This window comes from Trichechus manatus, unplaced genomic scaffold, assembly GCF_000243295.1.
Source record: "Trichechus manatus latirostris isolate Lorelei unplaced genomic scaffold, TriManLat1.0 scaffold00209, whole genome shotgun sequence".
Classification (NCBI taxonomy): Eukaryota; Metazoa; Chordata; class Mammalia; order Sirenia; family Trichechidae; genus Trichechus; species Trichechus manatus.
The window spans coordinates 1,399,605-1,453,369 of record NW_004444145.1 but is presented as its reverse complement, the minus strand read 5'-3'; the positions used below and the strand labels follow the sequence as shown (position 1 = coordinate 1,453,369).

Sequence of the window (53,765 nt, the reverse complement as noted above, 5' to 3'; positions counted from 1 at the left end):
TAAAACAATATGTGTACTACTGTTTCATGAGAAACTATTTGTTCTGTAAGTCTTCACCTGAACTACAATTAAAAAAAAATCAGTTAAATGAACGAACGATTCTCCATTTTACAGATGAGGGAATTGAAGCTCAGAGAGGTTTAGCAACTTGCATATGGTGACTCATCTAGTAAACGACAAAGTCAGAACTTGGCCCCAAAAGAATCTGATTCCAAAGCCTGTATTCTTCACCACTGAACTCTACCAAAGGCAAGGGATGGGGTGTGGTCTGGAAGGATCCAGATACACAGTCTCTGCTTTTAAGGAGGTTTCCATCTGGTGGAAAAGTGGAAATGCACACACAAAGCACAGCTTGTGGCAGTAATAGAACCTGTGGCCATCCCAGGAATTGGGCAGGGTAGAGCTGTCTTAGTCATCTAGTGCTGCTATAACAGAAGTATCACAAGTGGGTGGCTTTAACAAACAGAAATTTATTTTCTCAGTTTAGGAGGCTAGAAGTCTGAATTCAGGGTGCTGGCTCTAGAACAAGGCTTTCTCTGTCTGCTCTGGGGGAAAATCTTTATCTCTGTCAGTCTCTCTTCCTTGATTCCTTGGTGATCTCCACGCAGCATCAGTCTTTCTCCATTTGTGCTTCCTTGCTTCTGTGCCTAATCTGCCCTTTTTATATCTCAGAAATGATCTGCTTAAAACACACGCTACACTGACATGGCCTCATTAACATAACAAAGACAATCCTATTCCCAAATGAGATTACATCAACAAGTATGTTGTTACTAGGTGCCATCGAGTTGGTTCCAACTCATGGCCACCCTATAGAACAGAGTAGAACTGCCCCATAAGCCACCAGGGGTATAGGAGTTAGGATTCACAACACATATTTTTGGGGGACACAATTCAATCCGTAACGAGTACAGACACCAAGACCCAGACAAAGGAAATGACTTCTTAAGGACCTCCTACAAATGAATGGCTAAGCCTAGACTGTAACTTGACCAGTTTCCTGAAAACTCTGGTTTATTCCATTAACCCTGGTGGTATAGTGGTTAAGAGCTATGGCTGCTAACCAAAAGGTTGGCAGTGTAAATCCACCAGCCCTTCCTTGGAAACCCTATGGGGCAGTTCTAGTATGTCTTATAGGGTCACTAAGAGTTAGAATCGACTTGACAGCCGTGGGTTTAGTTTTTGGGGGGTTTTATACTCTGCAGGGGAACTGAACCAGACCTACTTCTGAGTGGACTTGACACTGTCAAGAGCAGGTGGAGTTGGGGGTGAGGAGCCTTGAAACTGACCCTCCTGCACTCAGTAGGACATGGCCCCCTGCAAGTGCTGCTGTTAGCTCCCCCTGTCCCAGCTCCCAACAAAAGCCAAGGAGTGGGTGGCAGGTGGAGGGGACAGAGAAAGGAGAAAGGACAGGTATTATGGTTTCACACTATACCCAGCAATCCCTGCAGCTGTGAAGAAGGGTGATTCAGGATGTTGATACTTGCCAAAGGCTTCGTGTCCCTATGTTTTGGAGACCATATCGCAGGAGGGACAGTGTGTCATGAGATGAGGGGGGTGAGGAGGTAGGAAACCCTAGCATAGAGGGGTTGTGCAACCAGGCTATGTTGACCAGCATAGGCGTGTCGGGTTCTTCCCTGTATGGTTGCTGGGGTGGGGAGAGGAGCAGATAGGAAGGGCCTGTATGGATATCAGTGTTGGGGATGGGGGGCCAGGGACATTAGCCTGGGAACTGCAGGGGAACAACAGGCTTTGAAATTTGTGGGGGCCAGCCATGGCTGAGCCCCAGTACATCCAGGAGGGTATGTTGGGAGCAGCCTGATGCTTGAGCTCACCTGGATCACCCACATCTTTCGACTCATCCTGAGAAACCGGCCTGCTGTTAGGGACCTGGTCTCTGCCTCCCCCATCAATAGCCTCAACTGTGCAGATTCTCTTCACCCACAGGGGCAGGGGATGGTGCAGGCTGGGCATGGGTCTGTGTATGGGAGTATCAGTGAGGATCTGGCGAGAGGCGCCTGGAAGGGTCTGACTGTGCCCACCACTGGATCCACCTAGGAAGCCTGAGGACCTCCCTATTCCTCTCCCTAACCTAAGTCTGAATCTTGCCACTGAAACTGTCTCAGGCTGCTTGCCTCCTGCAAGTACTCGTCCCTGAGCTGGTCAAATCTACTCTTCTCCCCCGACTTGGCCCCCAGCATGTCATGTAACTTTGGGTTAGTCACTGGACTTCTCTGGCCTTTCACTTCCAGGGCTGTAAAATGAGAAGCGTCACGTCTGTCCACACCTTGGCCCCCTCCCCTCCCTGACACTTCCCCCAAACAGAGCTGGCTGCTCACTCTGTGCACCTGAAAAGAGGGAGAGGAAAAGGATGGACCCGCAACCTCCCCACCTCCCACCCCCCCATAGAGCAGCCCTGAAAACACTGCCGCATGGCCTTCGAATCTCTCTGCTCTCATCCTGGCCTGGCTACTTACTCCTGTGGTTCAGTGACTGTCCACATGCTAATGAGCCAAGGAGTCCCAAACCACCATTAAGTCCAGCCCAGGACAGGGACCCGCACACTGTTCAGCTCCAGAAACCCCAGGAGTTAGGCCCAGGGTGGGAGGGAAGTGGCATTCCCACAGAATACAACGGGCCTGATGCCCCTGGAGCTGTGCAGTGAGAAGGCCCTGCCAGACCTCTCTCCCGGGCATCAGGAGCCTCTAGCCAACTGCCTATAGGACATCTCCACCTGAGCATCCCACGGGTACCTCAGCTCAACCTGATTCCACCTGAACTGTCTCTCATTTTAATAATGGCACCATTCTCCCAGAAACTCAGACTCCAAACCTTCCCTCCATCTTACATCTAACCTCTTCCAAGTCCTGTCAACCCTGTCCTGAGCTGTCTGCTTCTCTCCATATTTTCTGCCGTTTTATTTTTTAATTATCAAAAGTTATAGGCACTTGCTATACACCAAGGAGCCCTGGCAGCGCAGTGGTTAAGCTGCTAACCGAAAGGTCAGCAGTTTGAATCCACCAGCTGCTCTGTGGGAGAAAAATGTGGCAGTCTACTTCCAAAATCTAATCTTTTCTGTAAGGATTACAGCCTTGGGAACCCTATGGGGCAGTTCTACTGTGTCCTATAGGGTCACTGTGAGTAGGAATCGACTCCACGGCAATGGGTTTGTTTTGGATTTTGGTTGCCATATGCCTGGTACTTCCCAAGTGCTTTACAAATATTAACTCACTTAGTTCTCACAATCTTCATTTTATAGGTGAGGAAATGAGTCCCAAAGAGGTTAACTGTCTGGCCTAGGGCTGGGATTTGAGCCGAGGCTCCTGCTCCAGAGTCTGTGCTCTGAACCTCTATCATAGTCTCCATGGTCCTCACGGCCCTTCAGTCTCTCCTTCTTCCAATCTCTCCCATACGGTGCTTTCAGACGAGTCTTTCTTTCCTGTTTAAGAAAACACCGTAATGACAAAATTACTACAGCAGTTTGATCTTTCTAAAGCATGACTTGAAACATGTCATTCCGCTGCCCAGAACACATTGAAGCCCCTTACCTTCCCCCACCTGGTGCTAACAGAATAAAGTCCATCCTCTAACTCAGGATTCAAACATGTGACCCCAACAACCTTCCCAGCTCTCCTTGGACATCTCTTCTTCTAGCTCATACCTGCCCACCCCTCCCCAGCACTGCCCATCCCCTTTCTGAGCTTGGAATGGACCTTATTCCCTATGAAGAAAGGTTGTATGTCTGACTCCTCTTTGAGCCACCAAAGCTTCTGCCACAGTGTGTCACACAGAGACACACGACAGACATAATGAATGAACAAACGAATAACTGTGGAACTGGGTTGACTTATGAGGTTGGAAACTAATTATTTCATTAAACAATACTTGTGGAACCTTTAAGGCTAATACCAAATAGCTTACACTGAGAGCTTATGATGTGCTAGATGCCATGCTGAACACTTTACATATATTATGATTTAATCCTCTCTACAATTCTATGAAGTCTATACTATCATTAGCCCCCATTTTATAAACAAGGAAACAGGCTCTGAGAAAAGAGTCATATAGCTGTTAAGAAGAAGAGCTGGAGTTTGAACTGAGGCTGCCTTGCTCTTGACCACCACACCTAACTGCCTCCTGGACTATGGGACTGTGTTAGTTATCCAGTGCTGATACAACAGAAATACCACAAGTGAGTGACTTTAACAAGCAGAAATTTATTTTCTCACTGTTTAGAAGGCTAGAAGTCCAAATTCAGAGCGCTGGCTTTAGGGGAAGTCTTTCTCTCTCTATCAGCTGTGGAGGAAGGTCCTTGTCTCTTCAGCTTGTTTCCTTGTTCCTCAGAGATCTCCATGTGACTTGGCATCTCTCTTCCCCCATCTCAACTTGCTAGTTTGCATTTAATCTCTTTTACATCTCAAAAGAGATTGACTCAAGATACACCCGACACTAACCCTGTCTCGTTAACGTAACAAAAACAATCCATTCCCAAATGGGATTATAACCACAGGCATAGAGATTAGGAATTACAACACATATTTGGGGGGGACACAGTTCAATCCATAACAGAGGCCAAAGAGGCTTCCTGGAGGAGGTGGCATTTGAGCTGTCAAACAGGAGAAGAAAACAATCCAGAACACAGATGCAGAGAGGAAGGGGCAAGCCAGAACCTGGAATTGCCAGGCAGAGCTGGAGCAACAGTACTGGGGGCCAGGGAGCAGCCTGTGAGATAAAGGGGTGGAGGAGCGGAGCTAGGGAGAAGAAGAGAGAGGGGTCAGGAGATATGAACAGGTGGACAAGTTGTAGACTGGTATGTGAGGTAGAGAGAAAGTGAGTCAGGGAGACAAGGGCTGGGAAGGGAGGAGGCCAGAGAGGACAAGGGGGGGCTCAGGTTTGTGGGGCTCCAGCTGAGTCACCTGGACAGGGAGACCCAGGCTTAAGTGTGGATGTGGGGAAGTTGGTGGTTATAGAGTGGGAGGAAAAGGGCGAGTAGAGGTGGAATAAGGACTTTGATTTACCTGCCCACCAAGGCCCTACCTTCTGGTCAGTCTTAGGTGGGTCTAACTGGGAGATGACAGGAAAGCAGAGTTACCTGTCCACTCCCACCTGTACCAGATCTTGGTTTCTCATTTCCTCTAGGAGGTCCATATCCTTCTTTTAGGCAGATCTCTGAGTCCTCTCACCTGCAGCCCCCGGAGCCATCAGAGACACCTTGGGAGGAGAGTGCCCAGTTAACAAAAATAACAACAATCCACATGCTTCGTGGTCTTCAGAGTAGCTTCACCACAATAAACGAGATGTCTTACAATCAGTCTAGGATGGACAGGGTTTTGCTGTCATCCTCCTTTTCACAGCAGGCTGCTGCAGCTCAGAGAGGTTAAGGGCCTTGCTAAGCTCACATGGCCCAGTGGGTGACCAGGTTGGAACTTGAGTCCAGCTCTTGAGATTGCAAACCTCACAGTGACACTGCAGCAGCTGCAGACAACAGGGCCCGGTGACAGCCGAGTCCCAAGGTCAAGACTGGGGAAGGAGACGAAACAGGCGCAGGAAAGGGAGAGGGGGATAGAGGCAGGGGTGATGGAGGCTGAGAGAAGAGGCAGGAAGAGAGAGATGGAGGCTGAAAGTAGAGGCAGGGGGTTGGAAAACCTTACGACAGAACTAGAGGAGCCTCCAGAAAGACCGGGTTAAATGACCCAGAAAGGTTGAAAGAACAGGAGCCCATTCTTCTACGTCAACTGGTATATCATAATCCGTATAGACAATGTTTTACATTCTTCCTGCGTGAGTAGTGACTGGGATCTTAAAAGCTTGCTAGTGGCCATCTAAGACACAATTGGTCTCTTCCCATCTGGAGTAAAGATGAGTGAAGAAAACCAAAGACTCATGGAAACAATCAGTCCAAAGGACTAATGGACCACATGAACCATGGCCTCCACTAGCCTGAGATCAAAAGAACTAGATGGTACCCAGCTACAACTACCTCCCGATCTGACTGGGACCACAATAGTAGGTCATGGACAGAGAGGGAGAGAAATGTAGAACAAAATTCAAACTCATAAATAAGACGAGACTTAATGGTCTGATAGAGACTGGTGGCTGTGGCCGTTAGACTGTGGCCGTTAGACACCCTGCAGACTTGGAACTGAAATCACTCCCGGAGATCATACGATAGCCATACAATAGACAGGTGAACAATAACACCAGTAGGAATGTACAATTCAGAGCAATCAACTATATGAGACCTAAAGGGCAGCATTTGCCCAAAAGCAAAGTTCAGAAGGACAGTAGGGCAACCAGTGTCACGAAACAAGCTGTATGTAGATTGTTGAATGGGAAACTAATTTGCCCTGTAAACTTTCACCTGAACAACAATAAAATGTAAACAACAACAACAACAACAACAAAACAGAAGTCTATCCTACCATACCATGTCTCTGTGAGACAAGGTGGGGAGGGTTTTATTGTTCTCATTTCACAGGCGAAAAAATTGAGGCAAGGAGTGGGGCCTACACAGCTTGCCCAAAGGCCCATAGGAACTTAGGGCCCAGGAGCCCTGTTAGAAGCCCGGCAGGGTACACAGACGGTCTGGGCCTTTTCCCACTGTACAGAGGATGATGAAACAGAGATGACAGAGTAGGTGATGGAGACAGAAATCAGGGCCACATCCAAAGAGGGAGGGAAAAAAGGAAGCGTCACGGATGGAGCCTGTCAGCGGCAGAGATGGTGGCGATAAGGCCCTGACACTCGGCTCTGTTACCCGGCGGGCAGCATCAGCTGGTCGGGTGTCACCGAGCCGTCTGCACCTCCTCCCGCCCCCGCTGACCCATTCACTTGGGCTGCTCCACAGCGCGACGCTCAGCAGTCCCCGGGGCGGGGGGGGGGGGGGGGGGGGGGCAGGGGGAGAGGGAGCTGGAGGGGGCTGGTGAACGCGCCTCCTCCCCCATCAGCTCTCGAATCTGCAGCGTCCTCCGTCGCATCCTCCAGCCCCCACCCCCCACCCCTCCTGTGCGCCCAGATGGTATGCTCCTGCAGGCCTGGACCGACTGCAGCGGATGTTGCTAGAACCCACGCGGAGGAAGGAAGAGACGCAGGGAGGCTGCGGTGACCCAAGCGGCTGCTTCTGCCTCAGGGACCCCTTCCCAGAGAGACGGCACCATGACCCAGGGAAAGGTAGGGGCATCTCCCCCACCCCCCCATACCTGCACCATCGTCCATCCTCCATCCTCTGGCTCCCTGCCTTCCTGCATCCCAAGCAAGGTGTCTAGGCCACTCTAAGCATCCTCCCCTGGCTCTTGTGCAAATGGTCCTCTGTGGTCCTTGTTGAAATCGGAGGACCAAAAGGTCCAATTTAAGGAATAAGTCAGGGCCTCTTCCCACCCACCAGGCTCACCTCTCCTTCAGGCTGTCCCTTGTCTTCTTTCCAACCCATGCTTCAGCATCCCAGGACCCTTCACAGGACCCTTAAGGGGCAGGCATGGGTGACCAGTGTGTGTGTGTGTGTGTGTGCGCGCGCGTATGCATATGTGTGTGTATTCCTGGTAAGCCCCGAGGGGCAGTGCCTATGGGACCCTCTGGTCCACCTCTCCAATCCCAAACCCAGCCACTTCATGCTCATCTTGCACCCTCCACAAAAACACTCCCCACCCAATGTCCTGTCATTTTTCCATATCTGCATCCCCTGTGGTTGGGGATTACTATGGCAACCCTGCATCAGGATGCTCTAATTTTTGTTTTGTTTTTGGCTGGGGCATGGGACTGGATGAGACTGGATAAAACGTCTTTTCTTTTTTATTTTCTTTCAGTTTTAGGCCTGAATTGTAAGGGAGGGGCTGGGGCAGAGAGTTGGCTGGCCTAATAGGGTTATGTAACATCAACAGCCTGTGGAATTATACAACCACCAGGGCCTGGGCAAGCGGGGAGGATCCTCTGGACCTCTGTTTGGGGGTACCAAGGATTGGGCAGAGAAACCAGTAGAGGGACCTCCCCTATAATCCCTCTTCTTGTCTTGGAGATGAACCTTAGAGCCAGTGGCATCTTTGCTGGGTTCTCAGACCCTCCTGACTCTGTTTTTAAGCTCATTCAGCCTCAAAATGATGTCATTGGGTGATGCCATCTCCTGTCATTGGTCATGTCTCATTTGGGAATGTTGGATGTGGGGAGATGGCAAGGCCCTGGAGGCTCCAGGTACCTGAGAGGCAGGGTAGGGGCTAGTGAAGAGGACCAGCTTTGGACAGGGCTGAAGTTAAAAATGATCATCCTTTTCAGGCTTGAGCACTAAGGCTACGCCCAGAGGGCGTCCTGGTGAGCCTGGGTCTGGTGGGCTGGGATGGACTGTCCTGGGCATGACCTTTCTGGTCTTGGCAATGAATGGGTTTAGGGGAGGGAAGGAAGCTTGATGAGCCAGGGCCTCATTCCCTCAGGCCTGGGTTCTGAGTCCCTTCACCAAGAAGGCCTGGGGAGTGTTCACTGTGGTGAAAATGAAGACACTCACCCCTTCTGGTCCTCTCCCTCCACCCTTACCCTATACCCACCAGTCACTTTGCTGATGCTGCCTCTTGTCTTTGGGTGAATGCATTCATTCTGCCCCTTGCCCCAGCTTGTCTGGCCCAGTTCACAGGCTTCCTTGGGGATGAAAAAGACTCCCCCAGTTCAATGGGCCTAGGGCTGAATGGGAACCAGAGACCTTCAGGTCCTTGCCTGTCTCTGGGCTACCTCAGAATTGCCCTGCAAAGAACTCTGAAGCCTCCTCAATGGCCGCTCAGGTTTAATGTGTTCTTTTTGGAATGGCACCTAAGTCCCATGTCCTGAGGTTCTGCCCTTTTGTTGCTGTTTCTGTTTTCATACCACCCACTTCATCCCAATCTTCTCTTCTCCGGCTGCACTATTCAGGCCCTCAGAACTCATATCCTCTCACCAAAGCTAAAGGGGAGCACTGCGGGGTGGGGGGTACATCTGAGTGTGAAAGGACTTGAGATTTCAACCTGCCATTGGCACATTTCCTTCTGGGCCTCAGTTTCCTCCTCTGTAAAATGAAGGAAGGGCTGAACTAGATGCCTTCTGAGGTCCCTTCCAGCAGTGACATTTTGTGATTTGGTTCTGGTCTGGGGGAGAGGCTGAGGTTTGGGTAGGATGGGGCCAGACCATGCCCTTAGCCAGGGGCCTCTTGCCGTTCCTCCACTCCACAGTCCCCATTTCTTTTCTTCTTTTCTCTCTCTTCCCCCCCTTCTAGCCCCCTGCTCTCCCCCTTTGCATTCCCCCTGTGTCATCTCGAGCCCAGCAGGAGGAGGCCAGTTCCAGTGGAAGGTGCCCGGGCTCTGCAGCCCAGTAGGTCACGTGTGGCTCTGTGACCTTGGATGAGTCACTTCTCTCTGATCCTCAGTTCCTTCATTTAAAAACAGGAGTCAATGTGTGGCTAATTGCCTCCATGAACAACTACTTCCTTTGCAATGAAACCAGAGGAACTGGATGGCGCCCAGCTACAATTATTGAACATGTTGGTCAAAGATTCTATAGAAGAATCCTGATCAAAAGGGGGAAAATGCAGAACTGAATTTCAAATTCTCATAGAAGCCAGATTTTCTGGAGCCATGGAGGCTGGATGAACTCCCGAAACTATACCCCAAGATAATCTTTAAACCTTAACCCAAAAGTATTCCCTGAAATCTTCTTAAAACCAAACAATAGTTTAGCTTAACTAGTAAAGAAGGTCTGCCTTGCAGAATTTTGCTCATTTAAGAACTATCTGTATGGGATCAAACTGACAACAGCAACTCGAAAGATTAGATAGGAACCTTAGGGGACAGTGAGCCTGTGTTAATGGGGGAGGAACAACTCAGAAATGAGGGTGAGAATGGTTGCACAAGTCAAAGAATGTAATCAATGTCACTGAATTGTACGTGTAAAAATTGTTGAACTGGTGTATGTTTTGCTGTGTATATTCTCAACAGCAACAAAAAAATAAATAAAATTAAACAAAAAAAAACAGGAGTCAAAATACAACTAGTGGGGTAGCAGGGAAAATGAGAGAAGCTTTCATTAAATAATATATTTGAGGGCCTGCTATGTTCTAGGCTCTTCCTTGGACCCCAGGGAAACAGCAGAACAAAACAGGCCAGATCTCTGCTCTGGCACTAACCTCCCAGGGACAGTGACAACCAATGTGGCTGTGCTCAGAATTTTCTCCTTCCTCAGTTCTTATCCCAGCTCCACTATGTGTCCTGGCCAGCCCTGACCCTCCTGGTGCTCAGCTTTTCCAGCTAGAAAATAGGGAGGTTCTTGTCTGCTCCCCTTTTCTCCTAGTGCAGATGAGAAGTATCCAGGGAAGTTCCAGGCATTGAGGGGCTGGTGAGGAGGGTTTGGAAGGCTTCCTTTCCCTGGTGATTGTCTCTACCTCTACCCCACAGCTCTCCGTGGCTAACAAGGCCCCCGGGACCGAGGGGCAGCAGCAGGCGAATGGCGAGAAGAAGGAGGCTCCAGCAGTGCCCTCTGCCCCACCTTCCTATGAGGAGGCCACCTCTGGAGAGGGGCTGAAGGCAGGCGCCTTCCCCCCGGCCCCCACGGCTGTGCCTCTCCACCCCAGCTGGGCCTATGTGGACCCCAGTAAGTCTGTTAGTTCCTGGAGGCTGAGCATCAAGGCGGGTGGTGGGTCCAGATGGAAAAGTTGGGTAGGAGGAAGTTGCCCAGAAGGAGATGCACTTTGGGTTGTTGTATGCTCTGTTGTCAAAGGCTTGGGATTTGGAGGACTCTTCTGAGGGTAGATCAAGAAGGATTCCATGAAAAGGGAGAGATATAATGTCTGCAGTCAGGGTGTTCTCGAGTGAAGAAGAGGGCATTTTTCCAGATCACTGAACTAAGGCAAATGGAGGAGTTGGATGGAGGAGAAAAACCAGAGGCCAGTCTATAAAGGCCCTCCTAGAAGAAAAGGAGTGCAGAGAAGGGTGGGGAAGGTCAGAGTAGACTAAGGAAGGGGCAGTATGAGGCTGCAGCTTGCCAAGGCCTTAGCAGGGGCTGGCTCCCGTGGACCCACTCTGTGAGAGAATGTGTAATGTTTACCCATTGGATGGTCTGAAACCTTAGGACGGTCTGGTCCGCCGGAGGCCCAGGGCACTGGGAATCCACATCACTGGTCACCCTCCTTGTCTCTTCCGTTCCCCAAGCCTTTGTTGGGGGAAGGAGAGCAAGATGTGAGGGAGGTGTGTGGATACCAGCTGGGACCTCAGTGTCCCTCACAGCTGGCATGATTCACAGCCAACTCACCAGCTGACTGTGAGCTTCTTGCAGACCAAGAACCCCAGTTGGTGGGAGCTCCTCTGCTGAGTTGAGCTGCCTGTGGGGAGCTTTGCCTCAAGGTGGGGAACATAGAGCTCCCCCCACCCACCACGCCATCTCCTGCCAGCTGTGAGGATGGGGCCCCTCTCAATTCCTCCTCAGCCTTTCTGCCTCCCTCAGCAGCCCCTCGACCTCTCCCTCCCCCTCCCCTACCAGGCCCTCCCACCCCCAACAACAGTAAGATTCTAGAAGGGATCCCAGGGACAATGCCCCAGACAGAGCCTCTGCTCACAGGGACTGGCCACCATGGTTCACACTTCTTACCACAAACTGCCTCAGGCCAGTGCCCATACCTACCCTACTGTGACCTACTGGAAGGTCAATGAAGGTTTGGCATTCTTGGGTACCCTTCTCACTGCCCCAGACAATCCACAGAACTGCTTTCCCTCTCCTTTTCTCCCCTTTTGTAGCCTGGCCACTTGGGCTTTTGACAAGGAGTAGGTGGACAGAGCAGGAAAGAGAGGGTGAGGGTCTCCAGGCCCCAGGCTTGCAGTGGGTCCACTTCTCTCCCCCTTCCTCACTTCCCATATCTTGGTTGCCTTCAGGAATGTTTTCCAAGGAACTGTCAGGACAGGAAGGAAGCTCATCTCAGTCGACAGCTGACAAACTTTTGCTAAGTGTGTGCACAGTGTCCGGTACTGAGCTAACTTCTGAGGATGCATAGAATTGCAAGACCTGCAGTGATTTGTGCCCTCACCGAGCTAACGGTGTAAATGGCTACAATACAATGAAATAGATGCAGTAATAGACGCCTGGGCAGCTCACTTAACTCTGATAATCAGAGAAGGCTTCCTGGAGGAAGGGGTATATCCACACTGAGTCTTGAAGGATGGACAGGAGTTAACCTGGTGAAGAGGTAGGGAAGAGAGTGTTCAAGGCTGAAGGAATAGAATGTGCAGGATCCCAGAGGCAAGAGAGCTTGTGGCTGAAAAAATATACTCAGGCTAGAAAAAGTGGGAGGGAGTAATGTGCAATGGGAGACAGGAAGGCCCTGCTCACACGAGGCTATGGAAGCTTTGATAAGGAATTTGAAGTTGAATAAAGAGCAGTGGAGTCCCATCCAAGAGCTCTAAACAGGACAGTGCCATGGTCAGCTTTGCTTGTTTTGGAAGACCAAGGAGGCTATTGTTGTGGAGGGAAGATCATGGGGAGCTGGCAGGGGCAGCATGGGCAGATTTGAGGACTTGGGAATGCTAGTCTGAAGGCAGCATACTCCCCATCAGTCACAGAGCCATAGGCCTTCATTGTTATCTTGTTTAGTCCTCTTGAGGTGGGTATCACCGACCCTATCATAGAAAAGAGGCTCAGAGACGGTTGGTGACTTGCTCAAGATCACACAGCTAGTAAATCCACACTCGGATCTGTCTGACTGTAGAGTGCCCATGCTTTTCCAAAAGCCTGAGTTCTGGGACCAGAACCTGAGTCTTCATCCCATCCACATCCCCACTTCTCACCCTTGTCCTGGCTTTATTTCCCCTCCCAGGCCTCCCCACAGTCCTGCTTCCCAGCTGGAGCACCAGCAGGTCTACCTTCTGCCCTTATTTCCACACCCAACTAGTCTGCGGTCCCTGACCCAAGGGCCTCAGAGTGGAGGCCCTGGGATGTGCTTGGTGGCCCAGGGAGAGTGGATGTCGCTCTGTCATCCTTGACTCCCACCACCAGGGAGCCAGTGTCCAGGGAGAGGGGGTGGGGAACCAGATGGAAGGGTCACATATGTATGGCAGTATGGCCCCTGGAAGCCCTGGTGAGAGTGCAAGGGAAGGGGAGATGAAAGTTTATTCCCAGGACCCAGAGCAGAAAAAGCAAGAAGTGACTAGAGAGGGATTTGGGAGGAGTAGGGTGGAGTGGGGTGTTGGCTTGAGAATGGGGCTGGAGAAAAGGGCTTCAGCAGGCCCGGAGGGTCAGTTTGACAACCAGGCAGCTCTGAGCGGGTGACCCCTGGGGTAGTATTTATATGTACGGGGTGCCCCTCACAGCCCCTCCCTCTGCCCACCCCAGGTAGCACCAACTATGAAAGCGGTTTCCCCACTGGAGGCCTCGAGCGCTTCACCACCTTCAGTTGGGATGACCAGAAAGTTCGTCGAGTCTTCATCAGAAAGGTAACTGCCTCTTCCAGCTCTCTGGAATTGGGAGACTAGGTGGAGGAGAGCCCCTGAGCGGACCCTGGCCCAACCCTCTGCCTGTGCAGAGGTCATCTCTCCTACCTTCTCTTGTAATCCCAACTGGCAGCACCTATCGGGGAGGGTCTCCTTAGTTCTCACCTAGTGCCCCTTGCTGTGGCCTAAGCACATTGTCTCTTCTTTCCAGATACTGTGGGCCCCTTTCCTGTGGGTGTGGGCTCTGGAGGGTCTTTTCTCCCCTTTCGTCCTGGATCCATTCCAATGATTCCTAGAAAGAAAGGTGTGGATCCAGAGAAGGGTAGATGGAGTCACTAGGAGGCTAGAGGCTCCTTGCCGGGGACTCACAGGGCTCCCAAGCTAAGTGGAACTCCTTTCTGCCCCCAGGTCTATACCATCCTGCTGATCCAGTTGCTGGTGACCTTGGGTGTTGTGGCTCTCTTTACCTTCTGGTGAGTTGACAACATGGACTGGCACCTTTCAGGGGTGGCAATGACCAGGCATGGGCAGGGAGACAGAATCAGATTTCTCTTGGAATGTTTGCCTGAGGAAGTTTGTTCAGGGGCCCATAAGAAATTGGACAGTGGGTCCCAAATGACCCCGCATGTGGGGAAGAACCTCAGAGAGTGCACATGGGTGAGGAGTCCTCTGTCCAGAGTGGGCCGGGGGTCTGGATGCACAGGTGCTGCTGGACCTACAGGTGACGGTGAGGCAGTCACTCCTCTCAGGTCCACTGGCCCCACACCAGGCGTCTTCAGGCCCTTGGAGCCTGGGACTGTGAGCTGGGGCTCCCTGAACCTCCAGGGGCTACATTCCCTTTTTCTTCCTCCCAAATCCCATGAGCTGTGTGGGGCAGGTAGATGTTGAACCAGAAATAGAGACTGAGGGTAATTTCTGACTCTCCCTTCCCTCCCTTCTCTGCAGTGACCCCGTCAAGAACTATGTCCAGGCCAACCCAGGCTGGTACTGGGCATCCTAGTAAGTATGCCCCGGTCCCCCAGGCTTCCTCCCAGAGACCCATCAGTATCATGAGGAGGAGTTCTGTTGACAGATCCCAAGCCCATGGCTTCCCCCAACCCTGTAGGGACTGTCTTCACAGGTGGCCCAGTTTTGCTTACTTCAGAGCATGTCCAGAGGATCCTCTAGGGGTATTAAGATCTGAGGGAGAAGGGAGAAAGTGGGGAGCAGGTTCTGGCACCTGCACAAGGAAGGAAGGATGGGGCTGGGTCCCTGGCTGAAGAGACCCAGACATTGGCCTTGAGGGGAGCTGGGAAACCTTGTTCCACACTAATGATAATGTTGCTACTCTTATTAATATTATTGTTATTAATGCTTATGAATTACTAATCATAATGGCTACCACTTAAAGAGTGCCTAATAAGGGCTGGGCATTGTTTTACGTGCTTAATGGACAGTATGGCATTCTATCCTTAACTCTACTTGTATGATTACCTCAGAAACCTGAGGCTAAGAGAGGTTGAGTAATTTGCCCAAGGTCACACAGCTAGTCAGTTGTTGAGCTGGGATCTGAACCCTGGACTCAGGTTAAGACTGTGCTCTTAGCCACTCTGCTTGGTTGACTCCCTTCAGCCTGTGGGCCACTTGGCTCCTATTTTACCTATACTCTTTAAGGAACATGGCAGATAACTTGAGTGAATAGGTTTGAAGGTGTGAGTGATTCTGACCCATCCTATCTGGCAATTCAGGGGTCATTCTGGATAATTCCAGGCCAGAATCACCCTGGGGCTCAGAAGAGAACTGCTCTGGCTACAGTCTCCTCCTGGCACCCACTGCAGCCCCAGCCCTGTCCTGGGGCTGCTGAGAAGAAGTCCTCTGCATGGGAAGGGGCGGGCAGTATAAGGCAGCAGAAGAAGGAAGGAGTGAGCCCTGTATACCAGAGTGCTCAGTCCACACTGGGGGTTCACCTCAGAAGATGAATGAGGAGGACTGGGGCAGTGTCCCAGGGAGGGGAATAACTTAAGCAAAAGCATGGAAGTGAGAATGGAGGTGGTACAATTGGTACATTAGGGACTAGACTGGCCAAGGGCTGGGGAACTCTGTGTGGGGAACCCTAGGACATCTAGGAGCGCAGTGGGGCTTACATGGTGGAGGTTATGAATGCCCAGCAAGGCTCTCCTAGGCCTGTTCCTGGAGGGGAGCTGGTAGGGAGGTGGGCTCAGCCCCTGGACCACCGGAGCCCACAGTGGTCCCAGAGTGCTTTACGTTAACACAAGCCTGCCAAAGGCTGGCAGGAAGCAGACTCATCCTGGCCTCTGTGGCTCCTGGGAGGAGCGGAGCTGGCTTGGTCAGGTTGGGGGTTCAGAGACAAGACATTTACACCAAAAGCCTTTCTCAGCGCACAGGGAAGAGGGCTGTCTGCAGACCAGGCAGGAAAGTGTATGCTTTGGGGAACTGGAAGGCACAGTCTGGTAAAGCTAATGAGCCCCCAGGGACTGCTCCAGGGCCAGCCCACACTGCAGGTTGGCATGGCTCCCAGCGCATCAGCTCTGCCTGGCAGCCTCGAGTACCCCATGAACTTGGGAATAGAGTCTCCAGGCCTCTTTCCAAGCCTTCTGTGGGAGGGTCTGTGGGACCCCATGCTTTGACCAGAAGGTGGAAGGGGGACAGCCCAGGAATGAGCAGACCCAGGAAGTGGGGGCAGAGCTCACCCCATAGGAGGCAGTGAGAATTGTGGTGAGATGTGGAGTCCTTCCTCCTAGTTCCCTCCTGGCTCTGTATCTGGGGGTATGGGGTAGGTTCAGGCGTGGGGGTGGGGGAGGAGGGAACATCATCACTTGAGTTGGAAGTGGACATAGACTGTGTGTTTTTCCTGGAAGTGCCCCAAAGTCTTAAAGGTTCTTGGGAATTTCACCACCAGGGGGCTGCCCTGTTGTTCTAGGAAGCCCACCTGGAGCTCTGCCCTGCCCCCTCCCCACCCCTCAGCTCTATCCATTCTGCCCCTTGAGTCTACCTCTGTGTCTGAGTCCTGGTGGGTCTCACCTCCTCCAACACACCAAGTGTCCTCTGAGGGCTCAGCCTTTTAGAGTAACAATAATAGCAATAAGAATAAATAAGAATAAAGTGCTAAGCACTTCACATATATTTCTTCATTTGATCCTTACAACCACCATCCTAGACAGATACTATTCTATTATTACTTCCATTTTACAATGAGGAAACTGAGGCTCAGAGAGACGTTATTGCTTCCTAATTAGCAATAACTAAAAAAAAACTCGTTGCCGTCAAGTGACCCTATAGGACAGAGTAGAACTGCCCCATAAGGCTTCCAAGGAGCCATTGGTGGATTCGAACTGTTGACCTTCTGGTTAGCAGCTGTATCACTTAACTACTGCACCACCAGGGCTCCAATCAGCAATAGCAAAGATTAAAACCCAGATCTTTCTGTCGCAAAGATGGTGCACGTACCCTCTGTGCTCAGTTGTCTCCCCTAAGCCCAGGACTGGGTCCTGGAGCAAGACAAGGTGCGAGACGACCCTGGGTTTGGTAGCTGACCTTTACCTGAGCCTCACAACCCCCCCACAAAACACACACACACATACACACACACCCTGTAAATAGCCTGTGGCTTCAACCCAAACTCTGATGTGCAAGTCAGTCTTTCACTTGTCCTGTGACTCATTCTCTGCCCCCTGGGATGACAGCCTCCTCTCCTCCTGCTTTCTCAAGGCCTCAGTCATCTCCCTCCATGGGTTTTCACCATATTGTCTGAGAGTTCTCACTGAGCCTCAGCGGGAACTGCAGGGCTCCCTTTAGGGAAGGAGTAAGGGCTGGGAGTGAGGGAAAAAAAAACAGGCAGACTGTGAGACCAGAGCTAGGGCAGAGGCGGGTCAGAGCTTCTCCACGAAGCTGTCAGTCAGCCAGCTTCTAATTAGAATAATAACAGCTCTGTGCTAAATATGCATTGTCGCCTTCAGTCCTCCCAACAGCCCAGTGAGTTGGTACCATTATTCCTGTTTTACAAATGAGGGAACTGGGGCTCGGCAATTAGGTACCTTGCCCAAGGTCACACAATAAATAGTAGTGATAGCGCTGGGATGTGAATGCAGGATTGAATGGCTCTAAAGCCTTGTTCCCGATCACTGGCTGTGCCATAATTCCCATGTCTTCAGTCTCTGCCCTTCCTCCCAACCCGACCCCTTGTATTGATTGAGAAGCTATGGACCAGAGAGAAAAGGTGACCGGGAGCTTGTCCTCAGGAAGCTTCCAGTGTAGCCAGGGTGACAGGACCCTCACTCAGGATACATAGGCAAGGGTATTATCAATATTGAAGTGACTGACCAGTGACTCTAGATCAGAAGAGAGCAGATGCCAGCGTTTTTCTCAGCCAGGGCCCTGTTGGCGTTTTGGGTAAGACAGTTCCACTGTTTCACATAGACCAAGATGTTTAGAGCCCTGTTCGCTAGCACTAGATACCAATAGAACCCCCCCCCAATCACTGTGACAATAGTCCCACATTATTTGAGAACCATTGAAGAAGCTGAAGAATAAGAAAAGTTTAAGACAGAGGGATCTTTTTCACCAAATTTAATGGGCTTGTCTCAACCCCTACATACCTGGCTCTTTGGCATCATCTGGCATTTCATTCAGCAGATATTTAGAGACTACCTACCAGCTACCAAGGTCCCTGGATGGCACAAATGGTTTGCATTCGACTGCTAACTGAAGGGTTAGCTGTTCAAACCCACCCAACAGCGCTACAGAAGAAAGGCCTGGTGATCTGCTTTGGTAAAATTACAGCCAAAAAAAAACCCTGTGAGGGGAGTTCTACTCTGTAACATATGGGGTTGCCGTGACTCAGAATCAACTCAGCAGCAACGGGTTTGGTTTGTTTTTTCACCAGATGTCAGGCACCAGGTTAGATGTTGGGAATACAAAATGAATGTCGCAGGCTAGCCCCCCAGATGCTCTACCTGGGTGGCCGGTCAGATAAGTAGGCCTGCAGGGTATGGGGGTAAGCCCCTATAGCCCAGGCATAGTTGTTCTTGCCAACCTATCCTTTCCAGGCAAGAGCAGAGTGTGAGGGCACATTAAGGGAGTGCAGAGTGTGTTGCGATGAGACGCAGAGTGGAGGAGGCAGAGTGTGATCAGAGATGGACTGGAGAGGGGGCAGGAGTGGGTCATGCAGGATTTTGCCAGGTCTTTGAGGATTTTAAAAAGAGGAGCCATGTGATCAGATCTGCCTGTAGCTCGGAGGGCAGAAGGCAGGGCTAGAGGCAGGAGGACCAGATGGATTCCTGCAACAGTCCAGGCTCCACCTAAAGTGAGGGTAGTGGGGATGGAGAGAAGCAGACAGATGTGAGAGTTGCTTGGGTAGGAGGATCAACAGGTCCAGGTGATTAATTGGCCAGGGTGAGGTGAGAGTCAAGGATGATGCTGAGGTCTCTGCAATAAAGGATGCAGAAGAAGGGGCAGGGAAGGTGGAGAGTTCAGTTCTAACCTGTTGAGTTGTAAGCATTTCTGAATTGCCCTGTCTGCCCAGTAGGCAGTTGGATTTTCAGGTCTGGGGTTGAGAAAGAAAACTTAGGTTGGAAATATGAGAATTTGCCTGATAAGAGGAGTCATGGGAGTGAATGATTCCCATCTCCCACCCCACCGAACCTCCAGGGAGAGCGTGAAGAGAAAAGAGCCCAGTCAGGAACCAGGCATATTCAGAGACGCCCTGAAGGACACTGAGAAGCAGTGGCCAGGGAGGTAGGAGGGAACCCATATGGAACCAAGGGGAAGCAGTGGGAGTGATTAAATGTTGTTTAGAAGTCAGGTAAGATAAAGACTGATAAGTGACAATTGGACTCAACAAGGTCACAGTGACGTGGCAAAACCAGCTCTCATAACATGGGCTTGAGACTGGCTTTGTTGGGTTGAGGAGTAGCTGGGAGCTGGGGAAGAGGAAACATTGAGTGGAGACAACTCTTTTAAGAAGCTTGGCTATCAGAGAGGATAAAGTGGCAGTAGCTAGAGCCAGGGAAGATGCTGGTTAAAGCGAGAAGGTTTGTGTGGAGGAGAGGTGCCAGTGAGAAGGTTGAAGATATTAGAGATGGCTGTGGCAGTTGAGGGCTGAGACCCAAAGCCCAGGTTGGAGAGCTTTGCCTGCGATGGGAGGTGACATCAGAGAGCACAGATGTGATTCATGGAGGAGCCCCACCTCATCATCTGGAATTTTTCTGGGACTCATCAGGCCAGGCTGTGCGGAATTGAGGCAACTGGGAGGTTTGCAGATGGGACAGGAGACCACGTACTGGTGGTGGCACTAATCTGGGTAGGCATGGATATGCCCCATCCTTGGGTCCTCAGCCCTTGTCGTCCACCTCCTGCACTGGCCTCAGCCGCCACTGCTCTCCAGAAAGTCCTCAGTCTTCAACCCCTGTCTCTGGGCTGCCCCTGAGCTCCTGCCAGCTTCTCACTGGACACTGCCACCTAATCCAAGCAATTCATTCCACAAGCACTTTCTGCTTCCTGCCAGGCACTGGCAGGACCAACAAGGGCCCTGCCCTTGCTGAGCTTACAGTCTAATAGGGTAAACCAACAACGAAGTAACTAACAAGATGATTACAGGCAGAGAAGGGCTGTGAAGGGTATGAATGAGACAGTGGTTATAAGCAAGGACTCTGAAGCCAGAGTGCCTGGCTTCTAATCCTGCTTCAGCTGTGTGGTAGCTGCATAACTTTTGATACCTGACCTCTCTGTGCCTCACTTGTAAAGAACATACTTTATAGAGAAGATAAGAGGATGAAATTGGTTAATATTTGCAAAGTGCTCAGAGCTATGCCTGGCACATAGAAAATACTGTATACCATCTTTTTGTTTTAAGTAATGTAGTGTCTGGGGAGGCCACTTTGGTTTGGGTGGTTAGGGACAGCTTTCGCACGGCACCTAAAGTTCAATACACCTACTCCTCACTTATCAACTATCTTATTATCTGATATTTTGCATTTACTACTATAGTAAAAATCTACTTTCCAATTATTTTGCACATTAACAACGTATGTCTGGTGGTAATGAAATCCGAGGTGCGAGACAAAAGTAACACTGGCTGTGACGGTTAAGGTTACGTGTCAGCTTGGCTGGGCCATGATTCTCAGTGGTTTGGCAGTTATGTAATGATGTAATCTGGCAGTTATGTAATGAGGTAATCATTCTCCATTTTGTGATCTGATGTAGTCATCCTCCATTTTTGCATAATGCCAATTCGCATAACAACCTGATCTTTGGAACCTAACCATGTTGATAAGTGAGGAGTGGGTGTATTTCTAGAAGTAGGCTCATCCTATCCCCTTCCTCTCTTTTTGGAATTGGACCACCACTCTGCGCACTGCCAGGATGACCATAGCCTTCTCTCCTCCTCCACTCTGTTCACCCTTTTGGCTGCCCTGTGGGCAAGGGTGGCAGAGAGTGGGATGAGCAGGGGTGGGGGGGCTGGGTGGAGGGGCTTTAGAAGGGACTCACTGATGCCCTGATGCACCCCATCCATCTGTCTCTCTCAGCGCTGTGTTCTTTGTGACGTATCTGACCCTGGCCTGCTGCTCTGGACCCAGGTACAGTGATGGTTTCTGGAAACATGAGCCATATCTTGGAAGCTCTGCCCCAGCCCTGCCTGCCACCAGTGTGCTGTGCCCCCCTGAGAGGGCTCCATCCCTCTCTGGGCCTCTGTCAAGCAGGACTGCCTCCCCCCTTCTTTACTTGGCACCTCTGAGTTGAGGGGAGGGTAGACAGACGGGGCAGATGGAGGACATGGGGATGGGGCTGAAGGAAGAGGCTCAGAGGAGTGTGGATGGGGCCAGGCAGAGACCCCTTCCCTGCATCGGGGACCCAGCCTGCAGCCTCTGACACCTTCGACTCTTCTCTGAACCCTGGCTTGTCTTATAGGAGGCATTTCCCCTGGAACCTGATTCTCCTGATGGTCTTTGTAAGTGATGGGGGTGGGGGGCGGGTGGTGGTTGGGGTGGGCTGGGGACAGATGCTGAAGGAGGTAAAGAGGGTGGGCTTTGAGGGCCAGGAAATCTGGGTTGGGACGTCAAATGTGAGGTCCCTGGGGGCCAGGAATATTTTCACCCCACTTCTGCGAAGAGTGAGCCCTGGTGGCATAGTGGTTAAAGCACTTGACTGCTAACCGAAAGGTCAACAGTTAAAACCCACCAACCACTCGGTGGGAGAAAGATGTGACAGTCTCCTTCTGTACACCTTGAAACCCCTATGGAGCAGTTCTAGTCTGTCTTGTAGGGTTACTATGAGTTAGAATTGACTTGACGGGTACGGGTTTGGTTTTTGTTTTTCTGCAAAGAAGTTCTACCCTCTCCCCCTCCCCACCCACGGCACTGTCACTCTTCGTTGTGATTTTGTTTTTAAGGTTTGTACGGGCCATCCTAGAGCCATGGACAGTGAAGGGAGGAGGGAGGTCTTAGTAAGGGGGGGAAGAGCAGTGATGCGAAAGAAACAAACAGCTGGCACAAGGCCTGTTAGGGATGCTCCTTAGCCAGGCCCAAGTCCTAGAAGTAATCGTGTGCAGGGGTGAAGCAGACTCAGAGTTGATGGGGCATGCATAGCGTGGAGACCCGGGCTGGCCCTCAGAGTCTGAGTTCTGGAACATTCCCTCACCCTGCTTTCTTCTTTCAGACGCTATCCATGGCCTACCTCACTGGGATGTTGTCCAGGTAAAGGGAACAGATGGGAGGGGAGGGGGGCAGTAGGCTAGGTTGGGAGTCAGGGACTGGCCACACCCTGAGGGGAGCTGCCCCCAAACACTGTCCTTTCTGGGAGCATCTGGATTGGTGTGGGGGGGGGGTGGTGGTTCAGGCAGATAGGGAACACTGTCCCAGAGCCTCCTCCTCATGCACTCAGCTGGACAGTGACTCCAGGACCCAGCCACCGCAGTGGGGTAGGGATGGGGGATGGTGGAGAGCAAGGTGACGCCTCTCAAGCTGCAGCTTAAAAGACCCCAAGACTCATGGTCATGCAGTTACCAGGTACCAGCACAATCCCCTCCCCACCCCTGCTCCTTTGTGACCTCTCCCACCTGTTAAAGATCCTTCTAATACAATTTTTGGTGTAAGCAATTTGGGGAGGGGATCCAGTGGATAGACTGGAAATGCAGAGAGCAAGGAGGAAGGGGGATAGGGTTGGTCCAGGGGTTGTGGGATCAGGTCCTGGTAGAAAAAGAGGGCTGGGGGAGGCTCAAGCCTGCCTGGAAGCTGACCCCTTGGCCTGATGGTCCTGCAGTTACTACAACACCATGTCCGTGCTGCTGTGCCTGGGTATCACGGCCCTCGTCTGCCTCTCAGTCACCATGTTCAGCTTCCAGACCAAGGTCAGCTCTGAGGCCTGCGAGTAGTGACCCCTGGCCTGAGGCTGGGGTGGGTTGGGGGTTGTAAGCTTGGGCCAAGGCTGAGGAGAAGTAAAAGGGGTGAGGAGGGTCTGAGGAGGTTACCTGGGGAGGGCAAGGAGAAATGCCGGTTTCTGGGGCTGAGCATAGGACCACAGCCTGCTGTCTAGGCCTCAGCCTCTGGCCAGCGCTCTGCCCCACTGGGACCCTCAAAAATGCCAAGCAGCTCTGACACTGTCCTGTCCCCACAGTTTGACTTCACCTCCTGCCAGGGTGTGCTCTTCGTGCTGCTCATGACTCTTTTCTTCAGTGGGCTCATTCTCGCCATCCTCCTGCCCTTCCAATACGTGAGTCTCTAGAACGCCCAGTGGGCCCCTGGGGAGGAAGGGAGCGGGCCTGCCAGGTGTGCGTGTTCTTTCCTTCTGCACCGTCCAGAAAGGCCCAGGGCCAAAGCCCCACAGCCGGGCAATCCTGTCTGGCCTCTCATAGCACCTGCCACGTGCATGTTGGCTGTGTGGGCAGCCAGAGAGCTAAGCAAACAAGGTGGCTTTTCTTGGCAGGTCTGGGCACCTGCCCAGCTCCACAAGCCACATCCGGCTTCATCTTTCCCATCCTCCCCTCTCAGTGGAGGGAGGCTGAGGGAGGGTGGGGAGCATTTAAGCCCCAAGCAGAGAAGGGAGTACTGAACAGGGTCAACCAGGCCCAGAGGGGCCCTGAGGAAGGCCTTCTAGGGCTTTTGGGGGACCAGTCAAGGCCAGAGGGCAGAACCTAGCTGGCTGGCCAGGTGGGAGGTGGGGCAATGGGGCTCAGCATACCCCTGCCCATTAGGGTGGCCACGGGCCCACCAAATCTCAGCCCTTAGACATGTCCAGCCTGTCCTGGGGAAATCTGATGATGACTGACTGGTTTCAGTGACCCATTCCAGGAGCCCCAGATCACTGCAGATGGGGATGGGGACAGACTGAGGACATCACAGGAGAGGCTTGAGGTTTGAGTCCTGGGGAACCCAAGAGGGAGCTAATGGACCCCTACTGGGAGCTCAGTGGTCCCTCAGCTCACATCCCGCCCCCACTCGTAGCCGTGTTTGTCATGTGCTCCCCCACCATCCCTTTTCTGTGGGGCTGGGAGAAGCATTCCTTATCCCCCTCCTCCACCCCCATCCTGCCCAGCTCCAGGGCATTTGGCTCTCAGTCCAGGACATCAGGATTTGGTCTGGCATTTCTTTGGCTCTTTCCAGGATCCTGTTGACTAAGGGAGGGGCCGGAGCTGGCCTGGGGGCCCTCTGTGTATCTAGGATAGGGAGGTGGCTACAGGAAGCGTCTCCCAGAGCTTCAAAGAACGCTTTGTTGACCCAGGTCAGGCTGATGGGAGGCCTGGGTTTCCAGGAATCCTTTACCCTGTGGAGGGCCTGGCTGAGGTGGCACCCCTTACAGAGCTTTCAGACACAGCTGGGTGCCTCTGAGACCTGGGGTGGGGAGCAGAGGAGGGGAAGGGGCACAGCTCCAGCTTGTGCAGGCAATCCTATTGTGCTGGCAGGGACCACAGATGATCCCCCTACCCATCCCTGAGTTCAAGTCTTTGTCCCCTCCATCTGAGCCCCTCACCCCCATGAGTTGGGCCAGGGAGCTCCCCAACAGAGGGACAGACAGACCATCTACTGGACAGGGATGAGCACACACCAAGAGGTGGGAGCAGCCCTCAGGCCAGAACCAGGCTGGGAAAATGGCGGCCCCAATGGGATATGTCATCCTCGTCTGCTTGAGCCTGAGGCTATGTGTTGAGGGGAGAAGCTCCTGGGTAGGTTGGGAGCTTGGGGAACTCCCCTGCAAGCCCGTTCGTGATCTCTGTTATCCTGGGGCTCCCACCACCTACAGTTAGCACACCGTTGGGTCCTGGAGCTTCTCAGGGACAGCGAGGGGGCCCGGAAGGTGAGAGAGGGGCCTGATGGGGAGGGAGTGCTATCCCACATCCTCCACTCTCTGGACTGAGCCCTCCTCCCTGCCCCTCTGCCCTGTCTCTCTATCCCTAAGCCCACTTTGCCTCTGCCCCACAGGTGCCCTGGCTCCATGCAGTGTACGCAGTGCTGGGAGCAGGCACGTTTACGTTGGTGAGTGTGGCCCAGCTCCCTGAGTGCTCGGCCTTCTCAGTCTTCTGGTTGTCTCCCCAGGTCCCTCCATCATCCTCGTCTTCCTCACAGTCCTCCTCCCTGGACCCTTTTGAAGCATCTGTTTTCAGGGCTGGGCTCAGTGCTGCATCTATGGAATTCCATCTGGTCTCCGAGACAGACCAGCTGACCTGGGCAGGGGGAAGGGAAGGTTGTAACAGCAGAATTGAAGCTTTAGACAGAGGCAGAGCTGGGCAAGAGGAACCCCTCCCTTCTGGAGTGGGTCAACACTGCTTGTAGGGGTGGGGGAGGAGAGGTGTCCTGGCCACATGGACCAAGTAAGTAGTGCTCTCCCAGGGGTAATCTGGGAAGGCTTCTTGGAGGAAGGGAGCTTCCAAGTCCCCTGTGAGAGACACACTGTTAGACTGAGCTTGTTCTTTGTTGTTCTCAGTCTCAGCTGAAAGTTAATGGCAATGATTATGATGAAAGTAATGATAATAGTTAATATTTATTGAACACTTGCTTTTCACCAAACAAACTCTCCATGTGCATTTAATCCTCACTATAAATCCATAAGCTAGGCTCTGTTGTTATCATCGGGCCCCTGGGTGGTGCAAAGAGTTAGGTGCTTGGCTACTAACTGAAAGGTTGGCAATTCAAACCTAACCAGAGGTACCTTGGAAGAAAGGCCTGGCGATCTACTCCAGAAAGGTCACAGCCATGAAAACCCTGTGGAGCACAGTTCTACTCTGAACACATGGGGTCACTATGAGTCAGAATCGACACAACAGCAACTGGTATGGTACTGATATCAGCAAGTTATAATGAAGAAACCGAAGCTCAGAAACTTTGAATCACTTGCCCAAGGTCATACAGCATCCTAGAAAGTGATGGGGCCAAATTAGGAACCTGGACAGTCTGGCTCCTGAGCCCCACTTGGGGTCTGAGGCTAGGTGGGGGGGGGGGTGGCCTGGGAGCAGATGCCCAGAGGACAGGGGTGACCTGGAGCAGCCCAACTCGGGCCCTTTGCTCAGGTGGGCTCCAAGCGTGTGAATGTGGTGGTGCTCAGGGTCCACCTAGGTGAGCAGGCCCAGTGTGATGTCATCTTCTTGGGGCGGGGGGGTCCCAAGATAAGCATGCATTGCCAGTGGGAACAGTAACAAGACTCTCTCCTCCCTCGTTGGAACGTTCAGCTCAACTCAATCTGGTCAGAGTCCCGCTTAGTCACAGGCTCTAGAGGCTTGTGGGTGACAGGTCAGGGGTGCAGAGTTAGGGAAAAGGGTGAGGGTCAGAACTGTGAAGGTTTGAGGGTTTGGGATAGGGATCAAGCCAGAAATGGGGGTGTAGAAGGTTCATTCATTCATCTTCTCCACAGGTCTTTACTGAGCACCTACTGTGTGTGCGGAAACCCTGGTGGTGTAGTGGTTAAGTGCTATGTCTGATTAACCAAAAGGTCAGCAGTTCAAATCCACCAGGCACGCTTGGGAAACGCTGTGGGGCAGTTCTACTCTGTCCTATAGAGTTGCTATGAGTCAGAATCGACTCCATGGCACTTGGTTTGGTTTTTGGTTTTTACTGTGTGTGAGGTGCTGGTCTGTGGCAGGGAGTGCCAGTGTGTGGCACCGAGTGGCAGTCAATAAGTATTTGTGGAATGAATAAATGACTTCCAGGCTCAAAACTTGAAGGCTAGAACCTAAAAAGGAATCATCGACTAAAACTCCAAGCCCCTCCTTTTACAGATGACAGAACTGAACCCTAGAGAAGTTAAGTGATTTGTCCTAGGTTTCCCGGCAAGATGATGGCAAATCAACAAAGTGTGGCTTTGGTCAAGACTAGGGTGACCAACTCACCCCAATGTACCCAGGAATTTCCTAGTTTTATCCCTGCAAGTCTCCTTCCTAGGAAAATCCTAAATCCTGAGCAAACAGGGTGGGTTGATGACCCTGAGGCACTAACTTCTCTGGCTCTGGGCCAGGGCTTTTTTCCTGCAGGCAAAGGCTTCAAAAGAAGTTTCCATTTAAAGGATGGGGTAGGGAATCAAGCTAGGAGGGAAGAAGGGGGTCACAGGTGGGAAGGCCTCAGAGGGCAGCATGTGCCCAGGGACAGAAGAGGCGTCAAACCAGGGGAAGTGAGGCTGCAGAAGAGTGGGAGAAGGTGAGCATCAGTGTAGGGCCAGGAGTTAGCTTTGCGCAGATCCGGTCATAGCAAGTGTGTGAGCTCCGGAGGGAGGCTGTGCATACAATTGGGGCTAGATGAACAGTAATCTCTTAAATTTGTTTGATAATCCCTTGGATTATTAGGATAATAAAAATAATCCCAGCCATCTCTTCCACCCTTCACATCTTACAAAGCGCTTTCATACCTATTGCCTCATTGGATCTCCATCACCAGCCAAGGAGGGAGGCAGAGCTGGTGGTGTACAACCTGCTTTCTGCATTGGAAGGCTGGGGCTTCCAGGGCTGGCTCAGAGCCCCACTACCAGTAAGGGGCAGATTTAGGACCAGGACCCAGGTGTTTTGTGCCCAGCCCAGTGCTATTGCTAGCATCGCTATGATCTTCCCTCAAACAGGACAATTTTTATTGGCTTGGAGTTGGGGTGAGGCTGGGGAAGTCCTTCCAGCAACTCTCCCTTTCTCTCCTGTATCGTCAGTATTTCCTTCTCTGCTGGATTATTCCCATCAGCACCAAAAAAGCTAGGATTTCTTCCATCTCAAAAAAACAAAACCACAAAATACTCTTGACCCATACCCCCCTACCTTCTACCTCATTCATAGCAAAACTCCTTAGAAGAGAATCTACACTCATGGTCTTCAATTCCTTTCCTCCCTCTCTCCCTCCCTCCTTTTTCTCCTTCCAGTTCCTCTCCTTCCATTCTCTCTTGAACCTTCTTAAAAACGCTCTCATCAAGGTCACCAGCAGTCAATTCTAGTCCTCCTCTTATTTGACCCGTAGCAGCATTTGATACAGTCGATCATTCCCTCCCTCCAGAAGCATTGTCTACATTTGGCTTCCAGGCCACCATATTCCCCTGGTTTTCCTCCTGCCTCCCTGATCATGAGGCTCAATTCCCAGAACTTTAAACAGTGGACAGCCCTAGGGTTGCTATGAGTCGGAATCAACTCCAAGGCAACGGGCTTGGTTTTTGGTTTGAGAGCCATCAGATTCCTCTTCTTCAGCTCACTCCCTAGGGGGTCTCAGTCAGTCTCCTAGATTTGAATACCATGTTTTATGCTGTTGCCTCTAAAATTTAAATCTCTAGCCCAGATTTCTGCCTTGAATTCCAGACTAGAATTTCCAGTTACCTACTCAGTATCCCCACTTGGAAGTCTAACAGACATCGTAGACTTAACTAGCCCCTGCTCTTTTCCTAAACACCTGCTCCTCCCACAGCCTTCCAGGTCTTTGTGAATGGCAACTCCACCCTTCCAGTCATTCAGGCCAAATGCCCTGATAACATCCTCATCCTTTCTCCATTTCTCACACCCCCATCTGGCTCCACCTTCTATCCAGAATTTCACCACTTCTCTCCACCTTCATAGCTGCTCTCTGGTCCAAGTCACCATCAGCTCCTGCCTGAATTATTGCAATGGCCTTCTACCAGCAGTGCTGCCCTCACCCTCACTGTCCACCACAGTCTATTCTCAACACAGCAGCTAGAATGATCCTGCTAAACATAAATTAGGTCAGATCATTCCTTTCTTGGCATCTAGCTATGGCTTCCCACAGCCTGCAAGGGCCTACATGATCTGTCTCTCACCGACCTCATCTCTTCCCATTCTCCCCTTCACCCATTCCGCTGTGGCCATATTGGCTCCTTGCTGCTCTTCAACACGTCAGGCACACTCCCAACCACAGGGCCTTTGCACCTGTGTCTGTTCCCCCAGATATGCTCCCAGCCCCCTTTCTCCCCTCCTTCAAGGGTCTGCATGCACACAAAGCTCTCTACCCCTTCCCTGCTTTATTTCTCTCCATAGCACTTCTCATCCCCGACATACCATGTATTTTTCTGATTTATTTGTTGTTGGTCTCCCTCCAACAGAATTTAAGTTCTTTGAGGTCAGGGATTTTTGTCTGGTTTGTTCATCACTGCATCCTCAGTGCTAGAACAGTGCCTGGCACACAGCAGGTGCCTGTAGATGTTCGCTGAATGAATGGATGCCTGAGAGGTGTGATGAGGGGCGGTGCCAGGCCCACAGAGGTGCTGTCAGAGCAAAGGCAAGAAGGCATCAGCTGCACAGTTCACTCCAGCTCTGCCTTAGTCAATGTTCTGTGAGTCACTGGGGAGGAAGAAACACAGTTCCTAATTAGCCGTTAATGTCTCATTACCAGATCAGCACACCAGATGCCCTTGGCTGGGATCATTCTGCAGGTTATGTAAACGATGGTCAGGAGCACATTCAGTGAATCCCCCAGCTCCATCCCCTGTTCACTTTCATCTTCATCAGGAGGGAAGACATGTGGCAGGTCCCCTGGGTCCCATGGCGTAGGGGAAAGTTGAGGAGGGGGCAGCTGGACTGACCTCCCTCTTCTGCCCCTAGGTTCTACCTCTGGGACAGGTGGGCAGAGGCTCTCGGAGGCCTAGCCCCACGTGAATTAAGGTCCCCATGCCCTGCTGTTAACCCCAACTCAGAAGGTCCTGGACCTCTCTCCAACCTGTTTCCAGCTTCAGTTCGGTCCTGTAGAATCATGTGGTCTCCTAGCTCCAGCCCATCTCCAGAACCAGAGCCAGAGCCTAGCGCTCCCTGCTCAGTCCATCCTCCCACCCTGGTTTGGGGGATTTTCAGTACAACGGGGGACTTCCAGCACTGAAGCTAGGCAAGAATTACAAACTGCATTCTGCATAGAGAGAGGGGTAAAGAGAAGCGTCAGAGGAGGTCCCAGACCCCCAGTGGGTACCACCCCTCTCCCCAACTCCCACAGCCTGGGCATTGGAGGGGCTGTAAGAATCAAATGATTTTCTCTCCTGGAAACCTCAGCCCCTCCCCTGACAGACTCTGCCATCTTTGAGGGCAGATCTCCAGCTGGACTGGGCTGAGATTTGGGAGCCAAAACTGCTAAGGCTTTTTAGGGCCCTGGCCCAGCCTTGGGTGACAGGTCTTTCCTAGGCCTTACCCATGTCTAGCCCTAGTACATTCTCAGGAGGCCCTGAGTTTTCGGCCACCCCCCACCCCCGTACCGCACTGGGACTAGAACCCCAATGCCAGTGGAAGTGGATGAGTCAGCAGGAAGGTACTGACCCCAGAATGGCTTCATCCTCTTCCCTCCCATGTGTGCTCCTTGGATGTGTTTTTTTTTTTTTTTTTTTGGTAGAAGCTCCTGGACAGTCAGGCAGGGCAGTATGAGGTCTGGGCTTGGCCAGGATGATGGGGCAGGGTGGAGGGGCTGGTACAGGGAAAGAGAGAGACAGCAGGACCACAGATCTGGCCAGCTGGTTTCTAGCTCTGACTGAGCCTCCAGTGCCCACGTGGCTTTGGGCCAGTTGCTGTACCTCCGAGCTGGTCCTACTTTGGGGAAACTAAGGTCAGGAAGCCAAGTGCCAGACAGCCAGGGAAGAAACTAGGTGTAAGACTTTAGAAATCAGGTGATGGGGCCAAGAGGAGTAGAACTCTCCCCTCACTGCCCAGCCTGGCCAGTTTGGGGACCTCAGGGGACACTGACAGTTGTTAAGCAGGGGAGAAACATCATGGTCACTGCACTTTAAGGAAGATTAGTGAGAAGCCGTGTGGAGAGTGCATAGGTTGGGAGACAGATAGGCAGCCACTGCAGCGTTCCAGAGTCAGGTGCAGGACAGTACTGGATGCTTCAGGGCTGATGGCATTTAAGCAAGTGAAGCTTGGGTAGAAAGACACTTTGTAGAGGTGCTGGGCCTTCAAGGCTGAGTGTTGACTCTTGACCCTGGCGGGGGCACACAGCACACCATCTGCCCTCAATCTCTAGAAGGATCTTCAGGGAGTGTGTGCTGAGGCCCAGAGAGAGAGGTATTGGCAGCAGAGCTAGGATCAAAGCCCTGCTTTTCCTGACTCTTGGCCCAGCATCCTTCCCACTCTATCTCCCTGTCTATTTCACAGATGGGAAAATGGAGCTCCAGAGAGGTCCTCCAGATTGATTCCCCTACAGCAGGCGGCCCAATCTCTGACACCCGTAGGGCTAGGCTTTCAGCAGTGACGTCTCTCCAGCGCCAACAGGGAATCCGTGTTCCGCCAACCCACGACCAGCCTGCCAAACCCATAGCATCTGGGGAATTTGGGAAAAAAAACTCCAGTCTCCCCTCACCCCCACCCTCACCATTTAGCCTCCCTGCTTTTCTAGTGGGGGCCATGAACATATGCCCCACCTTCTTCATAATTATGGATACACTTTGAAAAGTAAAAATGGCCACACATATCCAAGGCAGGGAATAATTTTATTTTAGATTTAATCTTTATTTCATTCAGAGTTTAGAGGCTTTTTGCCTCCGTAGTTTACATGAGCCTGAGAGATCCATCTGCTGAGAACTTTCTCTGTTCTGCCACCCTCCCCCACTAAAACAGCCCTAACACCCTACCTAAGGCTTAGCCTGAACCTTCTGGAAGTTCAGCCTGAACCCTCTGGAAACCCCTCCAGGGTTGGGCAGATTGACTGGTAATTGCTCCCTTAGGGGAAAATGTATGCTGTCCCCCTCCCAGGCCTCACCTCAGTCTCACTCCCTGAGGTGTTAATCCTCAGGAACCAATGCCCTGCTCAAACCAAGAAGTTCACAACAACCTGAGCAGGGGTGAGGGAGAAGGTGAAAGAAGGCCTCTCCTGCCTTCACCCGCTAAAACAAACCCAGGGGTAGGGGACTGAAAGAGGGAGCAGGGCAGAGAGCCATCTACACTGGTATGCAGGGGTAGGGCAGGGAGGGAGGGGAGGAATCACTGCTCTCATATCCAGGATGGTGATTCTCCACAGCAGAACCAGGAAGAGGCACCATCAGACAGGCTGGAGGAAGGAGTGTGTGAAGTGGGAGGAAACTCTCTAGGTAGCTATGTACACCCTGCCCGAACTAGATTCAAGACTTAGCTCATCCTCTAACTCCACTGTATGACCATGAGCAAGTTACTCAACCTCTCTGTGCCTCAGTTGCCTCATCCTTAAAATAAGGCTATCTCACAAGGCTATTGTAATGATTAAAGAAGGTAATATATGAAGGGTGGGGGTGGGGGAGGACTTAGCCTAGCGCTTGGTGCTTGGTAGTTTCTCAATGGATTGTCCCTTTTACCCGTATTGTGAATGTTGACCTAGTAGTTTAGAGCACTAGATTTCGGAGCCAGGGCATCTAGATTCAAGTCCTGCCTCTGCCACATTCTAGCTGGGTAGACTGATCAAATTTACATAATCTCTCTATGCTTCAGTTTTCTTATGTAAAATGGGGATAATAATAGTACCTATCTTATAGGTTGTTGTGCCTTTTAAATGAATTAATGTATGTAAAGCACTTGGAATAGCGCCTGGCACATAATCAGTGACCAATAAGCATTAGGGTTGCTATGAGTCGGAACTGACTGAACACCTAACAACAACAACACCTTTAGTAGTAGTAGACCCCCTGGGTGGTGCAAACAGTTAATGCTCTCAGCTGCTAACTGAAAGGTTGGAGGTTCAAGTCCACCTAGAGGTACCTGGGAAGAAAGGCCTGGAAATCTACTGAAAAATCAGCCACTGAAAACCCTTTGGAGCACAATTCTACTCTGACACACATGAGGTCACCATGAGTCACAATAGTCTCAACGGCAACTGGGATTTTCTGTTAGTAGAAGTAAGTTGCCTAAAAAACAAACACACAAAAACACCCATTGCCGTCGAGTCGGTTCCGACTCATGGTGACCCCCATAGGGTTTCCAAGGCTGTAAATCTCCGCAGAAGCAGACTGCCACATCTTTCTCCTGCGGGGCCACTGGTGGTTTCAAACTGCTGACCTTTTACCACTGCGCCTCCAGGGCTCCTAACTTGCCTAATGTCAGAGCGAAAATTGGAATCCAGTTCTGTGTGACTCCCCAGTCTCTATCTTTCACACTGTGTTATACACATGCCCTTTTACAACCACACCTGGGCTCTGTCATACACACTCACTCCCTTTCATCCAGGGCCAGGGTTTCTGGCTCATACACCTACCAAACACTGTTCCTTCTGAGGCTTCCTTGAGGTTCTTCCCAGGGCCCAGGCCTGCATGCAGGTGTTGTCTGTGCCGTTTCCATTTTTGACTCCCAGGTCAAGGAAGAGGAGAGAAATATCTTATATTGGCACCAGGCAAGAAATGGACCCCAGATGTCAACCTCCACTCCCCTGTTCCATCGTTCCGTCGCCCCTCCTGTGTCCCATCATAGAGCACAAGGACTTAAGAGTGGTAGTCTCTTTCCAAAGAATCCCCAAAGCCCAGGCTCACCCTCTGCCTGTGAAAGTGTTGGCAGGTCCTGGTGAGTTCAGGACTCCCTGCATCCCCCCATAGGAACCCTGTGCTGCTCTTGGTCAGGAGCTCTGTTAGCTTCCCCTTCCACCTCCTCCATTCTTCTACACACCCCACCACAACCATAACCAAGCACACACTACACCCACACCCACACCCCACTACCGCCACCACAGCCAAGCACACACTACACCCACACCCACACCCACACCCCACCACCACCATAACCAAGCACACACCATGCCTACACACACATACACACCACACCTACACACACACACACTACCACCACAATGCACAAAGCACACACCACATCTTCAACACACACACATCATTACCACCATCACCACCATGCCACACAAAGCACACAACACCACCACCATAACCAAGCACACACCACACCTACACACACTCCACCACCACACACATAAAGCACACACCACACCTACATACACACATACACACACATCTACACACACACACTACCACCACGGCACACAAAGCACACACCACATCTGCAACACACACACACATCAACACCATCACCACTGCACACACCACCACTGCTATAAGCAAGCACACTCCACACTTGTACACACACACACACACTACCACCCCCACCCCCACCCACCAAGTACATACCACATCTACACACACACACACACACACACACACACACATCCAGAGCACTGTCACCTGGTGGAAAGAGACTGGGATTTTGAGCCAGAAGACTTGACCTGTCCTCCTGGCTGTGTGAAGTGGGCAAGTCCCTTTTGTACTCGCTGCCCCTCAGTCTCCTCAGCTACATGATGGAGATGGTAATGCAGCACGTGCACAAAGGCTTGTGATGAAAATTAAATGGAAGTATTCATGAGGCAGTTCTTCTGCGTTACTCCTCCCGCTTCTTTTTTTAATTTTTAATTACATAATCTGTGAATACATTTTTTTCATTAGAAGAAAATCTCAATGTGGATAAAAATCGTTTTGACCATGCCCCTCACTGCTCTTCCCAGAGGTAACTGCTGTGGTCACTTGAGTGTTTGTCGTTCCAGACCTTTTGATATGCATTTTTCTAGGTATTTGCTGTATATGCTCCTATGGCAGATACAGTTTTGTTTTGTGAAGTTTGTTTGTTAACATAAACAGGGTCATATGATATAGGTTTTCCTGCGACTTGCTTTTTCTCATAATAGCATGTATCGGAGATGCCTCCGCCTCTGTGCTGAGGCCTTGTTAGCAGGGTTTGTGGTTGTCTGCAACGCTTCACTGTTAGAACCAGTGCTGCAGTGAGCAGCCGTGGACACGCCGCTCCATGCCCTGCTGCTGCCATTTCTCTAGGACAGTCATAGCCTATTTGCTATTTTTTATGCTGATTCAACACATTGCCACCTCAGCTTTTTACATTCAGCGTCTGTCTGTTAGTGACCCCGAGCTGGCCTTTCAATGGCATGGCTCTTCCTACACCCTCAGTCTTGCCCTCTGGGACCAATTCAGGGAGGACAGCAGACTGGACTCAGCAGGGCCCAGCCAATGTGTGGACAGGGGGTCCTGGTCAGGTCCAGCCCTGACCAGCCAGGTGGACCAGGAAGGTTTGCCTTTGGCTCCTCTGCCCTCTGTGCATGCTCCTCCTCCCCCCAACCCCACCCCACTCACCCCTGTCTCTACCAAGATAGGAGACCAGGGATCTGGTTGCAGCACTAGACAAACGGCCATCAGCAAGCCATGACCTGCTCTGAGAAATCTTTCCTCACTGCAAAGTAGTGATAATAATACCCTTCTCCTGGGGCAAATTGAGACAATGAGATAAGAAAATATTAGCATGTGAAAACCAAAAAAAAAAAAAAAACCCAAACCTGTTGCTGTCAAATCGATTCTGACTCATAACAACCCCATGTGTTACAGTGTAGAACTGCTCCATCTGATTTTCCTGGCTATAATCTTTACAGAAGCAGATCATCAAGCCTTTCTTTGTCAGCACTGCTGGGCGGGTTTGAACTGACAACCTTTTACATAGCAGCTGAGCACAAACCGTTTGCACCACCCGGGCATCTGTGTAGGAAAGAACTATTAAGTTATTTGTATTCTGGTCCTGCTCCTACCTCTTGCTCCAATCCCATGTGCTCCTCCTGCCAGGTCCTGTATTCAGCTGGCTACTAACTAAAGTACCTATTGTCCCTTTAAGGTGTTAGCAGTCAGCTCAGTCATTAGCTCTCAACTAAGATCTTTTTTTTTTTTTAATAATTTATTTTTGTTGTTGAGAATATACACAGCAAAACATACATCAGTTCAACAGTTTCTACATGTACAATGCAGTGACATTGATTACATTCTTTGAGTTGTACAACCATTCTCACCCTCATTTTCTGAGTTGTTCCTCCTCCATTAACATAAACTCACTGCCCCCTAAGGTTCCCATCTAATCTTTCAAGTTGCTGTTGTCAGTTTGATCCTATATAGATAGTTCTTAAAAGAGCAACATTCTCAAGGCAGAGCTTCTTTACTAGTTAAGCTAAACTACTGTTTGGTTTTAAGAAGACTTCAGGGGATATTTTTGATTTAAGGTTTAAAGATTATCTCATGGCAATAATTTTGGGAGTTCATCCAGCCTCTATGACTCCAAAATATCTGGCTTCCATGAGAATTTGAAATTCAGTTCTGCATTTTCCCCTTTTTGGTCAGGATTCTTCTACAGACTATTTGATCAAAATGTTCAGTAATGGTAGCCGGGCACCATCCAGTCCTTCTGGTCTCATGGCAAAGGAGGCATCAACTAAGATCTTAACTGACTGCTAAGATGTTAACTATAACCAAGATGTCTGCTCTCAACCAAGATGTGAATTAAAAATGCTTACCATCACCCAAGGAGATTATTAGCAGATTACTTTCCCCTCAAATGCATTCTCATAATAATGCCTTTTGCCTTCATTCAGCTGTCAGTTCCATGAGGGCAAATTCCCTGGAACATAGTAGGTGCTCAACAAATGTTGTTGGGAATAAATGAATGGAAAGCCTTCAGTTGACTCACGGGCATGAGGTCGCAGTGATGCGTGGTGCCAGGCAGTGGAGTTGAAATTTGGGGCAGGCCATCCCAGATAGTACCATGTAGATAAGCATCTGTGGCTGCAGGCCAAGGGCAAGAGCAGAAATCAGTTCATTTCTTTTCTCTCCAAGAGAAAAACCAGCTGGCTGTTCTAGGAGCCTCCTGGGCTGGCGCTTCTTGGAGGGGCCACCTCCAGGCCTGGTAAGGCTCAAGCCTTTTAGGTTGAGAGATTCAATTTCATTAGCTCACCCAGGGGTGACGAGACTCCAAGAAATCAACCAAGCAAGGTACTGATTGATAAGCCAGATCGGCAATTTATTAACTTACAGTGGCAGCTGTGACCGCTAAGCAGCCTGTATCGAGCTGGCCCCTCTGCTTGCTCCTTCTTGCTACAGAAGGAAAATTTACTTGGGAAACTAAATCCAACTCAGAAGGGGCAGAGTAGAATGGAGCAAAACACTACGAAAGAATAAAAATGATTGATGCCATGTACACTGTCAGAGTTAACCTTCAAAACCACACCATGGGTGTGGGTGGGCATTATCACCATCCCATTTTGTAGATGAGGACACTGAGGTCTAGTGGGTGGCTCAGCTACTGAGGGATAGAGCCAAGACTCAAACCCAGGCTTTGCGACTCGAGTCCCATGTTCTCGTATGCCCTCCCCTCAACGCAGCTGAGCTCAGAGAGCCTGACACACCCCATACACAGCCCCCAGCCCTGACTGTAACTCCATTTTCTGGTTTCCCTTAGACCCAGATCTTCCCTATAGGGCCACACAGCTTCCCCTAGTAACACCTCTGCCTCCCTGGTGAGAAGCAGGAGACGCCTGAGTCCCATCAGCAGTTCCCCAGAGGGCACCTCTCTTCTGCAGATGATAACAATAAAACCACATTAATAGCCACCATTCATTAAAGGCTTGCCATGTGTCAGGCACTGTGCCAGGCTGTTTGTACACAGTATCTCACTCTCAGAACAACCTCGTGAGTCAGACAGTGTTATCTTCCATTTACAGATATGGACTCACAGGCTCAGAAAAGTTAAGTTCCTTGCCTGGGGTCATTCGCTAGTGAGCAGAGGAGCTGAGACCAGAATCCAATTCAATTTCAAGTCCATACTCATAATCTTCCCCCTATCCCCACCATGGAAACCCTGGTGAAGAGTGGCTAAGAGTTATGGCTGCTAACCAAAAGGTCGGCAGTTTGAATTCATCAGGCGCTTCTTGGAAACTCTATGGGGCAGTTCTGCTCTGTCTTATTAGGGTCGCTATGAGTCAGAATCGACTCGATGGCAACGGGTTTTTTGGACCTGCACCATACCTTAGGAGGTGACGTGTCCTGATGTCCCACGTGCTGGAGTCTCTGGCCCCCTTTGCGTGGGGGCATTGGCACTGAGGCAGGGATTCTCCCGGGTTTCCATGGGGTTGCATCCAAAGCAACTCCAAGGAGTCTGGACCCCAGGAGTCAAGGAGTTGGTGACTGGGGTGAAGAAAATGGAGCTGGGCATGCCTCTAGCTTGCAGTGGGAATGAAGTGCAAGCTTCAAGTTTAGGCTCCAGCCTCCCTCTCCCTTTCTCTCCATCTCCTTCCCCATTTCTGGTCCTGCCACGTTGAGCTCGTTGGATCTTTACCTCATACCCTTCAGGCCTCCAGTCTTTACTAGGCCTTCTCAGTCTATCAGACTCCTACTCATCCTTCAAGCACCAGGTAAAATACCACCTCTCCTGGGACACCTTCCTCCTACACAGTCAGTAGCTCCCTTCTCCACAGCCCTTATAGCACTATTAAAGCATTTACCCAGTTTTACTCTAATTATCTGGAAGTATCCCATACTCTGGTGGTGCAGTGGTTAAGCACTCGGCTGCTAACTGTAAGGTCAACCCACCAGCCGCTCCACAGGAGAAACATGTGGCAGTCTACTTCTGCAAAGATCACAGTCTTGGAAACCCTATGGGGCAGTTCTACTCTGTCCTGTAGGGTTGCTAGGAGTAGGAATTGACTCCACGGCAGCAGGTTTTAGTGGACATTGTGCTTGGTAAAGCAGAGGGTCAGCAAAAAAGAGCAAGACCCTCAGTGGGATGGCTTGACACAGAGGCTGCAACAATGGGTTCAAACATAGCAACGATTGTGAGGATGGTGCAGAACCAGGCAGTGTTTTGTTCTGTTGTACATAGGGTCACTGTAAGTCGGAAGCGACTCGATGGCACCTAACAACACAACAACAAGCTCTGTTTTGTGGTCCTCGTTGTCTCCTCGGCTCTCAGCAAGTACCTGGCACATAGCTGTTGTTCTCTATATATTTATTGCATAAAGAACACGTTTCAGAGGACCCAAGGAGCACAGGTCTTCCACACACAAGTGACGGAAGAGCTGGGCACAGCCCGGTAAACAAGAATGTGGATTGATTTAAAGAATTCCAACCCTGTGTGGACCAGTGGTTCATAACCTTTGAGACACTGGTGAACTTTTGGCTTTTCTCCCCAGAAAAGTTCACCATGCCTGCCACTTTCACATGCTTCGTCAAGGTGTCTCTGTTCCCCAGGCTTGGACCCCAGAGGAAAGCTTTGGTCGGGGGGTGGTAGGAATCAGTGCAGACAGTGGCAAGGACTGGTAGGGGGCAGCGGGGTGGCAAAGAGGAGCTGTCTTAAAGGGAATAACTGTTCATAGACCATTAGACCAAGAAGGCGCCCTAGGGGAGAAGCTGTGTCCTGGAAGGGAACCCATTAACCCTGTGTGCCGCCCATAAGCAGCAGAGCAAAATGGTTAAGCATGGGAGCTCTGGAGCCAGCCTTCTCGGGTTCATATCCTGCCTTTGCCACTCCTAGCTGTGTAACCTTGGGCAAGTTACTTAACATCTCTGGGCCTCCATTTCCTGTAGGGATAATAGAACCCGTACTTGATAGGGATATTATTAGGACTAAATGGACTAATGCAGGCAAAGCTCCTGGACGAGTGGCAGATCACACTCAGCCCATACTCCGCATTGCCCGAAGCACTCATTTATCCTCAAAGAGCAGAGACCTGAGGGAATGACAAGAAGGTCCCCTCCTCCAGGAAGCCTTCCCTAACTCGCTTGGGTCAGATCCCTTGTTATCAGTTCCTGTGGTACTTGGTGTCACTCCTCACGCTTACAATTGCTTCCACACTAGACTGTAAGCTCTGTGAAGGCAGGAATCTTGTCTGTCTTGCTTACTACTGTATCTTCCTGCCTGGCACATAGTAGGTGCTCAGTAAATAGGGGTCAAATTGAATTAGGGAGGGGAGGTGTCGGGACAGTTCCAGGTTCTAGCTGTCACAGGAGGGTCACTGAACAGCCAGGCAGCAGGTGGTAACAAAATTGGGGGTGGCGTGGGTGGGGAAGCTGGGCCTTCTTTGCCAGTGTCACAGTGACCAGGACTTCTGACTTCTTTTTCTCTCCCCCTTCCCCAGTTCCTGGCATTTGACACCCAGTTGCTGATGGGCAACCGCCGCCACTCGCTGAGCCCCGAGGAGCATATTTTTGGAGCCCTCAACATTTACTTAGACATCATCTATATCTTCACCTTCTTCCTGCAAATTTTTGGCACCAACCGGGATTGAGGAGCCCTCCCTGCCCCCACTTTCCTCCAGAGAATGCTCCCCTTCCTGGTCCTCTGACCCTCCTTGTGCTCCTGCAAACCCAGATACAAAACTAGCTGCCAGCCCAGCCCGCAGCCAGCGCTCACTCCCCGCAGCCCAGCCCTCACCCTCACCCTGCAGCTTGTACATATGCCATCGGGGCCCTGAGGGGCCCAGGTCACATCAGCTCCCCCCCTCCCAATTACATCTCCCAATCTGGAACTGTCAAGACTGGTGACTCCCTTGCCATCTGCTCCTCTGGGTTTGAGGACCTGAGGGTGAGTGGGAGGAGCCCAGCAAAATTGCAGATGTAGGAAAGAGACCCCAGGAGCCTGGCTGAGACCTCCACCCCTACCAAGATTCCTGCTAAGGCTGCTGCAACTGTGTGACCTTGGAGCAAGCTGTCCTATGTCCAATCCACCTACTCCCTCTTTCCCTGCTAGGTCAGGCGTTGACACTTTGTAAGGAAGAGGGGAATGGCTGGGAGAGGAGGGGAGGGTGTTCTGTAGGGGGAGGATGTGCGGGCATGTGGGTGGACAGAATGGCTGCCCCAGGCTGCCCACCCTCTCTCAGCTCTGACAGGAGAGGGGCAGGAAGTCAGTGTCACCTGCTGCTTGCCTTCGCTTACCCTCCTTGTCAGACATAGCACTGTTCAGACAGGAGGTGGGGGCAGTAGACTGTTCTACATGGGGGCTTGCCTGGGGCACTGAGGGAGGTGTGGGCAGGGCAGCCAGCCAGCAGGCCTGGGCTCTGCAATGTAGCCAGTCCACCTGGCCTGCGACCACCTGGTAGGCCTTGGGGTTGCGGGACTGAGACCTGCATCCTTTCACCCTCTTCTCTGGACCCCCCAGGCTGCTCTCACAGGTCGGAGGCTGAGTGAGGTATGCTTGGTCCCTAGAGGGCTGGATATTCCTGGGGGTGGAGCCATGCTAGCTGCAGGGCCACCCCATCTAGAGGACATCCTGCCTTGCTCACAGCCCTCCCCAAAGCTGTACTGGACCCTTTCTGCACATCTTATTTCCTGAATCCTCCCCCACCTGCTGCCATTTGCTGGCTTATCCCCTACCAGGCCTCCTGAGGCCTCAGTTGGCAGTGTCCACATCCCTGCCCCAAGCTTTCCTGGTCACTCAACCCAGAGTCCATAACTCCCTTGCCTCCTTATCTCGTCATCTCCCAGTTTGGAAGCTGACCAGCTGATGTTTAACAGCCAGGGCCAATCCCTCCAGCTGGTCGCATGTGATGAGGCTGGGGCTCCTTATCAGCCTCCAGGCGGCTGGGATCTCAAATAGGGTGTGCGTCAGCCACCCAACCCTCCACGGGCACCAGTGGGGAGGGGACCAGGAGGCCATGCCTGGGAGGAGCGTGCAACCAGCACGTGCAGACAGCTCTGAGCCAGTGGAAAGTTACTGGGTGGAGACAGGGAAGCTACAAGTGGATACCAGGACCCTCCCTCAGCCTCTCCCTCAGGACTCTCCTCTCTCCTTCCTATGCTGGGGGCTGTTTGCCCCTGGGGAGACTCACTAGGTATGTTATCTGTCTGTTCCCTGCCCCACCCCTCCCCACCCATCGTATTTCTGGCTTTCAAGAAATAATTGCTGAAGCACTTGAAGTTTTGTTCCATCTTGGGTATTTGAGAAGAAAAGGAACCTAGATTGGGTGGTAGGGGAGGGAGTTGTGAGATCAAGGCAAAGGTGAGCATGGTGGGCTGCCCACTTGGCAACCAGTTGGAATCGACCTGACTCGACGGCTCATAGTAACAACAAGCCTGTGTCCAAAACAACAAAAACCAAACTCATTGCCATCGAGTCGATTCTGACTCATAGCAACCCCATAGGACAGAGTAGAACTGCCCCATAGGGTTTCCAAGGAGCACCTGGTGGATTCAAACTGCTGACCTTTTGGTTAGCAGCCCAGCTCTTAACCACTGCATCTCCAGGGCTCCAGGAGGCAGGATTTCTGGTTTCTGATTCCCATTCTTGCGTGGTATTAGGCAAGTGTTTCTCACTATTTGTGATTCTGTTTTCCTATCAGCAAGGTAGAAGACAATGGCCAGGGTGGAAGGCGGAGGGGGGGAGGTGCCTAGGACATTGTTTCCACCGACTTCCTTGCCCAGTTTCCACCTCTTCTCTGAGGCCTCCTTTGTTCCCCCTAATCTCTATCCCCAGTTCTAAAGGGGTTACCTCTCCCTGCCCTGCTACTCCCAGCCTGGGCCCTGGTCATGTGTCCCACAATCCACTTCTCCAAGTCCGCCTCTTCCTGGGATAATTTATACAGAAACTGAGGATTGAGAAACTTATCCAAGGCTAAGCCTGGGACAGGGGGCAAGCCCTCAGCAATAAACAACTAGACCAGGGCTCCGATCGCAGCCATCTCAAAGAGGGCTCCTTTGCAGCGATGGGAAGGCCAGCAGAGTCTGCTGAAGATACGCTGGGTTCAGAAAGGGGTCGGGGCACCACTGAACTGGAAGCAGAGCCAAGGCTCCTGCGTCCCACCTCAGATCCAGGTAGTGAGGAGCTGCAGAAACACCTGGATGGGTCTTGGAAGGAGGAAGGGTGGAGGAACAGCAATGCAGGATTACCAGAAACCTAAGCTGGGCAGGTGCCACAGGCACCGGGGGAGGAGGAGAGTTTGTTGGCCTCTCACATTTTTGGCAGGGGTGGACTGGGCCTGGGAAAGTAGGTTGGATTTTATAAAGCCGGGGGCAGCCAGGAATTTGACCGTCTGTGATGTGAGGCTGGTGGTCTCCAGTTGAGGGGGAGACAGACCAGTTCCTCTCCTACAAGGCTGTAGATTGGGGGCTGAGGAGGCACGTGGAGTCCCTGAACCTCCCCCCACTAATTCCTACGCACATGTATGGCTCCTTCTGTATCATCTGGGGAAACCCCAAGAATCTTGGTTCTTCTGTCCCCTACTCTTTCACTCATAGGAGTTAAGAACAGACACCCTTGTTCCAAAAGGCTCTGCCCCTCTCCCGCCCTGAATCTCCCGGGGCAAGTCCCAGGTGCCTGTCGGCTTGCCAGGGTGGGTTGAGATTTTGCACGAGCATTTTGCTGCCCCCCTGTGGCTATCTGAGGAAAAGCAGGGTCTGTTTCTGTGGGAGAGAAACAAAGAGGTGGATGGGCCATGGGTTGGGAACAGGATGTGGCCGCCAGCTTTCTCTTTCCTGATTCTTCTCTGACTTCCCCAGACCTCTCTGCTTATCAGCCTCTGGCTGTTCCCTTTGGTCCAACGATTGTCGCATCCCCTGACACTGTTTACTTTGTCGGCTGCTCGAAACCACCCCCCTGCAGCCTCTCCTCCCCTGAGCTGCTGTCCTGAGAGTCTGAGGGCAGAGATACAACACCAGGGACAGGTCTTGTCTGCCACACCCCAGACACAACTTCTGTTGTTCTGGCCTCAGCTCTCCCAAGGTTCCCAGGATCCCGCACCTGTCCCCTTCCCTGGCCTCACCTCCCGGGGTCTGTGACTGCCTGGAGATAAGAATAAAAGTAATTAGGACACCTGAGCCATGAACTGTGCCTTCTTTTGCTTGTTACTTCTGATGTTTCATGCAGTCGGTGTGCGTGCGGTTCACCTCAGAGTCTCTGTGAAGGTTTCACACTAGAACTGCTGCTCTCAGTGTAGGTAAGTTTGAATTAACTCTCCACATTTGTTTTTATGTGGAAAAAAAAAAGTGACATTGGTCCTCCTGCTAAATAAACGTTTTACATAGGCTTTTAGGATCCCAGAGTTGGAAAGAATCCTCAAGAGTTTGCACCTGTGATGCCCTGCTACAGGACAGGGGGCTCCCCACCTTGCACGGACTCCTGTTCTCTTATTGGCGGTTTTGTTAGAAGAGTCCTCCTAATTTGAAGCCAAGATCCATTTCCCTAGAAGGAAAACTTGTGGTTGTGCCCGGACAGATCCTCAAGAGCAGCAGCGTAAGGGTCGCCTCTCTTATGAAGCTTTTCTCAGTCCCTCCTCCAGGTGCCCTGGCCAGTCCCTTCTCAGAGCCCCCGCTGCCCTGTACCACTCTGGCTGCATTTTAACTACTCCTTCTGCCTTTTTTATAAGACTTGAACTCCTTGAAGGCAGGAACTGTGCCTCGTTCATCCTTAAATTCATAGGGCTTATGGCACATAGTCAATGTCAATAAATAGCTTTTGAATGAATGGAGGAATGAAACAATGAATGAGTCTATTCCAATTCTTTCATTTTAACCCATTGCCATTAAGTCAATTCTGACTCATAGAGACCCTATAGGACAGAGTAGAAGTGTCCCAAAGGGTTTCCAAGGCTGTAATCTTTATAGAAGAAGACTGCCACATCATTTTCCCACGGAGTGGCTGATAGGTTCAAACCACCGACTTTTCAGTTAGCAGCCGAGCACTTAACCACTGTGCCACGAGGGCTCCTTCCTTTCATTTTACCTAAGAGGAAACTGTGTTGCAGACGATGCAGCAATACACGAGCTAGTGGCTGGGAGTGGGATTAGAGTTAAGCCCCTTCTCGAAGGCACCTGAAATAATGATGACCTAGGGAGTAGGAGACTTAGGGCTGGGGGGAGGGGGGGCTTGTGGGAGGGGGACAGCATCACAGTGGGGCAATGGGAGATATTCTCTTCACCTCTGAGAAAGTTTTGGTATAAATTCAGCTGGAGCAGGGAGAGGAGCTAGGGCAATAATTAGGGGACCCTGAAGAGGGAATAAGTGACATTTATTAAGCACATACAAAACATAGGTCCCTGGTGGCACAAATGGTTTGCACTCTACTACTAACCTAAAAGTTGGTAGTCCAAACCTACCCAGTGGCACCACAGAAGAAAGGCCTGGCGATCTGCTTCTGTAAAGATTACAGCCAAGAAAACCCTATGAGGCAGCTCTACTCTGTAACACATGCGGTTGCCATGGGAATTGACTGGATGGCAATGGGTGTACAAAGCACTTTCATAGGCACTAAGAGGTAGGAGAAGGAGAAAACATCAGCCATGTTGCAGGAGAGGAAACATGCACAACTGCTCAAGACCATGTAGCTGATAATCCCAAGTAAATGCTCATTAATGTAGCCCTTGCGAAGAAGGGAGTGCTAGGAGAGTATGGAACAGTGGAAAAGGGGAAGCCTCTGAATCAAGGCTTGAAGAGTGGGAAAGGCCAAAGGGCAGAAACTGGTGCACAGCAAGGTGTGGAGCAGTCTAAGTAGGGACAGGGACAGTGCTCAACTCCCTAATCTTCCCCCCTCCACTCTGCCTCCAACCAGCCCTTCAGCCTCACCATGACTCTCTTCTCCCAAGTCCATCTGTATTAGTTTCCTAGGGGTTCTGTAACAAATTACCACGAACTAGGTGGTTTAAAACAACAGAAATTTATTCTCTCACAGTTGGGGAAGCCAGAAGTCTGAAGTCAAGGTGTTGGCAGGGTTGGTTCCTTCTGGAGGCCCTGAGGGAGAATCTATTCCACGTTTCTCTCCCAGCTGGCAATCCTCGGCGTTTCTTGGCTTGTGGCTGTCCTCCAATCTCTGCCTCCATCTTTACATAGCGTTTTCCTCCGAGTCTCGAGTCTCCGTGTCTCGAATCTCCCTCTCCCTTCTCACATAAGAATAACTGTCATTGGATTTGAAGCCTACCCTAAATCCAGAATGATCTCAGCTCAAGATCCTTAACTTCATTACATCTGCAAAGACCCTATTTCCAAATAAGGTCATATTCACAGGTATAGGGGTTTAGGACTTGGACATATCTCTTTTGGGGGGCCATTATTTAACCCGCTACACCATCCACTTCAATCTGGCTGCTACTGCCCCAAGTGGTGACCATGGTGTACACCCCCTACTCCTGGGATGGTCCTCTCACTGAGGCTCTTCATTCCCATTCCCAGCTCCCAAGTGGAGCTGGAGAAATTCCAGAGCTGAGCTAACCAGACCAGATCCAGCTCACAGATGCCATCTGCCTTCACCCAAGTCTAACTACTCCCAGCAAACCTGTGTCTACCCTCTCATTGATTGTGCCCGTCCCTACCCCCCCATCCCACAGATGGCCAAGATAGGCTTCCTTCCCAGCCTACTATCCAAACCCCTCCCCAGGGTCAGGTGCCTCTGTGTTCTTTTGGGAAAACCCTGTCAAAAGGAGTGAGCCTCACCCCATCTCTTATTAGCTCTATTCCTCTTTGTTGGTTCCTTTTCCTCCTGAACCATTACATAAGAAGTCCAACTACCCTGAGGCCACCATGCTAGGGAGGCCATGCGTAGACACTCTGGACAAGAGTTCCAGCTGAGTTCAGCCTTCCAGCCATGCCCACCAAGGTGGCAGGCATATGAGTGAAGAAGCCAACTTGGAAGTGGATTTTCTAACATCAGCTGTTCCAGCCCCCAGCCTAGAGCCATCCTCAGTCATTTGAGTCCTCATTGAGGCCGAAGACAAATGGAGTGTAGACAAATCATTCCCTCTGTGCCCTGCCCAAATTCCTAACCCACAGAGTCCATGAACATAATCAAATAGTTGTTGTTTTATGCCACTAAGTTTGAAGCAGTTTGTGATGCAGCCATAGATAACTGGAACAGAATTTGGTACCTGGAAGTGAGGCACAGCCAAAACAAAACTGAAAGTATATGGCATTGGTTTCGGGACCAGGTGGTGGGTCCTGACAGACCTCAAGGAGACTGTCAGGGAAAGCTGGAGGTGCCTCGAGGAGACTGTTGGTGAAGGCTTGAAGGAAAGTCAAGGAAAACATTATTGGAAGCTGGAGGAATGGAGACCCTTGTTATGTAGTGATGGAAAGGTTAGCTGTTATCTGCACTAATATGAAAAATAAAAAAAGGAACTAATGAACTGATGGAACTGGCTAAGAAGCTTTCCAGGCAGAATGTTAAAAGCATTGATTGGCTTATTTTATGGTATCATAAGATACAAACGGTGACAGAAGAGCTACAAAAACAATTATTCTGTTTTCAAGCAGAATTTGTAAGAGATGTAAAGGGCCCAGGACAGTCTTTTTAGCCAGCAAAGAATTCTCAAAGCAATAACGGACCTGAGGGCAAAGATCAAATCCAGGGCACTGTGAGGAAAGCATGGTCTGTGGGTAAAGATGAAGCCAAAATTGTGATTGTGAAGCCTTTTTTTAAGACCTCAGAAAGATCTAAGATGATGCCTCCTAGAACCTTTCAGACAGGCAGAAGTACACCTGTGGCTCTTAAAGCTGTGTGTTGCAGACCCACTCTGTTAAACAAAAAGGCTTCTAAGGATCTTAATATTATCCCTTAGCAGCCTCACTAGGGGCCCAAGATAGGGAAGGCCCTGTATTAAAGACATTTATGAGTATGGTTTTTATCTAATGGAGTGATCCCCATTAAGATTCATAGAAAACCAGAAGTTTTTTTTTTCTTTTAATTGAACTTTAGGTGAAGGTTTACGGAACAAACTAGCTTCTCATTAAACAGGGAGTACATATATTGTTTTATGGCATTGGTTAACAACCCCATGACATATCAGTACTCTCCCTTCTTGACCTTGGGTTCCCTATTACCAGCTTTCCTGTCTGCTCCTGCCTTCTAGTCCTTGCCCCTGGGCTAATGTGCCCCTTTCGTCTCATTTTGTCCTATGGGTCTTTCTAATCTTTGGTTAAAAGGTGAACCTCCGGAATGACTTCATTACTGGGCTAAAAATGTGTCTGGGGGTCATACTCTCGGGGTTTCTCCAGTCTCTGTCAGGCCAGTAAGTCTGGTCTTTTTTTTTAGTTAGAATTTTGTTCTACATCTTTCTCCACCTCTGTCCAGGACCCTCTATTGTGATCCCTGTCCGAGCAGTCAGTGGTGGTGGCCAGGCACCATCTAGTTGTACTGGACTTAGTCTGGTGGGGCCGTGGTAGTTGTGGTCCGTTAGTCCTTTGGACTAATCTTTCCCTTGTGTCTTTAGTTTTCTTCATTTTCCTTTGCTCCTGAAGGGGTGAGACCAGTGGAGTATCTTAGATAGCCGCTCACAGGCTTTTAAGACCCCAGACGCTACTCATCAAAGTAGAATGTAGAACATTTTCTTTATAAACTATGTTATTATGCCAACTGAGCTAGATGTTACCTGACACCATAGTCCCCAGAGCCCTCAGCCCAGTAATACTGTCTCTAAGGGAGTTTGGATTTGTCCGTGGAGCTTTCATGACCTTACCCTGAATAAGTTGTGCTGGCTTCCCCAGCACTGTGTACAGTCTTACCCTTCACCAAAGTCATCACTTAACTACTGTCTATTTAGTGTTTTTCCACCCCCACCCCTCCCCTCCCTTGTAACCATCAAAGATTGTTTCTTTTTGTGTGTAAACCTTTCCGTGAGTTTTTATTATAGAGGTCTCATACAATATTTGTCCTTTTGTGATTGACTTATTTCACTCAGCATAATGCCTTCCAGATTCATCCCTGTTGTGAGATGCTTCGCATATTCAGCATTGTTCTTTATCATTGCATAGTATTCCATTGTGTGTATCTATTCATAGTTTGTTTATCCATTCATCTGTTGATAGCCATCTAGGTGAAAAGCACAGAGTTTTAAAGACAATTGTATTGGTAGAAGCACCATCAACTTGGACTGACAGGAACAGAAACAGCATAGAGTGAAACGAGATCTTTGGAATCCTGAAAGTCTGTGGGCAGAAAATAGGCTGAGAAAACTACTCAGCTGCAAATATGGACTATTTTCTGTGGAAGAGAAAGGCTGACTCAGAAGGCAAAACCAAGAAGCAAAATGGTAGAGTTAAGAGCCACAGAGTATCACCTTGGTGGGCAGTGAGTTTATGTTAACCGGGGAGAAACAATTTAGAAAAGGAGGGTGAGAATGGTTGCACAACTTAAAGAATTTAACCAATATCACTGAATTGTACATGTAGAAATTGTTGAATTGGTGTGTGTTCTGCTGTGTAGATTTTCAACAACAAAAATAAAATAAAATAAACTGTTTAAAAAATAGATCCACAGAGAATCATTCCCAGGGAGTAACACTGGACCCTAATCAAGGAACTTGAAACATGCTCAGCTAAAGTTCAGAACTGCTACAACCAGTGACTATGTGAGCCTCTCATTTCCTCTCTTCTGAACCAGAGCATCTATTGTGATTATCCTATACCTGTCCTACCACTGTATGTTGTATGCAAGCGCACGGACACGTGTGTGTGTGTGTGTGTGTGTGTGTGTGTGTGCAGGAAGGTGGAGGTAGATAGCTAGTCCCTCTAGTTCTCAAGTCTTTGGATTGAGAAAACCTTACCCAAAGAACCAAACCCGAGGAAGCTCATACACACATACCAGTTGCTGTCAGATCCATCCTGACTAATGGTGATCCCATGTGTGTCAGAGTAGTGAACTGTGCTCTATAGGGATTTCAATGGCTGGTTGTTTGAAGTAGATCACCAGGCCTTTCTTCCTCAGAATCTGCACTTTAACAAGAGGCCTAGGTCATTTGTTGGCATATTCAAGTTTGACAAGATCTGATTTAAAGACTTCGGACTTTCTTCTGTAACTACCAGGAAGCCTTTGAGGACTTTAAGTGGGGAAGTGACACAGTCAGATCTCTCTTCCCTTGGCATCCATGAGGGGTATGGTTTTTCATCTCTTCTTCCCAGTCTTCACCAGCTCCTCTTCCTCCCACTAACCCCAAAGTACTGCAGTCTTCCGCCCACTGCTTCCCTTCACAGACCTTTCCTCAGCCACATTATACTGAACCTGCCTTATAAAATTCTTGAGTGCACAGTATCACTTTGGTTTGAAAGATGATAAATGAAAATGTAAGATTCTAAGATTCTATAAAATATTTTGTACAGCAGAGTCACCTTGTGGAATTCATTACGCGCAAGCATTGATACATGCTGAAAACATAAGTAGGTTCAAAGAGCATTTGGAAAAAATCATAGATGCGAAGTCCATGGTGAATAAATAGGGGAAGCCAAGGATGCTTGGAGACAGGGTTCGTACCTTTTCTTTGTAACAACTTGTATTGGTTTTTTTCTGATTATAAAACTAATACATATACATTATAAAAGTCTTGGAAAATACATTAATTTTGAAGAGAAAAACAAAAGGGGAGTGAGAGAAAAATCTGGAAGGATTAAAAATAAACTGAGAAAAACCAAAAAATACGTGTGTGGTTACATAAGTAGCTATGTAGGTATATATGTGTATAGGAAGGTGTATGTGAGTACATGTGTGTTCATGTATAGGTGTGTCTGTAGGCATATGTATATACATGTTTGTATGTGCTGCATATCTATTTATATGTATAATAAAGCACATGGGGGTACTGTTATGGAGACTTCCTAGACATAACCAAACACCTCACAGGATTGGTTTACTGCGTTAAAAGGCTTAGGACCATAGTCTTGTGGGACAACTCAGTCAATTGGCACAACATAGTTCATAAAGATAATGTTCTACATCCTACTTTGGTGAGTAGCATCTGGGGTCTTGAAAGCTTGCGAGCAGCCATCTGAGATAAAATCATTGGTCTCACTCATCTGGAACAAAATAAAATGAAGGAAACCAAAGACACAAAGAAGAAACTAATCCAGAGGACTCATAGCCCAAACAAACCACGGCCTCATCTAGCTGAGACCAGAAGAACTCGATGGTGCCCGACTGTTCTGCCTAGGGGCACAATAGAAGGTCCCAAATAGAATGGGAGAAAAATGTAGAACAAAACTCAAATTCCTAAAAAAAAAGCCAGACTTACTGGATCAACAGAGACTAGAGGAACCCTCAAGACTATCACTCTTTGAACTTGGAACTGAAGCCACTCCTAATGATCACCTTTCATCCAAATAATAAATTGGCTTATACAATAAACATCATCCCCCATGAGTACTGTGCTGCCTTAAATAACCAACTATATGAGACCAAAGGTCAACATTTAACATAAAGCAAAGATGAGTAGGTAAGGAGGGGCAGGGAGGTTAGATAAACGAAAATAGAACAAACGATGAAAATGATGAGACTGCTGACACATTATGAAAAAATGTAACCAATGTCATGGAACAATTTGTATAAACATTGTTAAATGGAAACCAAATTTGCTGTGTAACTTTCACCTGAAACACAATGAAATATTATTTATTAAAAAAAAATACAATGATGAAAACAATGATAAGTGAAAGAAAAAAAAATGGGAGAGAGAGAGTGTCATGGAAATCAAGAAGAAGTAACAGATTCAAAAAGAAGAAGGTGGTTGTTGTTAGGTGCCATCAGGTCGGTTCTGACTCGGCAACCCTACAGGACAGAGTAGAACTGCCCCATAGGGTTTCCAAGGAGTGGCTGGTGGATTCGAACTCCTGACCTTTTGGTTAGCAGCTGAGTTCTTAACCACTGTGCCACCAGGGCTCCTATATATATATGGAAGGAATCTGTAGATTGAAAGCCATATCAACCAAATGCCTTGTGTAAATCTTGTTTGAACAAACCAACTGCAAATATATATATTTAGGAGAAAATCAGGGAAATGTTACCCCTTATAGGATATATTTGATATTAAAAAATTATTGTTAAAGCATCTTACGTGATGATAATATTGTGGTTATATTTAAAAAATAGAGTCCTTATCTTTAGAGATAAGCGGTTGCGGCAGTACATTGACAGGGAACTGCCAGAAATTGAAGCCAGATTCAGAAAAGGATGTGGAACGAGGGATATCATTGCTGATGTCAGATGGATCCTGACTGAAAGCAGAGAATAGCAGAAAGATGTTTACCTGTGTTTTATTGACTATGCAAAGGCATTCCACTGTGTGGATCATAGCAAATTATGGATAACATTTCAAAGAATGGGAATTCCGGAACACTTAATTGTGCTCATGAGGAACCTGTACTTAGACCAATAGGCATTCGTCCAGACAGAACAAGGGGATACTGCATGGTTTAAAGTCAAGAAAAGTGTGCATTGGGGTTGTATCCTTTCACCATACTTATTGAATTTGTATGTTGTCATGGATTGAATTGTGTCCCCCAAAAATATCTGTCAACTTGGTTGGTCAGGACTCCCAATATTGTATGATTGTGTAATCTAATGTGATTTCCTTATGTGTTGTAAGCTCTATCACTGTGATGAGGTTATACTGATGAGGTATACAAGATTGAATTGTGTGTGTCTTAATCCAATCTCGTTTGAGATATAAAAGAGAGACGTGAACGGAGACACATGGGAACCTCATACCACCACGAAAGTAGTGCCGGGAGCAGAGCGTGTCCTTTGGACCTGAGGTTTCTGCACAGAGAAGCTCCCAGACCAAAGGAAGACTGATGACACAGACCTTCCTCCGGAGCCAATGGAGAAAGCATTCCCCTGGAACTGACGCCCTGAATTTGGACTTGTAGCCTACTGGACTGTGAGAGAATAAACTTCTCTTTGTTGAGGCCATCTGCTCATGGTACTTCTGTTGGAGCAGCACTAGATGACTAAGACATAATGCTGAGCAAATAATCTGAGAAGCTGGACTATATGAAGAAGAAACCATCAGGATTGGAGGAAGACTCATTAGCAACCTGTGATATGCAGATGACACAACCTTGCTTGCTGAAAGTGAAGAGGACTTAAAGCACTTACTGACGAAGACCAAAGACCACAGCCTTCAGTATGGACTACACCTCAACATAAAGAAAGCAAAAATCCTCACAACTGGACCAATAAGCAACATCATGATAAATGGAGAAAGATTGAAGCTGTCAAGAATTTCATTTTACTTGGATCCACAATCAAGGCCCATGGAAGCAGCAGTCAAGATATCAAACTATGCATTGCATTGGGCAAATCTGCTGCAAAAGACTTCTTTACAGTGTTCAAAAGCAAAGATGTCACTTTAAGGACTAAAGCGCACCTGACCCAAGCCATGGTGTTTTCAATGGCCTCATATGTATGTGAAAGCTGGACAATGAATAAGGAAGACTGAAGAAGAATTGATGCCTTTGAATTACGGTGTTGGAGAAGAGTGTACTATAGACTGCCAAAAGAATGAACAAATCTGTCTTGGAAGAAGTACAGCCAGAATACTCATTAGAAGCAAGGACGGCAAGACTTCATCTCACATACTTTGGATATGTTATCAGGAGGGACAAGTCCCTGGAGAAGGACATCATGTTTGGTAAAGTAGAGGGTCAGCGAAAAAAGAGGAAGACCCTTAACAAAATGGATTGACACAGTGGCTGCAACAATGGGCTCAAGCATAACAATGACTGTGAGGATGGCACAGGACTGGGCAGTGTTTCATTCTGTTCTACACAGGGTCGCTATGAGTCAGAACTGATTTGACAGCACCTAACAACAACAACTTTAAAGAGATATGAAAGTAATTACAGATAAAATAATATGATGTCTAGGATTTGCTTCAAAGTAATTGGGGCGGAGGTAGGGTGGGTAGAAGTATAAACAAAACAAGATTGGCCATATGTTGATAATTGTTTGAAGCTAGATGGTGAATACATGGAGATCATTTTCTACTTTCACATATGCTTGAAGTTTTCCATTTAAAAAAGAAAGAGTGAGGCACTAAAAAAGCAGATTGGAAGCTCTGAGCTGGTGGTGGGGCTGGTCTCCATGGGCTTCACTAGCTGGTGTTCTGGCTGGGCCATTTTCCTAGAGAATCCCTTGTCTTAGTCATGTAGTGCTGCTACAACAGAAATACCACAAGTGGACGGCTTTAACAAAGAGAAATTTATTTCCTTACAGTAAAGTAGGCTAAAAGTCCAAACTCAGGGTGTCAGCTCCAGGGGAAGGCTTTCTCTCTCTCTTGGCCTTCTCATCAGTATTCCCCCGGACTAGGAGCTTCTCGGTGCAGGGACCCCGGTCCAAAAGACGCGCTCTGCTCCTGGCACTGCTTTCTTTTCTTTTT

The 53,765-nt window shown here is 49.8% G+C and overlaps 1 protein-coding gene across 2 annotated transcripts; it reads left to right on the top strand.

The window, feature by feature from the left end:
* The first annotated feature begins 7,078 nt into the window (after nt 1–7,078).
* FAIM2 (Fas apoptotic inhibitory molecule 2) lies at nt 7,079–40,029 on the top strand. Of its 2 annotated transcripts, none has more exons than XM_012559093.1 (12): nt 7,079–7,170; nt 10,404–10,599; nt 13,327–13,427; nt 13,833–13,897; nt 14,370–14,423; nt 20,948–20,998; nt 21,330–21,369; nt 22,077–22,114; nt 22,680–22,767; nt 23,034–23,129; nt 24,836–24,889; nt 39,779–40,029. In XM_012559093.1, exons 1-12 carry the CDS (start codon nt 7,156–7,158, stop codon nt 39,926–39,928), a joined length of 948 nt encoding a protein of 315 aa, XP_012414547.1. In that variant the 5' UTR covers nt 7,079–7,155; the 3' UTR covers nt 39,929–40,029. The 2 variants fall into 2 exon arrangements, with proteins under 2 accessions (XP_012414547.1, XP_004388364.1); XM_004388307.2 differs by having other exon boundaries at nt 7,156–7,170; nt 10,404–10,611; nt 39,779–39,928.
* The last annotated feature ends 13,736 nt before the right edge of the window (nt 40,030–53,765 follow it).

Bases quoted from the DNA above. Each gene is read 5' to 3' on its own strand.
- FAIM2 (XM_004388307.2), top strand. The intron at 10,612-13,326 runs GTTCCTGGAGGC...TGCCCACCCCAG, and splicing joins GGACCCCAGTAAGTCTGTTA to GTAGCACCAACTATGAAAGC. The intron at 24,890-39,778 runs GTGAGTGTGGCC...CCCCTTCCCCAG, and splicing joins GAGCAGGCACGTTTACGTTG to TTCCTGGCATTTGACACCCA.